At 36.2% G+C, this 72089-nt stretch overlaps 3 protein-coding genes across 6 annotated transcripts; 1 reads left to right on the forward strand and 2 right to left on the reverse strand.

The window, feature by feature from the left end:
• Positions 1-35822: 35822 nt before the first annotated feature.
• On the reverse strand, positions 35823-42507 carry LOC143304822 (omega-amidase NIT2-A-like). Of its 2 annotated transcripts, none has more exons than XM_076627309.1 (4): positions 42385-42507; positions 38678-38862; positions 38108-38276; positions 35823-37064 (listed from the first exon to the last, which is right to left on the reverse strand). In XM_076627309.1, the coding sequence occupies exons 2-4, from the start codon at positions 38759-38761 to the stop codon at positions 37051-37053; spliced, it is 267 nt and encodes an 88-aa protein (XP_076483424.1). In that variant the 5' UTR covers positions 38762-38862; positions 42385-42507; the 3' UTR covers positions 35823-37050. The 2 variants fall into 2 exon arrangements, with proteins under 2 accessions (XP_076483424.1, XP_076483425.1); XM_076627310.1 differs by lacking the exon at positions 42385-42507 and adding an exon at positions 39692-40608.
• Positions 40506-41269, forward strand: LOC143304821 (venom serine protease Bi-VSP-like). Of its 2 annotated transcripts, XM_076627308.1 has the most exons (4): positions 40506-40552; positions 40624-40821; positions 41019-41114; positions 41152-41269. In XM_076627308.1, exons 1-3 carry the CDS (start codon positions 40534-40536, stop codon positions 41096-41098), a joined length of 297 nt encoding a protein of 98 aa, XP_076483423.1. In that variant the 5' UTR covers positions 40506-40533; the 3' UTR covers positions 41099-41114; positions 41152-41269. The 2 variants fall into 2 exon arrangements, with proteins under 2 accessions (XP_076483423.1, XP_076483422.1); XM_076627307.1 differs by lacking the exon at positions 40506-40552 and having other exon boundaries at positions 40554-40821.
• A 23605-nt stretch (positions 42508-66112) lies between the features above and the next one.
• Positions 66113-68243, reverse strand: LOC143304818 (uncharacterized). Of its 2 annotated transcripts, none has more exons than XM_076627304.1 (4): positions 67816-68243; positions 66796-67602; positions 66610-66712; positions 66113-66536 (listed from the first exon to the last, which is right to left on the reverse strand). In XM_076627304.1, exons 1-2 carry the CDS (start codon positions 68227-68229, stop codon positions 66868-66870), a joined length of 1149 nt encoding a protein of 382 aa, XP_076483419.1. In that variant the 5' UTR covers positions 68230-68243; the 3' UTR covers positions 66113-66536; positions 66610-66712; positions 66796-66867. The 2 variants fall into 2 exon arrangements, with proteins under 2 accessions (XP_076483419.1, XP_076483418.1); XM_076627303.1 differs by having other exon boundaries at positions 67810-68243.
• Between the last annotated feature and the right edge of the window lie 3846 nt (positions 68244-72089).

Consider the following 72089-nt stretch of genomic DNA (forward strand, 5'->3'; position numbering starts at 1 on the left):
CGTATCCCCTAATAAATTTTCGAAAGTACCCCGTAAGTCCCAAAAAACTCTGAACCTTTTTAACAGATGTTGGCTTGGGAAAGTTTGCTACTGCCCTAGTTTTATGTGTAGACGGCCTTATGGTATTTTTTGAGACTATATACCCCAAATATTCAATTTCCTGCTGCAGAAAACGACATTTTCCCCAGTTTATAATTAGCCCATACTGCTCAGCTAACTCTATGACCATTTGCAAACGTTCCCACGCCTCCTCTAAATTCTTTGCAAGAATAATAATGTCATCCATATACACGATAACAATACCTTTACCTACTAGTTCCTTAAAGATCATCGAAATATACTTCTGAAACACAATGGGTGAAATCTTTAAACCAAACGGCAACTTCAAAAATTCATATTGCCCCGATGGCGTAACGAAAGATGTATATTTTCGGCTGTCTTTGTCTAAACACACGTGAAAAAAACCATTCTTTAAATCCAACGTTGTGAAAAACTGAGTACCTTGCAATGCATCTAAAATATCATCAATTAAAGGCAATGGGAAATGTGGACACTCAATAAGTTCATTAAGCTCGCGAAAATCAACACAGACTCTGATAGAACCATCTTTCTTTCTAACTACAACTATGGGACTTGCATATTCTGAGTTTGACGGTTTTATTGTACCTTCATTTGTCCATAATTCCATCAACTCGTCCACCTCTTTTTTCTCCGAAGGCGCCAATCTTCGCGGCCTTCGAACCACAGGTTTGTCACTCTTTAAAACGATTTTTGCCGTTATCCCAACGTCCCGCTTTTTCTCCGGCCTATACCCCCTAACGATATCGCGAATCGCTTCACGATAATGCGGTTCCCGTACGTGTGTTAGGTCTGTTTCGTCGGTCTGTTCTACCACGTTAACTCTAAACACATCCGGCACGTCTTTGTTAGTCTGTTCGTCAAGCCGCAAGAAAGTCACTTCGCCTCGTTTAACCCGTAACTCTACCTGATCCAGAAAATCAGTGCCTAACAACAGGCCGTGCTTCGTCAATATTTTGTTTGAAACAACGTGCAAAGTGATTGGCAGTTTACACCCATCAACCGTCATTACCTTGGTGAATTCACCCCAGGTCTCATTGCCAGCGGAACCAACACCGTCGAACTTAAGCGTGCATTTACCTAGGGGTGGTGACCCTAACCTCGCATACTCGTCTGATCGAATGAACGTGAGATCACTACCCGTATCCACTAGTGCCACAAACCTACAATCATCTATCGCCACTTCCTTCACATACTTCCCCTTTTCGGATCTTGACACTACGCAAGTCTCTTTCGGTCGTGCCGTACACCTCGCTGCAATATGTCCAAATCCGCTGCACTCGGAACACCTAACACCTTCTCCCCTCTCCGGACACTTAACACTTAGATGATCCTCACTACCGCAAATGAAGCATCTTCTTTTCTTCATTGCATCTACAGATTGACTGGGCTTCCCGTTCTTCTGGGTTTTAGCCGGCTTCACAATCGACTTTATTCTGCGACTCTTCTGCTCTTCGTACATCACTAACCTCTTCCTCAACTCTTTGATTGATGTAGCGCCGTACAATATAGCCTTATTGTTCTCGTCGTCTATTATTCCATCCACGATGTATTCCACCTTTGCTTCCTCCTCTATGTCCACATGGTTGGCTATTTCGAGCATGCGGTACATGTAAGCCAAACATGCTTCATCACTCTCCTTTTTTGTTTCTTCAAGTTTCTGATGTACTTGCCTACTGTTGACTTTCCTCGAAAATTCTTTCACTAGCCCCCTCTTCAACTCATGCCAAGTCCTGGCATGACACTCGAAGCTCGCAAATATTTTCGCTGATCCCTTCAGCAGCTTCCTCGCGTAGACTGCCTTCTGCCCATCCGACCACATGCACGTATCAGCGACTTCCTCGAACGACTCGAACCATCGTTCGACATTTTCACCTTTGTTGCCACTAAACGACTCTAATGCATCTTCGACGTCTCTAAAACTCAGTGTCGAACCAACACATGCCCTTCGACAATATTCATCACGGTCCTGATACACCCTTCGCGTACCTCTCTTGTATCCTCTTGCGTCTTTTTTGTCATCTTCATACTCACTTTCGTCGTCGCTTTCTTCTTCCGACGATATGTCATTACCATCCATGGCCGCTTGTAGCCGTGCGCGTAATTCTACTTTTCTTCCCGTCGTTTTTAAACCCAAACTAGCGAGGCGCTCCTTCAACTCCTTCGTATTCATTTTCTCAAAATTTTCATCTTCGTTACAATCACGCTCAGCTCTCTGTACATTTCCTAAATCTCGTTGACCGGTTAGCTCTTCACCGCCCGTCGATCCCTTAGGATACGATTGTCCAGCCCTACACGCCCGATTCAGCCTTGCAATCAGCACTGACCTCGCACCAGATATAGGGAGGTTCATTCGTGCGAGCTTACTCCTCAGCTCCTCCAGCGTCGAACCCTCTTCACCCGACAATCGTTCGTCCCCAACGTTTGCCATTTTTCACACTACACAAACTTAAACAGTCAACGATATCGTCTTTTATCGCACCGCATACCGGTAAATTCACAACTAGCTCGAATAGCTCTGTTAAACCGTTTCGTTTTCTGTCTTGTCCAATCCCGGACGAGCCCCCAAAAATGTAATATCGTGATATAATATATTTACAAGGAATGGGTGATACAGATGTTAATCGGACAGAAAAAGACGATTGTTGTTCAACCTGAACTATTCACACCAAACGTACAGAAAACAGCACAACTAAATAATCAGATAACGACTCGACTTTCACAAAATGCAATCAACACTCTCTCGGCAACGCCACTCGCAAACTCCGTTTGTTGATTCCTTTTCTCCCGTCCCTTGGCAATCGCTCGTGGCCAAGATCACGTAGGTCTCCTCTTTCCAAAACTACGCGATCAAAAACAAACGCCTCGGCTCTCGCGACATTCCACGCGGTTCACCCGCCAACTCCCAGGCCTCTCACTCACGATACTACATATATACATTAACTATTTTTATATGTGTGTACAGAACTGATGGCGAACTCATCAACCATTTTCTGAACGACGGATGGAAGAACATGAATAGCAATCCACACAGTGGAACTGTAAAGTATTTGTACGCCACTCACGAAACCAAACACTGATGCTACCCACCTGTAAACAAACAACATTTATAACTATGCATATAATTTTCACTTATGTTCATCACTATATATATATACACGCATGTTGTAAAGTAGGCGATATTTATAACATTCACTTCCATTGATAATGCAAGTGACTCATAAAAATAAGCCGTCATATTTACCATTGCACGCGCATATATGTATATATACTCGAAAACAAGGTACATTTGTGATATTTATTCCTATTGATGATATATACTTATATATTTATAACAATAAAACAAATCTCATTTATACTACTTACCAATACGTACGCATATATGTATATAATTACAATCCAAGTAGTATTCATAATATTTATTTTCACTGATAACAAGTACGTAAAACCTAAAATAAAACAAAGGTTTTAACAATAAAAAAAAACAAAAAAGAAAAAAGAAAAAGGGGAAGAAGAAAAAAGGAAAGAAGAAAAGTATAACATTGTTAGGGAAGTGATACATTTACATTGTACATGAGAGTGTGTGTGTAAGGGCCAGAGGGCGTCAAGGTCTTAGTGGAGACAAAAGACTGTTGCCAGATGTTAGAAGAATCTAGGATAGTCGGTTGGCGACCAGCGTGCGTGCAAGACGTTCTTCAGAGAGTAATATAGATGTATAACTGTTGTGTGGGAAATGTAGGCAATAATTTGTATTCCCATATCCTCGAATTTCCTTAACAAATATATATAAATATAAAATTTTCTTTTTCTATAAAAGGTTATTCCTATTTCTGATAAACTCGAGAAATGAAAACATTATACCATGATACACTGACACAAAGATACACCACACAGAAGAAACTAATAGAGAACGCTTTAAGCTTGGCAAACTTACCGCCCGACGAATTTGCATACACCATAACCAAAACCCAGGACACATGGCTTTGATCGCAGGAGAAGCGGTCCATATAGTCAAATGCATTCCGGTACAAGTAAAGGTACGACATACAACAAAATGCTACTCGGAACTACCCGTTTGGCAAAGGAATCGCACCACAGGAACTCCGCCCGGACGTGCGCCAAACGTGGCGATATTCAGCACCATCGTCGTTGGCCACGAGCGGAATGTATACCCAAAAGACCTCGATGCACTACGGGACCACGTCATGTTCCCGGCAGAAAATCTGCAGTCTTGAACGCATTGGCCAGAGGAGCAACAGGAAAAACAATCGTCCCTGGAACAGTAAACATCCTGGGAATGATGGACAAAACACATTAACGACAATAGCGAAAAATACCGTATCAAGCTTATGGACTGGTTTTATGGAATTTGGAACTGTCAGTGCAGCAATATTTGGAATACTCGCAATATTTAAACTAATCAAGACAATAATATATATAGCCGCACACGGATACCAGTTACGTGAAACTTACGAATGCGGAATCGCCCTATTAGGAGCAATATGCGGCTCAGTCACCCACCCGCTACTATACCTCAAAAGAAGACGAAATATCGATGATCAAACAGCACAACCTCAAGGGATATCGATAACACCGGTAGTCACTCAACTACCAACGACATCTACGTCCGCCTTGAGCGAACTCAGAGATACCATCAGTCAAATTTCCTTTGGAAATTTGAACTCCAAGGGCGGGGATGTCACGTCCCGCGCTCCGCACGCGCCGTAACAAGAACAAGAAAACCATTCTATACAAAACACGCGAATAAGGATTTGAATGCACAAAGGAACACACGGCACTACGAAACGAAAGGAAGGATTAACAAAACGAGGGCGATTAACGGATCCAACCAATAAACAAAATACATATACACACAATTCTAAATAAACCAGGAAATAAGAATAACTACAAAAGGGGAAAATAATTGAAACGCCAGGAATATATATATATATATATAAATATATTTCAATCAATCAATTTGGAGAGTTACATATAAGTATAAACATATATGCCGAACATGTAATAACCTAGTAAATATTAGAGACAGTGCTTCCAATACTATGCAATAAATACAATATTATCAATTTATGAAATATAAGTATACATGAAGTCAAAAACTAATAGTTTAACGAATACATAAAACATACAATATTGTATTATTAAAGAAATGAAGGTTACATTGTCAGAAATATATATATGTGTGCGAATTCTATCAAACCGATAATCTAAGATACATACCTAAACTAGCCTACATTCCGGTAAAGAATTATAAAATAAGAACTATATTACGGAACATGCATGTCTATATATAAATATATAAATTATATTCTAAACTAAACTACTATTAATGTATGCGCATTCTACATTATTGATTCAAATCGATAATCTAAGATACATACTTAAAACTAGCCTACATTCCGGTAAAGGATAAATAAATAATTGACATTTCATTTCGTATGAATACTACACTGCCAGGAGAAATATGCATATGAATACGTGTATATATATATATATATATATATATATATATATATATATATATATATATATATATGTATGTGGGCGCGTATGTTTTATATTATCGAATACTCTATAAAATAAACTACTCAAAACAATAAATAACGCAATCGAAGAATTACAAAACATTAGCCATATTAAAATGACACACAACATAAATATATATATATATATATATATATATATATATATATATATATATATATACGTATATTCACACGAACAATACTTTTGTCACTTTAAAACAATATTAATTCATAAATGTTCTAATTGCGGTAGAATAAGGAAAAACGAGCGGCAGACGGAAAATTACTTCGATATCAAGCAGAACTAAAGACCCTTCACTATAACTTTACTGATGACATTTATGAGCAGCCATGTTAGATTTACACGCGTATGGCGACAGGAATATTAGGGATTAATGGAAGTCAGTCGCGAGAAATAAATCATGAAAACACATTGTTAACACTTTTCTTTAATAAAATCTGTGCGCAACTACAAATGTAAAAAATATATATATGTCGGAGATGAAAGAACACCGGAGTCTGTAATTGAACAATTGTAGTTATTCAATCCGATTGTAATTGTTCGAGAGTTGTGATAATGAGCTTGGGCTCGAGGCGACAGCCAGTCGCCGAATGTGCGTATCTCAACAACCCTCTGGATGAGGATATATACATGGAGCAACCAGAACTCTTTAGAGTTCCAGGTAAAGACAGAACTAAATTTGTGTGTAAGCTCAAAAAGAGCCTGTATGGACTGAAGCAAGCTGGAAGAATGTGGTTTAGACACATCAATAGCATTTTAAGAGGTATGAGTCTGAACCCATGCGTGAGTGGTCCATGCGTGTATGTGGATGCGTCTAAAAAATTTATTGTAGCTGTGTATGTGGACGACATCCTTGTGTTTGGGACGAATGAGTGGATTGAGATATTCAAAACTAGGATTAAGGACAAATTAGATGTTAGAATGCTAGGTGTAGACACTCAATTTCTGTCCATCCACCTGAGTAAGCCAAACAGCACCACTGTAGTATTCGATCAATCTGTACAGATAGGTCAAATGCTGGATCTGTTTGACATTACTCGTGAGGTTGGGGTGGTGGGAGTGTCGACACCGCTAGCTAGAGAATGTGAGGCTGGTTTTGATATTGAACGTGATGAGCCTTTCGACAGTAAATTATATGAACAAGCTGTGGGGCACATAATGTATGTAGCTACTGTAAGTCGTCCTGATGTTGCGTGTGCAATAGGGAAACTAAGCCAAAGATGCGCGAATCCGACTGTATCCGATTGGAAAGCAGTGAAGCGGGTATTCAGATATTTACTAAAGACCAAAGACTTGAAGTTAGTATACCAAAGGACCGGGCAACCTCTGAAGGTGTTTTGCGACTCGGATTTTGCGGGTTGTACGGTAGACAGGAAATCCAGGAGCGGGTATGTGTTCATACTCGCTGGTGGTGCGATATCCTGGCTATCCAAAAAACAACCGATTATAGCTCAATCGACGTGCGAAGCGGAATTTGTGGCAATGCAGGAAGCAGCAAGGGAAACAGTGTGGATTTCTTTACTGTTAAAGGAATTGGGTCAACTGTCATATTGCCCTCGCCCCTGCAAGATATTCTGCGATAATATCGGAGCTATTTCATGGTCAAAGGACGAGATAGTTGCTGAGAGTTCTAAGCACGTCCAAGTGCGTTACTTTTACGTTAAGAACTGCGTATCGAGGGGGATACTAGATTATACTTATGTACCTAGTCCTGAGAATGTGGCTGACATTCTCACCAAAGGCCTAAATAGGATTAAGACTCAGCAATTTACCAAAGCTATGGGGCTTGTAGAAACTAGCGATCAAAGGGGAGTGTTGAGAAATGTTAAGTTGGTACGATCGCTGCTTACTACAAGCTAAGTTGGTACGACTTCTAACGACGCTCTTTTGTCTTAGAAGTCGACCACGTTGTTCTATTGACTTGGAGATTCCTGTGTGGTAAGACGTGTTATAAGACTGAAATATATTGGAGAAAACGAATCTAAGTGAATCGTTATTTTATAAACCCAAAACCTTATTAAATAACAATCAAAGCCATGTGTCCTGGGTTTTGGTTATGGTGTATGCAAATTCGTCGGGCGGTAAGTTTGCCAAGCTTAAAGCGTTCTCTATTAGTTTCTTCTGTGTGGTGTATCTTTGCGTCAGTGTATCATGGTATAATGTTTTCATTTCTCGAGTTTATCAGAAATAGGAATAACCTTTTATAGAAAAAGAAAATTTTATATTTATATATATTATATTTTTTTCTTTCCTTTTTTTTCTTCTTTTTTTTTCTTCTTCCCCTTTTTCTTTTTTTTTGTTTTTTTTTTATTGTTAATACCTTTGTTTTATTTTAGGTTTTACGTACTTGTTATCAGTGAAAATAAATATTATGAATACTACTTGGATTGGAATTATATACATATATGCGTACAAAATCCATTTCTACATGTTAGATATAATAATATAACAATACTACGTAGATTAATACATAATAAAATATCCTTTTACTCCGGTTATATTTATTACTAACTCTCAATTAATCTATCTTAATTATTTTCTAACCGCTTTCTATATTTATCAGCTATTTTATTTCTTCTTGTTAATCTGCGAAATCTATGCATGTACACTTCCTTGTATGGTGATTGATTGTTCACGAGGTAAGTTGCACTTTCACTGTTTTCGTTATTCGTTGAACTAACACGTTTTACATTCAAACAGTAATTGGAACACTCGTAATAAACTTCTTTTCTTTTTCCAAGTTTCCGCTATCTGTGTCATTCGACGAACAGTGCCACGCCTCCACAGCACCGTTATAACATTTAGCGATGCTGCTCTTTGCATTAAGGCAATTGAAGTTAATTCGTTCGTTTATTTTCAGCTGGTACATGGTGTTCCGCAAGCAGGGAGCCATAACCTATTTTGCATGTAGACCTTCTTGTATGATGATTACTTGTTTACAAGGTAACTTTCACTTCCCCTCTTTTAATTATTTATTGAATCGACATGTTGTATATTCAAACAATAATTGGAGTACACATAATAATTTTCCCTTTTTCTTTTTAGGTTTTCGCTATCTGTATTATTCGACGAACAGTGTTACACCTCCTTTTGATTTATCCATAATATAATTATAACATTTAGTAACCTTGTATTTTGCACCGAGACAACTGAAACTAATTTATTCACTTATTTTAGGTAGCTGTCATACATTGTGTTCCACGAACAACGATCCATAACCTATACTTGCACGTACACTTTCTTGTATGTTGATCACTTGTTCACAAGGTAACTTTCACTTTCACTAGTTAATTGTTCATTGAGTTAACACGTTTTATATTTAAGCAATAATTGACACACGTATAATAATTTTCCTTTTTCCTTTTAGGTGTTCGATATCTGTATTATTCGACGAACAGCACTATAACATATACTACCGCACTACGTTGCCCACTGAAATCGCTTTATTCATTGCTTATTTCGATTATGCGCTAGTTTTAACTTGTTTAAATGCACCGTTCGCGGAATCCCTTTTACTTCGATCTTGACGTTTTGGTTCTGCAAGATTTCTAGCACTTTGTATGGTCCAGTATATTGATCGGAGAATTTTCCTTTACTGGGTTCTTTTAGTAAATATATCGAATCTCCTACTTTAAAATCTTGGGGGTTGATTCGTCGGTCGTAATATTCTTTTGATCTTAGTTTGGATTTTATCAAATTTTCTCTTGCCATTCGTTGTACGGTGTTAATTTTATCGAACAGATCTTCGAGATATTCTGCGTAAGTTGGTTCCATGTTCTCTTCGATTATTACTTCACCAGTAGGTTCTCTGGCTAGATGTCCAAAAACTAATTCGTGCGGGGAGAATTTCGTTCCTTCGTGTACAGAGGTATTATAGGAAAACATAGCTAATTCTACCCATTCGTCCCAATTTTTGGAATTTTCAATGTATAATTTGAGATATTCTATCAGCACGTGGTGAGATCTTTCGATTGAACCGTTACTTTGTGGATGATATGCCGTCGTGGTATATTGTTTGATGCGGAATCTCTTTGCTACTTTCTTCATTAGTGAGGATGTAAAGTTCGTTCCTTGATCAGTGAGAATAGCTCTCGGTGACCCGAAACGACAAACAAATCGCTTTACAAAAACGTCCGCTATCTCCGCTGAAGAGATTCCTCCTAGTGGAATCCCAATTGAGTATTTTGTTAATAAGTCTTGGATAGTTGATATATATTCGTTTCCCTTTTGGGTTTTTGGTAATGGACCTATAATATCCATACTAACCTTATCGAACGCTTTACCTGGTGTGTCTGTAAGTACCATTGGTTGCTTTGCTTTTATTCTTGTGAGTTTCTTCAATTGGCATTCCTTACATGTTATTACGTAATCTTGAATTTCCTTTTTCATATTTTCCCAATAGTAATGTTGTCGTATTCTTTGATAAGTTTTTGTTATTCCTTTGTGTCCTGCTACGCTTGATTCATGTTTTTCTCGTATTATGTTGTTCCGCGCTTCCACAGATGGGGTAATTACTTCCCCAGTGCAAATGGTGATGGTTAAGGTTTTTTCCATAAATATTTCCTTTAATTTTCTGATTGTATATCGCCAGGGTATTTCCTCCAAGTTTCCTTTGCTAATGCTGAACGAAGTTAACTGTTTTTCATTTATTGCGTCTAATAGAGATCTTAGCGAGTTTAATAAATTTTCTGGTGTTATTGGAATATTTCTATTTTCCTTTATCGGTAGGAATACAATGTATTTTCCAGAATCGTAATTCAATCTTGCTTTTTCTAACATTAAATCTTCATAACGAGGTAATTTTCCCGTTTCCTTCATTTCTAAGGCTCCTTTATCTATCGGATTGCCATGTATATCTATAAATACTACTTTATGGTCATTTACTCTCGCAATTGAGTCTCGGGTTTCTGAAATTCTTAGTTCCGCAATTATCGTAGGTCTCGTGTCCTTTTCTCGTTGTTGAATTAGTTCTGGAATTACAGTGGAGGTCTCTTTTTCGCTTGTTGTATCCGTGCCTTCTTTTTCTCGATTGGTTATTTCTCTATCTGTACTTACATCGATTTCTGCTAATGCTTGGTCTAAATATTTTATGGGGGTTTCTTCTATTGTAAAATGTTTTCGGTTAAAACCCTTTCCTTGATTTTTAGAATCACTGGATTGAGGCAAGACGTGTGGTTTAGCTTCGAATATGGGAGAGTCTTCGGTTGACGTATCTATTTCGAATCTTTTTGAGACAGGATAGCGAATCGGTGAGACTTCCTCTCTCTTTCTGATTGGTAAACAAACTTCCGGAGGGTTCCTAGATAATGCGTCTGCGTTTGCGTTCGCCCTGCCTTCTTTGTATACAATATCAAATTCGAAGTCCGATAACTTTAATTTCCATTTCCAAATTCTTGAAGTAGGATCTTTGATAGAATGCATCCACACTAAAGGTTTATGATCGGTTACGATGGTAAACTTTCTTCCGTAAAGATACGGTCGGAAGTGCATTGCGCTGTAAACAATTGCCAGACACTCCTTTTCTATGGTAGAGTAGTTTTGTTCGGCGGGATTTAATAGCCTTGAGGCATACGCAATCGGCAAATCCTTTCCGATTGGCCCTTGACTCAGTACACCGCTTATTGCATATCCTGATGCGTCTGTAGTAAGGTTAAAGGGTTTAGAAAAGTCTGGATATTGCAGGATGGGTTTCGTCACTAACGCTGTCTTTAAATTATTGAATGCGTTTTCTTGATTTTCTGTCCATTTAAAGGGAGTGTCTTTCTTTAATAGTTGTGTCAATGGTTTCGCGACCTTGGGGAAATCGGGGTATAAATCTTCTGTAATATCCTGCTAGTCCCAGAAATTGTTTGATATTTTTCGCCCTCTTTGGTCGTGGAAATTTTGATACGGCTTCGACTTTCTTTGGGTCGGGTTTCACGCCATCCTCACTAATTATATGTCCTAAATAATTCACCTCGTGTCGTAAAAATTCGCACTTATCAGGTTGTAATCGTAATTTAGCTTTCCTCAGTCTTTCCATTAATTTATTAAATTTAATTTCGTGTTCTTGGAGAGACGTGGAATAAATCGCTATGTCATCCAGATAGACGAATAGTTCTATTCCTTGCAGACCAGATAATATTGAATTCATCAAACGTTGAAATGTTGCTGGGGCATCTTTTAATCCAAAGGGCATTCTTTTGAATTGAAAATGCCCGTATGGTGTCGAAAATGCAGTTTTGTGGGCATCTTCCTGTGACATACAGATCTGGTGAAAGCCCGATGCCAAGTCAAACGTGGAAAAATATTTTGCACTTCCTAATTGATCCAATATTTCTGTAATGTTGGGTAGTGGGAAGGCATCGCCAATCGTTTTATCGTTCAATTTTCTATAATCGATGACTAATCTCCAGCGCTTATTTCCTTGCGAATCGGGTTTTTGGGCACAATCCATAACGGGGAGTTATATGGAGATATTGATGGTTCCACTACGCCCGTATCTAGTAGTTCTTGGACCTGTCGATTTATTTCTTCTCGATGTATTGGTGGATATCGATACTGTTTAGTATTGATGGGTATATTATCCGTTGTAATTATCCTATGTTCCAGAACTTCGGTTGCTTCCAATGTATCTCCTGGAATATGAAACCTATCTTGATTATTACGAATCAATTTTCTAGCATTTTCCTTTTCTTCTTCGTTCAAATGTTCGAGTCGTAGTAACTCATTTATTTTATCGTATCTACTTTCCTCCGATCTTAGAACTGTATTGCACACTGTCCTAGGAAGCGGGGGGCGGGAGGGGGGGGATTTTCAAATTCTTTAATTACCATCGTTGGTGTTGTAAATACGTAATCTCTCGAAGTAGTATTTATTACTCTTATGTAACCTTTTCCTTTATGATTCCTCACAACTGCATTACCAACATAGATTCCCTTGTTCGGCTCGATTCTTGGAATAAATCCCTCTTTTATCTCTGGATTAGCGATATTAATCGAACACGTTATTGAACTTCGCTTCGGTATAATTATTTTTTCTTTAGTATCGAAGGGAATATAAATATTTCCCCATCTGATATGTTTTCCCTCATAATCTAAACGAGCCTTACAACCTGCAAAAAATTCGGATCCTAGGATTCCGTCTTGATCGATTAGCAATGAATCATCGACTACATGAAAAACAACCGGATGGCCCGCAACCTGTATTACCGTCTGCCCTAAGAAGACCAGGCTCGTTGCCGTAATTCCTCGCACTTCGATTGATTCCTTTTCGTCGATGATGGCTGAATCGAGTATAGCAGGTTTCTTGATAATGTTGATTTCCGATCCAGAGTCTAATAATAAACTCGTCTTAGTCTTTAGATCTGGGGAAACTATTCGTGCAGTTGGGGTCGTTGGGGAATCGTTAAATTTTATTGAAATAATTCGGAGAGGTCGCCTTCCGAATCTGAATTCAACTCCTGATGATTTTCCTTCGCCGGTTGCTTGTGCTTCACTCTTTTCCTTTTGCCTTGAGATTCTGGATTCTCTGTCTGTGACCTCGTTTGGTTGTGGGATGACTCCCCCACAATATTTAGTGGTTGTTCGTTCGATCTTATGGTCGGCATTGCGTTCGCTCTGTCTCTCGTTATGGGTGGTGGAGTCGATCTCGCGGGGGTGGCTGTCCTTGTTGTGTTTGTTGCCGTCGGCGCCGGTCGCCTGGTTGCCGCCTGTACTCTTGGGCGATTCGGCGTATCGTTCCTTCGTGGCTCGCCCCATTCTCCCGAAGGACGTGTTTGGTTTCCCGATGGTCTCGAAGCATAGGGTACGATTAATCCGGCATCTACTCGGGCTTTAAATTTGTAACAGTCTTTCACTAGATGCCCGGGTTTTTTGCAATAGTTACACGTGATATTTTGTCTTGTAGAATTCAAAAAATTCTGCGATGGAGGTAGCGATCTTCGATCTTGGCGGTTGTTCCTGATATTGTTGTTAGTGTTCGAAGGATGTGCGTTGTCGCGTCTGTAATAGTTCGAGGGTGTCGGTCGTTGGGGTCGCGTTCTATCGGTTATTTGTTTCAATTCGTGTGTTGCTTTGACGGCTTGACGACACGCATCTTCTAAAGTATGGTACTCTGCTATTTTTACTCGCACATATACCTCGTTCGGAAGTCCTTTAACGAAAGCTTCTTTCGTTTCCCAATCTATAGTATCTTGGATATCGGGGGATATGATGCCGTAGTCGCCTCTTTCTCCGTCCATTATTGCCAATCTAAGATTTCTAACGCGATCCATATAATGTAATATGTCTTCCCCGGGTCGTTGAAATATCGTTCCTAATTCCCCTTTATATTCGTTAAGAAATTTCTTTGGGCCGAATAGATCCTTTAATTTGTTTCCGAAATCGTTTAGACTCATTAATTCTGTGTCTTCGATGGCGAGGAGCGCGTGTCCACGGAGCTTATTTACTAACAATTTTACCAATTGAGGTTCTTGATATCTGGGAATCATATTTCGCGCGCGCTCACAAGCTCTTAAAAAGTGGAATACCGATGGTCGATATCCGTCAAACACTGGCACCGATTCGATCGCATCTTTTAGCTTAATTGGCTGGGTATGTCCACTCGGCTGGACCGTCTCTTGTTGCGTTGTCGGCGGCGATACGGGTGTTTTAGGTTCTTGTTTTGTTTTAAGTTCGAATAAGCCGCTTTGTAATTCGGCGAGTTTTGCACTCATATCGGGAAAGTTCGCATCCCATGCTTTAAGCTTTTCCGACAATGTCAAAACCATTTCTTCGTCCAACGATTCCACTACACTCGCCATTGTTTCTTAAATATTTGTTAAATATATATATTAATCAAGATAGACTAACTAAATATTAACGACAAGACATGACTGAACTCGGTGCAAAGGAATAAAGTTATGCTACACGAAATAACTGGTAACACAATACACAAAACATTAACTAAATTAAACGAGACTTACATAAATGCAAGTCACGTATAATCGAAACAATGATTATTGAAATTCGGTAACAATACAATCCACGCTATCGCATTAAAGTAGCACACGGTATTGACACACACAATATCATGAAACACAAAACAATATTACAAAACACTTCTAAATAAAATTATAGTGATTAACAATTAATTAGTTATTTCTACAACACGTTACTGTTGACATTAAACCAACGCCATACCAAAGAGACACGCGAGCGACCATGTTGAAAAATTCGTCGCGCGCACATACAAATAACAGCCAATGCAATACAATACAGCATCATAATAGCAATGTTAGGTACTAATAAAAAAAAAAAAAAAAAAAAACAAGAAAAAGGGGGAGAGAGTTAAGGAAACTATATATAATAAATAACAACTAACATAATTATAACATATTATACATATTATATTATATACAGGGATACAGTATTCGTACAAAGGAACAGATCCAAACGAAAATTATATATATAAAAAAATAAATAAATAGTATATATATGTAATATCGTGATATAATATATTTACAAGGAATGGATGATACAGATGTTAATCGGACAGAAAAAGACGATTGTTGTTCAACCTGAACTATTCACACCAAACGTACAGAAAACAGCACAACTAAATAATTAGATAACGACTCGACTTTCACAAAATGCAATCAACACTCTCTCGGCAACGCCACTCGCAAACTCCGTTTGTTGATTCCTTTTCTCCCGTCCCTTGAAACCGCTCGTGGCCAAGATCACGTAGGTCTCCTCTTTCCAAAACTACGCGATCAAAAACAATCGCCTCGGCTCTCGCGACATTCCACGCGGTTCACCCGCCAACTCCCAGGCCTCTCACTCACGATACTACACTCTGTCATCCTGCAATAACATCTGCCCTCAGATGTTGCCTTCTATCTCTCTGTCATCAGATGCGTCACTTTCGGCGTTTATGACCCAAGGTTTCATAAAATCAGCAGTAGTTGATGACCGTTTTGGCCCCTCATGCTCTCCTACCTTCTCCACAATGTAGCGATCATTCCGCATTGCTCGCACTATCCGGTACGGACCCAAAAATCTTCCTCCCAGTTTTAATCCTGGGCCAAACTGCGTTCTCTTTATGGCCACCAACTCTCCACTTAGGTACTGTTTCGCACCTTTTCTTCTTTTGTTGTAGTGCCTCCGATTTTCCTCTTGAGTAGCAGCAATTTTCTTTTTCGCGTCCTCACGCAGTTCACGACGTTGCTCTTCGAATTCCACCACCCATTCTTCTTCAACCAATTTTCGGATCTGTGGGTCTTCTTTAGTTTGCATCTCGACCCCGACAAGTAGCTGGAAAGGAGTTTTTCCCGTGCTCCTGTTTAATGTAAAATTCAGGTATTTCTGTACTTGGTCGACATGTTTATACCAATCATCGGGTTTAGGGGCAGTCAGTTTACTTAGTAAAGGTATGAGTGTCCTGTTTACCCTCTCTACCTGCCCGTTCCCCCTCGGCGCCCCCGTCGTGACTAATAAATGCTTTATATTTTCTTCTTCGCAATACTCTTGGAACGCGTTGGATGTGAACGCTGTTCCCCGATCAGAGATAATTCGTCGTGGGTTCCCAAAAACAGCCGCTTGCTTCTTCAGTCGATCGATAACATCCGCGGTATCAGTAGATCTAGTAGGATAAAGCCACGTAAACTTCGTGAACGCATCCACTACTACAAAGATGTGTGCGTATCTTTTCTTTGTAGCTGTCATAGGGCCCGCATGGTCAATATGGTAAGTGTCTAACGGTGTGTCACCTTTGTCTAACGGATTTAGATATCCCTCTTGCTTGCCCAATTTTCGTTCGGCTAGGATACAATCGAGACAGTTAGATACCACATGCTCGACCTTTTTACGTAGCCCCTTAAACCAAAAGTCCTTCTTGACTATAGCTTCTGTTTTGGTGACCCCAAAATGCCCACGCTCGTGCGCCTGCCTGACTACCTGAACCTGCATAGCCTTCGGTACTACTATTAACACATCATCCTTACACTCTTTATACAAAATATTGTTCCTTATTACATACCCATCGACCTGATTGCACGTTGCGGCGTCTAAAATCCTACGGACTTCAACGTCCTTGTTCTGTGCACTTCTCAACCGTGCAATCAGCCCGTCTTCACTTTCCGTTACATACATAGTGCTCGGCAGGGGGTTTCTACTCAGAGCATCCACATGCTGCATGCTTTTACCTGGCCTATGACACACCTGATACTTAAACTCGTCTAGTAACAAGGCCCATCTGGCTACACGCGCACACAAATCTTTCTTTTTCATTGTCATAGCAAACGCTTGGCAATCCGTGACGATAGTAAACGGCATACCTAACAGATATATTCTAAACTTGTTCAACGCTTTTACAATTGCTAGTACTTCCAGTTCGTAACTGGTGTACTTTGCCTCGGCGGGAGTTGTTTTTCCGCTGGCAAAGTAGACCGGATGGAATTTTCCATCGTCCAGATCTAGTTGCATTAAAATTGCTCCGTAACCCTCTGCGGACGCGTCTGTATGCAACTCAGTCTCCGCGCCCATTCTATACAACTTTAACACTGGTTCGTTGACAAGCGCTGTTTTCAAGATTTCAAAGGCCTCTACTTCTCGATCGCCGAACTGAAATTTTACCTCCTTTTTCAACAAATCCGTCAAAGGCTTAGCAATCTTCGCGTATCCCCTAATAAATTTTCGAAAGTACCCCGTAAGTCCCAAAAAACTCTGAACCTTTTTAACAGATGTTGGCTTGGGAAAGTTTGCTACTGCCCTAGTTTTATGTGTAGACGGCCTTATGGTATTTTTTGAGACTATATACCCCAAATATTCAATTTCCTGCTGCAGAAAACGACATTTTCCCCAGTTTATAATTAGCCCATACTGCTCAGCTAACTCTATGACCATTTGCAAACGTTCCCACGCCTCCTCTAAATTCTTTGCAAGAATAATAATGTCATCCATATACACGATAACAATACCTTTACCTACTAGTTCCTTAAAGATCATCGAAATATACTTCTGAAACACAATGGGTGAAATCTTTAAACCAAACGGCAACTTCAAAAATTCATATTGCCCCGATGGCGTAACGAAAGATGTATATTTTCGGCTGTCTTTGTCTAAACACACGTGAAAAAAACCATTCTTTAAATCCAACGTTGTGAAAAACTGAGTACCTTGCAATGCATCTAAAATATCATCAATTAAAGGCAATGGGAAATGTGGACACTCAATAAGTTCATTAAGCTCGCGAAAATCAACACAGACTCTGATAGAACCATCTTTCTTTCTAACTACAACTATGGGACTTGCATATTCTGAGTTTGACGGTTTTATTGTACCTTCATTTGTCCATAATTCCATCAACTCGTCCACCTCTTTTTTCTCCGAAGGCGCCAATCTTCGCGGCCTTCGAACCACAGGTTTGTCACTCTTTAAAACGATTTTTGCCGTTATCCCAACGTCCCGCTTTTTCTCCGGCCTATACCCCCTAACGATATCGCGAATCGCTTCACGATAATGCGGTTCCCGTACGTGTGTTAGGTCTGTTTCGTCGGTCTGTTCTACCACGTTAACTCTAAACACATCCGGCACGTCTTTGTTAGTCTGTTCGTCAAGCCGCAAGAAAGTCACTTCGCCTCGTTTAACCCGTAACTCTACCTGATCCAGAAAATCAGTGCCTAACAACAGGCCGTGCTTCGTCAATATTTTGTTTGAAACAACGTGCAAAGTGATTGGCAGTTTACACCCATCAACCGTCATTACCTTGGTGAATTCACCCCAGGTCTCATTGCCAGCGGAACCAACACCGTCGAACTTAAGCGTGCATTTACCTAGGGGTGGTGACCCTAACCTCGCATACTCGTCTGATCGAATGAACGTGAGATCACTACCCGTATCCACTAGTGCCACAAACCTACAATCATCTATCGCCACTTCCTTCACATACTTCCCCTTTTCGGATCTTGACACTACGCAAGTCTCTTTCGGTCGTGCCGTACACCTCGCTGCAATATGTCCAAATCCGCTGCACTCGGAACACCTAACACCTTCTCCCCTCTCCGGACACTTAACACTTAGATGATCCTCACTACCGCAAATGAAGCATCTTCTTTTCTTCATTGCATCTACAGATTGACTGGGCTTCCCGTTCTTCTGGGTTTTAGCCGGCTTCACAATCGACTTTATTCTGCGACTCTTCTGCTCTTCGTACATCACTAACCTCTTCCTCAACTCTTTGATTGATGTAGCGCCGTACAATATAGCCTTATTGTTCTCGTCGTCTATTATTCCATCCACGATGTATTCCACCTTTGCTTCCTCCTCTATGTCCACATGGTTGGCTATTTCGAGCATGCGGTACATGTAAGCCAAACATGCTTCATCACTCTCCTTTTTTGTTTCTTCAAGTTTCTGATGTACTTGCCTACTGTTGACTTTCCTCGAAAATTCTTTCACTAGCCCCCTCTTCAACTCATGCCAAGTCCTGGCATGACACTCGAAGCTCGCAAATATTTTCGCTGATCCCTTCAGCAGCTTCCTCGCGTAGACTGCCTTCTGCCCATCCGACCACATGCACGTATCAGCGACTTCCTCGAACGACTCGAACCATCGTTCGACATTTTCACCTTTGTTGCCACTAAACGACTCTAATGCATCTTCGACGTCTCTAAAACTCAGTGTCGAACCAACACATGCCCTTCGACAATATTCATCACGGTCCTGATACACCCTTCGCGTACCTCTCTTGTATCCTCTTGCGTCTTTTTTGTCATCTTCATACTCACTTTCGTCGTCGCTTTCTTCTTCCGACGATATGTCATTACCATCCATGGCCGCTTGTAGCCGTGCGCGTAATTCTACTTTTCTTCCCGTCGTTTTTAAACCCAAACTAGCGAGGCGCTCCTTCAACTCCTTCGTATTCATTTTCTCAAAATTTTCATCTTCGTTACAATCACGCTCAGCTCTCTGTACATTTCCTAAATCTCGTTGACCGGTTAGCTCTTCACCGCCCGTCGATCCCTTAGGATACGATTGTCCAGCCCTACACGCCCGATTCAGCCTTGCAATCAGCACTGACCTCGCACCAGATATAGGGAGGTTCATTCGTGCGAGCTTACTCCTCAGCTCCTCCAGCGTCGAACCCTCTTCACCCGACAATCGTTCGTCCCCAACGTTTGCCATTTTTCACACTACACAAACTTAAACAGTCAACGATATCGTCTTTTATCGCACCGCATACCGGTAAATTCACAACTAGCTCGAATAGCTCTGTTAAACCGTTTCGTTTTCTGTCTTGTCCAATCCCGGACGAGCCCCCAAAAATGTAATATCGTGATATAATATATTTACAAGGAATGGGTGATACAGATGTTAATCGGACAGAAAAAGACGATTGTTGTTCAACCTGAACTATTCACACCAAACGTACAGAAAACAGCACAACTAAATAATCAGATAACGACTCGACTTTCACAAAATGCAATCAACACTCTCTCGGCAACGCCACTCGCAAACTCCGTTTGTTGATTCCTTTTCTCCCGTCCCTTGGCAATCGCTCGTGGCCAAGATCACGTAGGTCTCCTCTTTCCAAAACTACGCGATCAAAAACAAACGCCTCGGCTCTCGCGACATTCCACGCGGTTCACCCGCCAACTCCCAGGCCTCTCACTCACGATACTACATATATACATTAACTATTTTTATATGTGTGTACAGAACTGATGGCGAACTCATCAACCATTTTCTGAACGACGGATGGAAGAACATGAATAGCAATCCACACAGTGGAACTGTAAAGTATTTGTACGCCACTCACGAAACCAAACACTGATGCTATCCACCTGTAAACAAACAACATTTATAACTATGCATATCATTTTCACTTATGTTCATCACTATATATATATACACGCATGTTGTAAAGTAGGCGATATTTATAACATTCACTTCCATTGATAATGCAAGTGACTCATAAAAATAAGCCGTCATATTTACCATTGCACGCGCATATATGTATATATACTCGAAAACAAGGTACATTTGTGATATTTATTCCTATTGATGATATATACTTATATATTTATAACAATAAAACAAATCTCATTTATACTACTTACCAATACGTACGCATATATGTATATAATTACAATCCAAGTAGTATTCATAATATTTATTTTCACTGATAACAAGTACGTAAAACCTAAAATAAAACAAAGGTTTTAACAATAAAAAAAAACAAAAAAAAAAAAAGAAAAAGGGGAAGAAGAAAAAAGGAAAGAAGAAAAATATAACATTGTTAGGGAAGTGATACATTTACATTGTACATGAGAGTGTGTGTGTAAGGGCCAGAGGGCGTCAAGGTCTTAGTGGAGACAAAAGACTGTTGCCAGATGTTAGAAGAATCTAGGATAGTCGGTTGGCGACCAGCGTGCGTGCAAGACGTTCTTCAGAGAGTAATATAGATGTATAACTGTTGTGTGGGAAATGTAGGCAATAATTTGTATTCCCATATCCTCGAATTTCCTTAACAAATATATATAAATATAAAATTTTCTTTTTCTATAAAAGGTTATTCCTATTTCTGATAAACTCGAGAAATGAAAACATTATACCATGATACACTGACACAAAGATACACCACACAGAAGAAACTAATAGAGAACGCTTTAAGCTTGGCAAACTTACCGCCCGACGAATTTGCATACACCATAACCAAAACCCAGGACACATGGCTTTGATCGCAGGAGAAGCGGTCCATATAGTCAAATGCATTCCGGTACAAGTAAAGGTACGACATACAACAAAATGCTACTCGGAACTACCCGTTTGGCAAAGGAATCGCACCACAGGAACTCCGCCCGGACGTGCGCCAAACGTGGCGATATTCAGCACCATCGTCGTTGGCCACGAGCGGAATGTATACCCAAAAGACCTCGATGCACTACGGGACCACGTCATGTTCCCGGCAGAAAATCTGCAGTCTTGAACGCATTGGCCAGAGGAGCAACAGGAAAAACAATCGTCCCTGGAACAGTAAACATCCTGGGAATGATGGACAAAACACATTAACGACAATAGCGAAAAATACCGTATCAAGCTTATGGACTGGTTTTATGGAATTTGGAACTGTCAGTGCAGCAATATTTGGAATACTCGCAATATTTAAACTAATCAAGACAATAATATATATAGCCGCACACGGATACCAGTTACGTGAAACTTACGAATGCGGAATCGCCCTATTAGGAGCAATATGCGGCTCAGTCACCCACCCGCTACTATACCTCAAAAGAAGACGAAATATCGATGATCAAACAGCACAACCTCAAGGGATATCGATAACACCGGTAGTCACTCAACTACCAACGACATCTACGTCCGCCTTGAGCGAACTCAGAGATACCATCAGTCAAATTTCCTTTGGAAATTTGAACTCCAAGGGCGGGGATGTCACGTCCCGCGCTCCGCACGCGCCGTAACAAGAACAAGAAAACCATTCTATACAAAACACGCGAATAAGGATTTGAATGCACAAAGGAACACACGGCACTACGAAACGAAAGGAAGGATTAACAAAACGAGGGCGATTAACGGATCCAACCAATAAACAAAATACATATACACACAATTCTAAATAAACCAGGAAATAAGAATAACTACAAAAGGGGAAAATAATTGAAACGCCAGGAATATATATATATATATATAAATATATTTCAATCAATCAATTTGGAGAGTTACATATAAGTATAAACATATATGCCGAACATGTAATAACCTAGTAAATATTAGAGACAGTGCTTCCAATACTATGCAATAAATACAATATTATCAATTTATGAAATATAAGTATACATGAAGTCAAAAACTAATAGTTTAACGAATACATAAAACATACAATATTGTATTATTAAAGAAATGAAGGTTACATTGTCAGAAATATATATATGTGTGCGAATTCTATCAAACCGATAATCTAAGATACATACCTAAACTAGCCTACATTCCGGTAAAGAATTATAAAATAAGAACTATATTACGGAACATGCATGTCTATATATAAATATATAAATTATATTCTAAACTAAACTACTATTAATGTATGCGCATTCTACATTATTGATTCAAATCGATAATCTAAGATACATACTTAAAACTAGCCTACATTCCGGTAAAGGATAAATAAATAATTGACATTTCATTTCGTATGAATACTACACTGCCAGGAGAAATATGCATATGAATACGTATATATATATATATATATATATATGTATGTGGGCGCGTATGTTTTATATTATCGAATACTCTATAAAATAAACTACTCAAAACAATAAATAACGCAATCGAAGAATTACAAAACATTAGCCATATTAAAATGACACACAACATAAATATATATATATATATATATATATATATACGTATATTCACACGAACAATACTTTTGTCACTTTAAAACAATATTAATAAATAAATGTTCTAATTGCAGTAGAATAAGGAAAAACGAGCGGCAGACGGAAAATTACTTCGATATCAAGCAGAACTAAAGACCCTTCACTATAACTTTACTGATGACATTTATGAGCAGCCATGTTAGATTTACACGCGTATGGCGACAGGAATATTAGGGATTAATGGAAGTCAGTCGCGAGAAATAAATCATGAAAACACATTGTTAACACTTTTCTTTAATAAAATCTGTGCGCAACTACAAATGTAAAAAATATATATATGTCGGAGATGAAAGAACACCGGAGTCTGTAATTGAACAATTGTAGTTATTCAATCCGATTGTAATTGTTCGAGAGTTGTGATAATGAGCTTGGGCTCGAGGCGACAGCCAGTCGCCGAATGTGCGTATCTCAACAACCCTCTGGATGAGGATATATACATGGAGCAACCAGAACTCTTTAGAGTTCCAGGTAAAGACAGAACTAAATTTGTGTGTAAGCTCAAAAAGAGCCTGTATGGACTGAAGCAAGCTGGAAGAATGTGGTTTAGACACATCAATAGCATTTTAAGAGGTTGGAGTCTGAACCCATGCGTGAGTGGTCCATGCGTGTATGTGGATGCGTCTAAAAAATTTATTGTAGCTGTGTATGTGGACGACATCCTTGTGTTTGGGACGAATGAGTGGATTGAGATATTCAAAACTAGGATTAAGGACAAATTAGATGTTAGAATGCTAGGTGTAGACACTCAATTTCTGTCCATCCACCTGAGTAAGCCAAACAGCACCACTGTAGTATTCGATCAATCTGTACAGATAGGTCAAATGCTGGATCTGTTTGACATTACTCGTGAGGTTGGGGTGGTGGGAGTGTCGACACCGCTAGCTAGAGAATGTGAGGCTGGTTTTGATATTGAACGTGATGAGCCTTTCGACAGTAAATTATATGAACAAGCTGTGGGGCACATAATGTATGTAGCTACTGTAAGTCGTCCTGATGTTGCGTGTGCAATAGGGAAACTAAGCCAAAGATGCGCGAATCCGACTGTATCCGATTGGAAAGCAGTGAAGCGGGTATTCAGATATTTACTAAAGACCAAAGACTTGAAGTTAGTATACCAAAGGACCGGGCAACCTCTGAAGGTGTTTTGCGACTCGGATTTTGCGGGTTGTACGGTAGACAGGAAATCCAGGAGCGGGTATGTGTTCATACTCGCTGGTGGTGCGATATCCTGGCTATCCAAAAAACAACCGATTATAGCTCAATCGACGTGCGACGCGGAATTTGTGGCAATGCAGGAAGCAGCAAGGGAAACAGTGTGGATTTCTTTACTGTTAAAGGAATTGGGTCAACTGTCGTATTGCCCTCGCCCCTGCAAGATATTCTGCGATAATATCGGAGCTATTTCATGGTCAAAGGACGAAATAGTTGCTGAGAGTTCTAAGCACGTCCAAGTGCGTTACTTTTACGTTAAGAACTGCGTATCGAGGGGGATACTAGATTATACTTATGTACCTAGTCCTGAGAATGTGGCTGACATTCTCACCAAAGGCCTAAATAGGATTAAGACTCAGCAATTTACCAAAGCTATGGGGCTTGTAGAAACTAGCGATCAAAGGGGAGTGTTGAGAAATGTTAAGTTGGTACGATCGCTGCTTACTACAAGCTAAGTTGGTACGACTTCTAACGACGCTCTTTTGTCTTAGAAGTCGACCACGTTGTTCTATTGACTTGGAGATTCCTGTGTGGTAAGACGTGTTATAAGACTGAAATATATTGGAGAAAACGAATCTAAGTGAACCGTTATTTTATAAACCCAAAACCTTATTAAATAACAATCAAAGCCATGTGTCCTGGGTTTTGGTTATGGTGTATGCAAATTCGTCGGGCGGTAAGTTTGCCAAGCTTAAAGCGTTCTCTATTAGTTTCTTCTGTGTGGTGTATCTTTGCGTCAGTGTATCATGGTATAATGTTTTCATTTCTCGAGTTTATCAGAAATAGGAATAACCTTTTATAGAAAAAGAAAATTTTATATTTATATATATTATATTTTTTTCTTTCCTTTTTTTTCTTCTTTTTTTTTCTTCTTCCCCTTTTTCTTTTTTTTTGTTTTTTTTTTTTATTGTTAATACCTTTGTTTTATTTTAGGTTTTACGTACTTGTTATCAGTGAAAATAAATATTATGAATACTACTTGGATTGGAATTATATACATATATGCGTACAAAATCCATTTCTACATGTTAGATATAATAATATAACAATACTACGTAGATTAATACATAATAAAATATCCTTTTACTCCGGTTATATTTATTACTAACTCTCAATTAATCTATCTTAATTATTTTCTAACCGCTTTCTATATTTATCAGCTATTTTATTTCTTCTTGTTAATCTGCGAAATCTATGCATGTACACTTCCTTGTATGGTGATTGATTGTTCACGAGGTAAGTTGCACTTTCACTGTTTTCGTTATTCGTTGAACTAACACGTTTTACATTCAAACAGTAATTGGAACACTCGTAATAAACTTCTTTTCTTTTTCCAAGTTTCCGCTATCTGTGTCATTCGACGAACAGTGCCACGCCTCCACAGCACCGTTATAACATTTAGCGATGCTGCTCTTTGCATTAAGGCAATTGAAGTTAATTCGTTCGTTTATTTTCAGCTGGTACATGGTGTTCCGCAAGCAGGGAGCCATAACCTATTTTGCATGTAGACCTTCTTGTATGATGATTACTTGTTTACAAGGTAACTTTCACTTCCCCTCTTTTAATTATTTATTGAATCGACATGTTGTATATTCAAACAATAATTGGAGTACACATAATAATTTTCCCTTTTTCTTTTTAGGTTTTCGCTATCTGTATTATTCGACGAACAGTGTTACACCTCCTTTTGATTTATCCATAATATAATTATAACATTTAGTAACCTTGTATTTTGCACCGAGACAACTGAAACTAATTTATTCACTTATTTTAGGTAGCTGTCATACATTGTGTTCCACGAACAACGATCCATAACCTATACTTGCACGTACACTTTCTTGTATGTTGATCACTTCACTTTCACAAGGTAACTTTCACTTTCACTAGTTAATTGTTCATTGAGTTAACACGTTTTATATTTAAGCAATAATTGACACACTTCACTAGTTAATTGTTCATTGAGTTAACACGTTTTATATTTAAGCAATAATTGACACACGTATAATAATTTTCCTTTTTCCTTTTAGGTGTTCGATATCTGTATTATTCGACGAACAGCACTATAACATATACTACCGCACTACGTTGCCCACTGAAATCGCTTTATTCATTGCTTATTTCGATTATGCGCTAGTTTTAACTTGTTTAAATGCACCGTTCGCGGAATCCCTTTTACTTCGATCTTGACGTTTTGGTTCTGCAAGATTTCTAGCACTTTGTATGGTCCAGTATATTGATCGGAGAATTTTCCTTTACTGGGTTCTTTTAGTAAATATATCGAATCTCCTACTTTAAAATCTTGGGGGTTGATTCGTCGGTCGTAATATTCTTTTGATCTTAGTTTGGATTTTATCAAATTTTCTCTTGCCATTCGTTGTACGGTGTTAATTTTATCGAACAGATCTTCGAGATATTCTGCGTAAGTTGGTTCCATGTTCTCTTCGATTATTACTTCACCAGTAGGTTCTCTGGCTAGATGTCCAAAAACTAATTCGTGCGGGGAGAATTTCGTTCCTTCGTGTACAGAGGTATTATAGGAAAACATAGCTAATTCTACCCATTCGTCCCAATTTTTGGAATTTTCAATGTATAATTTGAGATATTCTATCAGCACGTGGTGAGATCTTTCGATTGAACCGTTACTTTGTGGATGATATGCCGTCGTGGTATATTGTTTGATGCGGAATCTCTTTGCTACTTTCTTCATTAGTGAGGATGTAAAGTTCGTTCCTTGATCAGTGAGAATAGCTCTCGGTGACCCGAAACGACAAATAAATCGCTTTACAAAAACGTCCGCTATCTCCGCTGAAGAGATTCCTCCTAGTGGAATCCCAATTGAGTATTTTGTTAATAAGTCTTGGATAGTTGATATATATTCGTTTCCCTTTTGGGTTTTTGGTAATGGACCTATAATATCCATACTAACCTTATCGAACGCTTTACCTGGTGTGTCTGTAAGTACCATTGGTTGCTTTGCTTTTATTCTTGTGAGTTTCTTCAATTGGCATTCCTTACATGTTATTACGTAATCTTGAATTTCCTTTTTCATATTTTCCCAATAGTAATGTTGTCGTATTCTTTGATAAGTTTTTGTTATTCCTTTGTGTCCTGCTACGCTTGATTCATGTTTTTCTCGTATTATGTTGTTCCGCGCTTCCACAGATGGGGTAATTACTTCCCCAGTGCAAATGGTGATGGTTAAGGTTTTTTCCATAAATATTTCCTTTAATTTTCTGATTGTATATCGCCAGGGTATTTCCTCCAAGTTTCCTTTGCTAATGCTGAACGAAGTTAACTGTTTTTCATTTACTGCGTCTAATAGAGATCTTAGCGAGTTTAATAAATTTTCTGGTGTTATTGGAATATTTCTATTTTCCTTTATCGGTAGGAATACAATGTATTTTCCAGAATCGTAATTCAATCTTGCTTTTTCTAACATTAAATCTTCATAACGAGGTAATTTTCCCGTTTCCTTCATTTCTAAGGCTCCTTTATCTATCGGATTGCCATGTATATCTATAAATACTACTTTATGGTCATTTACTCTCGCAATTGAGTCTCGGGTTTCTGAAATTCTTAGTTCCGCAATTATCGTAGGTCTCGTGTCCTTTTCTCGTTGTTGAATTAGTTCTGGAATTACAGTGGAGGTCTCTTTTTCGCTTGTTGTATCCGTGCCTTCTTTTTCTCGATTGGTTATTTCTCTATCTGTACTTACATCGATTTCTGCTAATGCTTGGTCTAAATATTTTATGGGGGTTTCTTCTATTGTAAAATGTTTTCGGTTAAAACCCTTTCCTTGATTTTTAGAATCACTGGATTGAGGCAAGACGTGTGGTTTAGCTTCGAATATGGGAGAGTCTTCGGTTGACGTATCTATTTCGAATCTTTTTGAGACAGGATAGCGAATCGGTGAGACTTCCTCTCTCTTTCTGATTGGTAAACAAACTTCCGGAGGGTTCCTAGATAATGCGTCTGCGTTTGCGTTCGCCCTGCCTTCTTTGTATACAATATCAAATTCGAAGTCCGATAACTTTAATTTCCATTTCCAAATTCTTGAAGTAGGATCTTTGATAGAATGCATCCACACTAAAGGTTTATGATCGGTTACGATGGTAAACTTTCTTCCGTAAAGATACGGTCGGAAGTGCATTGCGCTGCAAACAATTGCCAGACACTCCTTTTCTATGGTAGAGTAGTTTTGTTCGGCGGGATTTAATAGCCTTGAGGCATACGCAATCGGCAAATCCTTTCCGATTGGCCCTTGACTCAGTACACCGCTTATTGCATATCCTGATGCGTCTGTAGTAAGGTTAAAGGGTTTAGAAAAGTCTGGATATTGCAGGATGGGTTTCGTCACTAACGCTGTCTTTAAATTATTGAATGCGTTTTCTTGATTTTCTGTCCATTTAAAGGGAGTGTCTTTCTTTAATAGTTGTGTCAATGGTTTCGCGACCTTGGGGAAATCGGGGTATAAATCTTCTGTAATATCCTGCTAGTCCCAGAAATTGTTTGATATTTTTCGCCCTCTTTGGTCGTGGAAATTTTGATACGGCTTCGACTTTCTTTGGGTCGGGTTTCACGCCATCCTCACTAATTATATGTCCTAAATAATTCACCTCGTGTCGTAAAAATTCGCACTTATCAGGTTGTAATCGTAATTTAGCTTTCCTCAGTCTTTCCATTAATTTATTAAATTTAATTTCGTGTTCTTGGAGAGACGTGGAATAAATCGCTATGTCATCCAGATAGACGAATAGTTCTATTCCTTGCAGACCAGATAATATTGAATTCATCAAACGTTGAAATGTTGCTGGGGCATCTTTTAATCCAAAGGGCATTCTTTTGAATTGAAAATGCCCGTATGGTGTCGAAAATGCAGTTTTGTGGGCATCTTCCTGTGACATACAGATCTGGTGAAAGCCCGATGCCAAGTCAAACGTGGAAAAATATTTTGCACTTCCTAATTGATCCAATATTTCTGTAATGTTGGGTAGTGGGAAGGCATCGCCAATCGTTTTATCGTTCAATTTTCTATAATCGATGACTAATCTCCAGCGCTTATTTCCTTGCGAATCGGGTTTTTGGGCACAATCCATAACGGGGAGTTATATGGAGATATTGATGGTTCCACTACGTCCGTATCTAGTAGTTCTTGGACCTGTCGATTTATTTCTTCTCGATGTATTGGTGGATATCGATACTGTTTAGTATTGATGGGTATATTATCCGTTGTAATTATCCTATGTTCCAGAACTTCGGTTGCTTCCAATGTATCTCCTGGAATATGAAACCTATCTTGATTATTACGAATCAATTTTCTAGCATTTTCCTTTTCTTCTTCGTTCAAATGTTCGAGTCGTAGTAACTCATTTATTTTATCGTATCTACTTTCCTCCGATCTTAGAACTGTATTGCACGCTGTCCTAGGAAGCGGGGGGCGGGGGGGGGGGATTTTCAAATTCTTTAATTACCATCGTTGGTGTTGTAAATACGTAATCTCTCGAAGTAGTATTTATTACTCTTATGTAACCTTTTCCTTTATGATTCCTCACAACTGCATTACCAACATAGATTCCCTTGTTCGGCTCGATTCTTGGAATAAATCCCTCTTTTATCTCTGGATTAGCGATATTAATCGAACACGTTATTGAACTTCGCTTCGGTATAATTATTTTTTCTTTAGTATCGAAGGGAATATAAATATTTCCCCATCTGATATGTTTTCCCTCATAATCTAAACGAGCCTTACAACCTGCAAAAAATTCGGATCCTAGGATTCCGTCTTGATCGATTAGCAATGAATCATCGACTACATGAAAAACAACCGGATGGCCCGCAACCTGTATTACCGTCTGCCCTAAGAAGACCAGGCTCGTTGCCGTAATTCCTCGCACTTCGATTGATTCCTTTTCGTCGATGATGGCTGAATCGAGTATAGCAGGTTTCTTGATAATGTTGATTTCCGATCCAGAGTCTAATAATAAACTCGTCTTAGTCTTTAGATCTGGGGAAACTATTCGTGCAGTTGGGGTCGTTGGGGAATCGTTAAATTTTATTGAAATAATTCGGAGAGGTCGCCTTCCGAATCTGAATTCAACTCCTGATGATTTTCCTTCGCCGGTTGCTTGTGCTTCACTCTTTTCCTTTTGCCTTGAGATTCTGGATTCTCTGTCTGTGACCTCGTTTGGTTGTGGGATGACTCCCCCACAATATTTAGTGGTTGTTCGTTCGATCTTATGGTCGGCATTGCGTTCGCTCTGTCTCTCGTTATGGGTGGTGGAGTCGATCTCGCGGGGGTGGCTGTCCTTGTTGTGTTTGTTGCCGTCGGCGCCGGTCGCCTGGTTGCCGCCTGTACTCTTGGGCGATTCGGCGTATCGTTCCTTCGTGGCTCGCCCCATTCTCCCGAAGGACGTGTTTGGTTTCCCGATGGTCTCGAAGCATAGGGTACGATTAATCCGGCATCTACTCGGGCTTTAAATTTGTAACAGTCTTTCACTAGATGCCCGGGTTTTTTGCAATAGTTACACGTGATATTTTGTCTTGTAGAATTCAAAAAATTCTGCGATGGAGGTAGCGATCTTCGATCTTGGCGGTTGTTCCTGATATTGTTGTTAGTGTTCGAAGGATGTGCGTTGTCGCGTCTGTAATAGTTCGAGGGTGTCGGTCGTTGGGGTCGCGTTCTATCGGTTATTTGTTTCAATTCGTGTGTTGCTTTGACGGCTTGACGATACGCATCTTCTAAAGTATGGTACCCTGCTATTTTTACTCGCACATATACCTCGTTCGGAAGTCCTTTAACGAAAGCTTCTTTCGTTTCCCAATCTATAGTATCTTGGATATCGGGGGATATGATGCCGTAGTCGCCTCTTTCTCCGTCCATTATTGCCAATCTAAGATTTCTAACGCGATCCATATAATGTAATATGTCTTCCCCGGGTCGTTGAAATATCGTTCCTAATTCCCCTTTATATTCGTTAAGAAATTTCTTTGGGCCGAATAGATCCTTTAATTTGTTTCCGAAATCGTTTAGACTCATTAATTCTGTGTCTTCGATGGCGAGGAGCGCGTGTCCACGGAGCTTATTTACTAACAATTTCACCAATTGAGGTTCTTGATATCTGGGAATCATATTTCGCGCGCGCTCACAAGCTCTTAAAAAGTGGAATACCGATGGTCGATATCCGTCAAACACTGGCACCGATTCGATCGCATCTTTTAGCTTAATTGGCTGGGTATGTCCACTCGGCTGGACCGTCTCTTGTTGCGTTGTCGGCGGCGATACGGGTGTTTTAGGTTCTTGTTTTGTTTTAAGTTCGAATAAGCCGCTTTGTAATTCGGCGAGTTTTGCACTCATATCGCGAAAGTTCGCATCCCATGCTTTAAGCTTTTCCGACAATGTCAAAACCATTTCTTCGTCCAACGATTCCACTACACTCGCCATTGTTTCTTAAATATTTGTTAAATATATATATTAATCAAGATAGACTAACTAAATATTAACGACAAGACATGACTGAACTCGGTGCAAAGGAATAAAGTTATGCTACACGAAATAACTGGTAACACAATACACAAAACATTAACTAAATTAAACGAGACTTACATAAATGCAAGTCACGTATAATCGAAACAATGACTATTGAAATTCGGTAACAATACAATCCACGCTATCGCATTAAAGTAGCACACGGTATTGACACACACAATATCATGAAACACAAAACAATATTACAAAACACTTCTAAATAAAATTATAGTGATTAACAATTAATTAGTTATTTCAACAACACGTTACTGTTGACATTAAACCAACGCCATACCAAAGAGACACGCGAGCGACCATGTTGAAAAATTCGTCGCGCGCACATACAAATAACAGCCAATGCAATACAATACAGCATCATAATAGCAATGTTAGGTACTAATAAAAAAAAAAAAAAAAAAAACAAGAAAAAGGGGGAGAGAGTTAAGGAAACTATATATAATAAATAACAACTAACATAATTATAACATATTATACATATTATATTATATACAGGGATACAGTATTCGTACAAAGGAACAGATCCAAACGAAAATTATATATATAAAAAAATAAATAAATAGTATATATATGTAATATCGTGATATAATATATTTACAAGGAATGGATGATACAGATGTTAATCGGACAGAAAAAGACGATTGTTGTTCAACCTGAACTATTCACACCAAACGTACAGAAAACAGCACAACTAAATAATTAGATAACGACTCGACTTTCACCAAATGCAATCAACACTCTCTCGGCAACGCCACTCGCAAACTCCGTTTGTTGATTCCTTTTCTCCCGTCCCTTGGCAACCGCTCGTGGCCAAGATCACGTAGGTCTCCTCTTTCCAAAACTACGCGATCAAAAACAATCGCCTCGGCTCTCGCGACATTCCACGCGGTTCACCCGCCAACTCCCAGGCCTCTCACTCACGATACTACATATATACATTAACTATTTTTATATGTGTGTACAGAACTGATGGCGAACTCATCAACCATTTTCTGAACGACGGATGGAAAAACATGAATAGCAATCCACACAGTGGAACTGCAAAGTATTTGTACGCCACTCACGAAATCAAACACTGATGCTATCCACCTGTAAACAAACAACATTTATAACTATGCATATAATTTTCACTTATGTTCATCACTATATATATATACACGCATGTTGTAAAGTAGGCGATATTTATAACATTCACTTCCATTGATAATGCAAGTGACTCATAAAAATAAGCCGTCATATTTACCATTGCACGCGCATATATGTATATATACTCGAAAACAAGGTACATTTGTGATATTTATTCCTATTGATGATATATACTTATATATTTATAACAATAAAACAAATCTCATTTATACTTCTTACCAATACGTACGCATATATGTATATAATTACAATCCAAGTAGTATTCATAATATTTATTTTCACTGATAACAAGTACGTAAAACCTAAAATAAAACAAAGGTTTTAACAATAAAAAAAACAAAAAAAAAAAGAAAAAGGGGAAGAAGAAAAAAGGAAAGAAAAAAAATTTAACATTGTTAGGGAAGTGATACATTTACACTGTACATGAGAGTGTGTGTGTAAGGGCCAGAGGGCGTCAAGGACTTAGTGGAGACAAAAGACTGTTGCCAGATGTTAGAAGAATCTAGGATAGTCGGTTGGCGACCAGCGTGCGTGCAAGACGTTCTTCAGAGAGTAATATAGATGTATAACTGTTGTGTGGGAAATGTAGGCAATAATTTGTATTCCCATATCCTCGAATTTCCTTAACAAATATATATAAATATAAAATTTTCTTTTTCTATAAAAGGTTATTCCTATTTCTGATAAACTCGAGAAATGAAAACATTATACCATGATACACTGACACAAAGATACACCACACAGAAGAAACTAATAGAGAACGCTTTAAGCTTGGCAAACTTACCGCCCGACGAATTTGCATACATCATAACCAAAACCCAGGACACATGGCTTTGATCGCAGGAGAAGCGGTCCATATAGTCAAATGCATTCCGGTACAAGTAAAGGTACGACATACAACAAAATGCTACTCGGAACTACCCGTTTGGCAAAGGAATCGCACCACAGGAACTCCGCCCGGACGTGCGCCAAACGTGGCGATATTCAGCACCATCGTCGTTGGCCACGAGCGGAATGTATACCCAAAAGACCTCGATGCACTACGGGACCACGTCATGTTCCCGGCAGAAAATCTGCAGTCTTGAACGCATTGGCCAGAGGAGCAACAGGAAAAACAATCGTCCCTGGAACAGTAAACATCCTGGGAATGATGGACAAAACACATTAACGACAATAGCGAAAAATACCGTATCAAGCTTATGGACTGGTTTTATGGAATTTGGAACTGTCAGTGCAGCAATATTTGGAATACTCGCAATATTTAAACTAATCAAGACAATAATATATATAGCCGCACACGGATACCAGTTACGTGAAACTTACGAATGCGGAATCGCCCTATTAGGAGCAATATGCGGCTCAGTCACCCACCCGCTACTATACCTCAAAAGAAGACGAAATATCGATGATCAAACTGCACAACCTCAAGGGATATCGATAACACCGGTAGTCACTCAACTACCAACGACATCTACGTCCGCCTTGAGCGAACTCAGAGATACCATCAGTCAAATTTCCTTTGGAAATTTGAACTCCAAGGGCGGGGATGTCACGTCCCGCGCTCCGCACGCGCCGTAACAAGAACAAGAAAACCATTCTATACAAAACACGCGAATAAGGATTTGAATGCACAAAGGAACACACGGCACTACGAAACGAAAGGAAGGATTAACAAAACGAGGGCGATTAACGGATCCAACCAATAAACAAAATACATATACACACAATTCTAAATAAACCAGGAAATAAGAATAACTACAAAAGGGGAAAATAATTGAAACGCCAGGAATATATATATATATAAATATATTTCAATCAATCAATTTGGAGAGTTACATATAAGTATAAACATATATGCCGAACATGTAATAACCTAGTAAATATTAGAGACAGTGCTTCCAATACTATGCAACAAATACAATATTATCAATTTATGAAATATAAGTATACATGAAGTCAAAAACTAATAGTTTAACGAATACATAAAACATACAATATTGTATTATTAAAGAAATGAAGGTTACATTGTCAGAAATATATATATGTGTGCGAATTCTATCAAACCGATAATCTAAGATACATACTTAAAACTAGCCTACATTCCGGTAAAGGATAAATAAATAATTGACATTTCATTTCGTATGAATACTACACTGCCAAGAGAAATATGCATATGAATACGTATATATATATATATATATATTTATATTATCGAATACTCTATAAAATAAACTACTCAAAACAATAAATAACGCAATCGAAGAATTACAAAACATTAGCCATATTAAAATGACACACAACATATATATATATATATATATATATATATATATATATATATATATATATATATATATCGTATATTCACACGAACAATACTTTTGTCACTTTAAAGCAATATTAATAAATAAATGTTCTAATTGCGGTAGAATAAGGAAAAGCGAGCGGCAGACGGAAAATTACTTCGATATTAAACAAAACTAAAGACCCGTCACTATAACTTTACTGATGACATTTATGAGCAGCCATGTTAGATTTACACGCGTATAGCGACAGGAATATTAGGGATTAATGGAAGTCAGTCGCGAGAAATAAATCATGAAAACACATTGTTAACACTTTTCTTTAATAAAATCTGTGCGCAACTACAAATGTAAAAAATATATATATGTCGGAGATGAAAGAACACCGGAGTCTGTAATTGAACAATTGTAGTTATTCAATCCGATTGTAATTGTTCGAGAGTTGTGATAATGAGCTTGGGCTCGAGGCCACAGTCAGTCGCCGAACGTAGCCGCGGTTACGGGATGAACGCTTTGTTTAACAAAGGTATGGAGTAATTCTATAGCTCTCCTTAAAAGAAATATTCGTGGCGACACGCGACAGTAAACATTCCAACGGTTTCTGTCCCGTGGCTCGCCACACGCAGACCCTATTCTTCGAGTAAGATGATTGCCAGATGTCGATGCGTCTCCGCAGTACATGTTCGACTAGCCCGAGGGCCCGTTATAAATCTTAAGGTTTAGTTAACTAAAGTCCTTCAAACAGACAAACAGTCTTTGTCCCAACTACGGGAAGATAGGGGAGACATATTTTTCAACGAGCGGCGTCTCCCACTAGCAACTTTCCCCCGAGGGCGGCTAGCATCTTTTTCTAACCACCGATATGGAGATTGACCAATTAGCAACAACGCCAATTTCCCTTACTTTCTGAACAAAGGCTTTTCTCGATGAACCCGATGATCTCGTATCCTTAGACACACCCCATTATAGTTTTCCTCTGTGGCATCATCGGGACGGGAAAGGCATTCTCGCTCGCGATCTCATTGATGAAAGGAGTAACTCTTTAGGATCAGTGAATATTACGCGTCCGACTTTGATTTTGTGAGTACGTTCATCTATCATCCCGTCGACCGCGGATTCGTTATTGAACCTAGGATCATTTTCATTAGTTTCTCGAGTACCTAACTACCACGGTTACTTGTCCGGTTCTGTAATAATCGTATTTGCACTAGTCAATGTCTTCTCTATTGCATAACGACAACGTGTAACCCAAACGAAGATTCGTTTCACGCCCCTAACCCTAATTCTAATGTAAACCCGACATACATAATAATTCTATATTGAAAAAAATATGAAATTAACATGATATATACATTATTACATAAGTTATATATAAAATATGTATATTATACCCCTGCCTACTGACTGATATGAATTTCTTTTGGTCTAGAATGCGTTAAAAGAGTGCGCAAAGAAGTCGAAATTACTTATTGTAATTAGTAAAACGACCTGAGAGGCAGACAGATACAAGAAAGAAGGAATATTATATTAGCGGCATTTTTGTAGCCATTATATATGGTTTCGATCGCATAATTAATCAGTATCAACTTACCAGTCTTTAACGGAAGGACAAAAAGAAGAGCAGACGGCACACAGACCGCAATCATGATCATTTGCAAGTAGAATCTCAAACTGCCGTACATCTTCGAAAACTTCGTTAGTCGTAAGGGATCAAAGGATGATGTCCGCGCTGCGGAAAATAGATGAGAAGCGGCTGTTTCAACAACCACCGTGTAGGTACTGCACTAGCCAGAAGTATCTGCGACAGAAATCAGAATACACTCGTTTTCGCATGGTTGGATCAATTTCGCGTGGGACTAACCTGATTGAACCTAACGCGGGATAATTGCTCAACTCGCGACTTTAACCAGCCCGCTTGATTCTCTGTAAATGCTTGAAATTGACGCTTGGATTCTTTCCAGATTAACTAGCTTTGCCCCTCCCTCCCTTTATCTATTTTCTTAGATCGACTTAGACTGCCACAACATATTATCTTTCTTCTTTTCTTTTCTTTTCTTTTCTTTTGATCTTTTAAAGTCCTAAATCGCTGGCTATTTTGTATACTATATATTTTGTACACTCAATTACTCTGTAAGTCATAAGTACATATGTTTTACAACGTTATTTGTCATATTTCAGTTAAACCCCAGAAAAGCCAGAAATATATTTTCAGCATATTTTAACGTGCCCCTGGCAAAGATCTCAAAAACGAGTTGCGGCACAATTTAAAGCGACAAATAGCATCGCGTGTCTCGTTGTGGTAACACACGGTTCGCCAGTTTTTTTTTTTTTTTTGATATCGGTGACTGCCATATTCTCTTGAGTTTCTAAATCGTAAAGATTCTTTCCCCAGGGATTGGTCAACTGTGTATGTCCCCATGCGACGTAACTTGCTTAAGGAACACGAGCCGGTGATATGCAGGCAACGTATAATTGAATATCATTCGCTCTGAAACGCTGAAGTAATGACCAGTGCAGTGGTCCAGTGGTCATATTGAATGCCGCTGGATATATCAGCATTTGGCAACCTAACCCAAAGAAGCAGGAAATATGAAGCCACCGAATACCAATTAACTTCGTAGTTGCACGGTTCACATTCCATCATTTCTGAATATGCGAGGACAGCCCTCTTATTGTGCTTTTAATTCTTTTATTTGTTTCATTTTCAGCAAATATACTGGTTTTTTAAATTAAGCTTCTTTTTATACAGAGTTACAGATTATATTAATTTTATATAGAATATATTTAAGAAAGATATTTAATTTTTTGCTAGTTAAGTATTGATCGATTAAGTTACTGTACCTTTGTTCCGATAAATGCGTGCCATTTCCTCGAATCTAATATCATAGCAAATGCCAATACCTATTTTGCAGCCCTTCACATCGAACGTCGTTAGGGAGTTACCAGGACTGAGTGAATCACTCTCTCGAAAAGTAATCTTATTAGGAATGTCGATGTCGAATAGATGTACCTAATAACATAAAAATGTAGTCGCTAATTCTATTGCTGCAACTTTTGTAATTTAATATCAAAGTTACCAACTCCTAAACTTTAATTATTTTTTATTTAATAACTGACAGCGTTTTTATCACTTTCTTTTATTAAAAAATCTTATCATTTAATAATGTTTAAAAAGGAGAAAAAATAAGTATAATAATATTTTAAGTATGTGAAAAATTTATACAACAACAAACACATTACAACAAAAATGGGCGTTTCCCGTATCATAACGTATTTTATAAACCGTAAATTATAGAATTGGTTATAGTATACGTATGTACATATGTATATTCCTAAATTATTCCTAGATAGAGTCACTTTCTTCACCCCAATATTTTCAAATTCAAAGCCATAAAGGAATATATTACTTACCTTTCGGTGTTTTGCTATCAAAGTTCCATCGGGACCCCAAATAGTACAGGTATTGTACAATTTATCGCCCTCTATTTCAGGCATCGTACCACCAACTACATAGATGTTGTTTTCTTTAGCTGCGTTCGATGAAGCAACGCTCGTTTCACCATCAGGAATACTCTCGGCGTATTTTGGAAAGTACTCTGCATTGCAATATTTCAATTAATGAAAAATAACTGTCTTTTGTTCCACCCATAAATTAAATTGAAATGTTTGTCAGTTTTTTATTTTCTAAATTATCAAAATAACTAAGTTTTATATTTCGACTTAATTAAATATGCAATTACTTAGCTAATAGTATATATAATAAATTGTTTCTACAGGTTCAAAATGAAAAATGAATATTTAGAAATATTTAATTACGACAATGCTATTTGTGTTAGCATCAGTGGCTTGTTACTCAACGACTTTGCTAGTACTTTTTGAAACATAAAGTTAGTTTTCAATTAACACTTATACTAGAGGCGGAATTATAAATGCAAAATAATTGATAATACTAATTTATAAGTACCTAATTATTAGTATGTTAAAAAATATATTTATACAAAAATCACGATAATCATGAAAATGGGGAAATCCTATATTCTCGAATCAATTCACAATTTATTTTGTATATTAATTAGATTCCGCGCTCATCAGTACGTACTCACTGGCGACATCGAGAAAATGTATCGGCAATTCCTCGTACGACCAGAGGATCGGAAATATCAAAGGATATTATGGCGCAGCGCGAGTGGAGAAACAGAAACATATGAGCTTAACACAGTAATACTCTTATCATAGAAATAGAAGCAGTCCTCAATTCCCGCCCGCTAACTCCTATCTCCACCGATACAAATGATCTCCTAGCCCTCACTCATTTTAAATTAAATTATTATTATTAAATTATAATTAAATTATTAATATAACAATTAAAATTTTATATTTTCACGTGAGTTTCTTTAGATAATTATTATCAACATGATGACTAACTCTTACGGATTAATACGTGTCTGTAGGGCAATCCGGTGGACTTGATCGGCTTTTTACTTCGAAGGTTGAGTAATCGGTATCGCTTTCTTACGCATCTTTGAACTGTATAAATGTTTTAAAATTGTTTCATCCAGAATGTACCACACCGGACAATCAAGAAGGCAGGTGCCTTGACTACAGAAAATGTAAACCTCTGCAAGAAATATGGCGGATACAGTACCGTACAGCCACCGATTTTTATAGACGATCAGTGTGCAGATACCAGGGCAATGTTACGATCGTTTGCTGTCCGAACGATCCAAACAAAGAGAAGAGAGAAATTTTAATAAAAACTGTGTATAAGTATAAGGCTTTGCGACCACCATACTGTGGTTTTAGCAACGTCTCTCATACCAGGGTGGTCGATGGTAAACCAGCTGAACTTGGTACGTTTTATGACTTTCCTTCCGATTAATAATAAGCCATTTACTGCAAAGAATGAACTTTAAAGGCATTAAACAGCACATCAATGTATATTTCAATTAGACTAAATAATAATGCTATGATTTTATCGGTAGTAACTTTACTTATTAACTTGAATTATTTCTTTCTTTTACTTCATGTTAGGAAGAGTATCTTTTTGCTTGAAATAAAAAATTGATATAGGAGTAATAATATGGATAGAGATCAAAAACTGTTAGGGTAGAAATTACACGTTTGAGCTTTATAGTTCAGTATAGTTCAAATAGAAATTATATAGAATTATTTAATAATTTTTATTCCACTGGAATAAAAATTTAATTTCTGTCTTTATCAAATCTCTATTTCAGAGTATTTGTACGTATATACTTATCGTCTGCTGTATGATCGAATATCGAATAGGTAATAATCGTTGTTACTCGTTATGTGAGAAAAAATTATGTATATTCACAACTATGACTATTGCATTTTAGGCGCTTGGCCATGGATCGCTGCATTAGGTTTTCGTAATCCCCGAAACCCAGACAAACCACTATGGAAGTGCGGAGGTTCCCTGATATCGGCTAGGCATGTTTTGACCGCAGCACATTGTGCACATATGGGTGGAATAGAAAACATACACAATCATAATATTGCCATTCTTAGATTGGTGGAGGAGGTGCCATTTTCGAGTAAGTCCTCTATATATATATATATATATATATATATATATATATATATATATATATATGCTATTGAGTATTACTGAAGTATCATATCCTGAAATTTCTTACTCTACACATATATTGTGTCATAAAGCGTGTACAATTCTTTCTCATACTTTTGGTCATTCGTTTCCTGCATTTTCATTTATTTTTTTATTTTTCAGGGTACGTATATCCCATTTGTACGAAAGAGCCCCTACGAAAGAGCAACTTCGTCGGCTATAACCCCCTTGTTGCTGGATGAGGAGCATTAAGATATAGTAAGTGATATCAATTTTATAATAAAATTAAATTAAGGACGACCACGACGTAATGCATTAATGGAAGTACAAATGCCAGTGATTAAGAACGCCGAATGCAAAATAGCTTATTCCAAATTTCCTAATGCACCTGATATCACTGATGGTATAATATGCACCGAACATGCTCAGGGTAGAGAGGATTCTTGTACGGTAATTAAGTTACAGAGTTACTACAAACTATACGGTATCTGAAGACACGTCAATTCGAATTAACATCAAATCGACGTCTTAAACATTAGAAATAATAGATAAACACAATTCAATAGTTTTGCCCACTTCTCACACCTCATTATGGTATTTAATCTAATTTCCTTCTAATCTTAGTTTTGCTCAAAATACATATAACATGTACATTATAAATTGGAGTATTTCAATACACAAATCAATAGAAGATTATTACTGTATATAAGTATAATTTCAATACAATTCGATCGATATATTTCAGTATCTTTGATTAAAAATTTAACGATCCTTTCAGGCTGACCGCGGCGGACCACTGCTGATACAACATGAATTAACCTTGTATTTAATAGGTATTGTGTCTTATGCTTATAAGTGCGGCACAGCTGGGTATCCCAGCGTTTACACTAGGGTCACATCGTACCTTGACTTCATTCTCCAAGCGATGCAGTAATATGATATTACTGTTCCATAAATATCATTGTGTAAAAAACGTAAAGTTGGATTTTCTTATTGTGGAGATAAGAAACAGCTCAAATTTACATTGTTTTGTACGTTACAAATTATAGGCTTAAAATGTACGAAATGTAACTTTGAAACGACACTAATTTTCTACGCACGATAAACCTTCACGACTTAGGTATGTAAAGATGATAAACGTATATTAATTCTATTAATTTGGTAATAATAAACCAACTTTCTGAGAAGTTCTGTAAATTTCGTTTCTGTTGTATCAAGAGAATAATGGAATATTCCACTTAGATCGTATACTTCTTGTATGTACATACAAAATTTTCCGGCTAATCTAAAACACTTCATAAGATAGAGTGCTTCTGGAGATTCAGACACAGAGAGTGCATAAAATACAAGATAAGTCTCGTGTCTTTCAAAATTATTTTTTATTCGCTAAAAACGTCCTGTGTACTCATGCAATCACATGCAACCTCGAAACTTCACTTATTTTTTATCACTTTCCAATTCAATACACTGTTTCTGCATTTTTGGCTATATGTAAGAGAAATTTCCATTCAGCCAAGGGTGTACTTACAGATTATAGATTCCTATACGACTCTCGGTAAAAATTTATCCGCACTCCAGATAGTTAAAACTTCTGTCCACCGTATTGATCCATCTGCACTCTTCGTATGACGTCAATATCTGTTCATTGCTGCTGCGTAGGTTTCATTGTGTTACGTCAATTCGTTTGTGACCGTTGCGCGAGTAATGGCGCTTTGCAATGGTGATTTGCAGGAAAACAGTGCAGGATGCTGTGATTCGTTTCTTGTGGTCGAAGGTTATGTTTGATGCCTATATTTATCAAAGATTTAATGCACATTATGGAGAAAGTGTTTTGTCACGAAGTGTGTTTGAATGGGCACAAAAGTTCAAAGAAGATCGCAGAAGTGTTATGAAAAAACAGCTGGACGCCCGTCCACATCCACGATGACAACATTGAACGTGCTCATGAACTTATGCTCTATGGAATAGACGAGTGACGCTGGATAATGTGGCAAATCATTTGCAAATCAGCCACGGCTCTGCTTATGCAATAGTGCACGACAGATTTGGGTTTTAAAAAGTTTGTGCGAGATGGATGCCGAAAAAGCTGATGAAAAGGTGAAGACGACGATGCATTCGTGGTTCGCAGCTCAGCCCAAAACATTTTTTAATGAGAAAATACGAAGATCCTTCAGCAAATGGACAAAGTGTATACAGAAATTGAGTGATTACGTCAAAAAATGATGTATGTCTTTTTTGACAATTGCTTAAAATAAATTATATACCGACAGAGCGGGTAACTTTTTACTCACCCTCATAAGACACTTAAATTTCCAATCTATTATGATATGATGAATAAAAGAGCTTATACTATTAAATCTAATTGTATTTTGTTGCATGAGAGTACACGTGTATGTGATGTACATTACCTTTATATCCCCTTGAACGCTTCAATATTGCGCATATATACTATATTTTGTACAGCTTCTATAAAATTTTGTATGTTTGTTTAGGCTGTTAATCTAGAGGCTGGAGTACAAAGAAGTGGCACAATGATGTGGGCTGATGACATTTATAATTATCAAGGAATGACCCCTACATTCGCTCAGGTATATATCGTTGACTATAATGTATTTAACATATATGATTGTTAGAATATTAATGATTAATTTTTAATTCTATCAGAATTTTAATGAAACTGTCCCTTGGGAAGGAAGAACTGATACCTTGATATCACGGTTTGTACATCCTATATGTACGACAAATTTTAGAACATTATATAACGAAGAACCAGATGGTCGTGGCCATGTGATGTGAATAAAAGGACTTGAATTTGATGATATTTTTATAATGTTAGATAACATAACTAAGTATCTTCACAGTAAGATAGGATGACATGGTTTACATGATCTTAATGTTGTTCACTTGAGTGATGATATTATAAGGAAAAGTGTAATATCACAGGTAGGATGATTCATAATTTAGAACTACTAACTCATGTATGTATTAAAAATTAAAGAAATATATTAAATTTTATAGGATATTTATGTTTAGTAACCAGTAATTCAGAGATTGGTATTCATGGTTACTATAACGAGGCTGTAGAAACGCACCCTTTCTTCTTTGCAAATGGTCCTGTATTTATGTCTAAGCCGAAACTGGAACCTCTGAATAATTTATATTTATTCTTGTCATTTTCTAAAATACTTATCTACAGTATACCATAAGGAATGATACCGTATCACACCTAATCAAGTGCCTTAAGAAACATCAACAGGATATCACAGTAATCCCTTATCGACTGATATGTAAGTAAAAGTTATGTGTCATTGTTATACACAGTTATGTGTTAGTGTTATACACAGTTATTTATCATTTTCTATTAATTCAGTTGTAGCCACTACAATATCTATGACACTGGTAGTAATTATAAGAACAATAATGATGTTCTATAAGGGGAAATGATGATTAGGAGCAAAAAGTTACAGGTAAGTCAAAGTATATGTTATTTGCCATTTGAAAAGAAAGTTACTAACTTAGAATTTTTTGATAAATAATAATTGTGCAAAATATATTGGATTTCAAATTTGTCAAAAATTGAAATTTAAGAAGCATTGTAATAATATAACATTAATATTTTGATTTTTCAGGAGATATCATGCGGTGGATGGATAATATGTAAAAAATATTAAGCAGTATATGAATTTTCATATTGCGTAGAGATAACAAAATGAATTTTAAAAAATGTCGACATGGTAATAAGAAATAGCATCATGACAAAGAATATATAACCACAGTTTCATTTTTTATAAATAAAAATTTGTTGTTCCAGATTTTGAAATATAGTGACTCGTTTAATTAGTATCTTAATATCTTCAAATAATTATTATTTTAGAATCAATTGTAATTGTATCATACGTACTTTTGAATTCGTGCAAGAACATATGTAATTTTGAAGTAGTTATTATTAGGAAATTGTTAGACGCGAACAGTATGCGAAAAGTTAGTATGCAGTGTAATAATTATCAATCAAAACACAAGAATTAAATTCTTGAGGAAAAAATTTCCGGAATTTCTTATTTACATGATTATAAAGAAATCCATAATAAAAAGGAGCTGCTTTCTAATACTTCTCTTCCTTATAATGCCTACGTTAATAATAACGAGGTTCGACTTTTTGTTTTTAGAGGGATACTGGAAAATTTGAAAGTACAGTACCATTGGGAAGAAAATCACGATATTGAAAACGATATTTGCAAGTAAATTTCCAAAAAATCTGTTTTCAAATTTTCGCTTTCTATTTCACATTAAAAGAAAGGGCTGCCTTCTTTTTCTGCAAGACAAAACAAACATTCTGAATCTCGTATCAATGAATGATGTCAATAAGTTATTTTTCTTTTCAGATTGAACAATATTTCAGATTTATTCATAATTTCATACTACGCGAAGAATAGACTTTCATAGGTATATAAAGGAAATATTAAGTATAGGAAAACTCTTTTTCGTTGTAGGTGACATATGCTTCACGGTTGAATACATGTATTTTTGAACACATATAAATGAAAAAGTACTCTTATGGAGAAAAAGAATTGATACCTTCGATTGACATTAGATAATCTATATAAACTTATGAACAATCACTATCAGTTTGTATTTTAGGTGCACACGCAGATTTGTTGGAGTTCTTATAAAATGTACTTCCTGTACGAACGTTTTATTCTTTCAAATTTTACGATACTATGTCTCATATAATAACTATATGGATTAAACGTAATATAAATGATCCGAAAATAGACTCGAACGACATTAATTGTCTTTCTATTTATACCAATATCGAAAATACAAGTAAAGCTGGAGCAATAGTATGCAAGAATGGACTATTTATTATTTTAAACCAAATCATAGCATATTCAGAATGCACAGTATTATCATGAAATGTAAATGAATCAGTTGTAAACGAACGATTTTACTGTAAAATCATTGCCTCCTTTTTTTCATCTGAAATATAGCAGCAATGAGTACATTCTTTTAATATATAATAAAACGAGATATCTTTATAAAGTTACATATGTCATCACTGGTAACTGTTATCTCGTATGACACCAAATATACCGTTAGTATGGAATGATATTTTTATGAAGATATACTTTAATGATAGATTTTATGAATGAAACGTTATATAAGAAAAATTATCTCTTGTTATTCTATGAAGTGTAGTAGATAATGAAGATTAATTTTACGAAGTATTAGAGCAAAAGAGAATTAAAAAATTAAAAAGATCTAAATAAGATTGTTCGTGTGGCTTAATTATCTCAATTCTGGTACACCACTTGTTACATTCTAACTAATTAGCGCTAAACAATAACTTGCAAATATTAAAGATATTAACACCTTAATATTAACACCTAAAGGTTTTCAGGAAATTTTATAATATTTGATTATTGTATATCTAGTCATTGATTGATAAAATTTCTTGTATAAGCATAGATCGAGGTTGACGTCATACGCAGATTGCATATCATTGACAGGTATCGTTTTAATTTATTTTATGGCTAGAATCATTTGAATATCATACGAATAATTATTTCCATTCGAACGATTAATAAATCACGTACCTATAAAAGATATATTATGAAAAAGACGTGACGAAACAAAAAAATATTGGAAATTCCGTTGTCATTAGATCAATTATTTTTGCAATGATTTTTATTTCCATGTAATTACATATGAAATGAGTAATTCATTAACATCTCCTCGAATCGAATATAATTCGTTACACTTCACAACGATTCAAATAATGGACGGGAAATATATAATAAGTTTCCTGTCCTTGCGTTAAAATAGTACTGTACAAATCAGATGATACAGGAAATACCCAAAAAACCCAATTACATCCACATTGCATGACAGCACACTTGCAATGGATTTTTGTGATTTCAATGTCACAGACAATGACACAACTAATCAGAACACGTTCGAGGCTATAGACATTGAAATTACCGCGTGTTTAATACGTTTAAAGCATAAATCTAAATTTCACGCGATTATTTCTTTGTACATTGTGAAACTCTTAAATTATCTTAATCGAATAAATAATCCTAATGTAATAAAACATCTTGAAATAGACCTAGATATCTGAAACAGAAACTCGAAGGATAAGAAATCCTAAAAGGTACTAATCCTAAAATAACAAACTCCTAAATAATAAACAAGTGATAAAACCTGTTATAAATAATAAAGCTTACCTGGAATAATCAAATCCTAACTAATCGAAAATAAAATAAGGCAAGCAATTCTTAATCTTTCAAGTAATTTTTCCGAAAACACAGAAAGATAGAGAAATTAAAAAGACGCAGCACAAATTGCAGCACAATGAAAGTTTCAGAGCGATGAATACGATCGTATTAAACTAAATAATTTTCAAAAGTGAAATTACACTGAAACGTATATCGATGATATTTGTCATTTCTACGATCTGTTTCGCTTGATCGTGCTTCTTTTCTAATGTAAATTCAATTTATAATACGAACTAAGTTTCCTTTATTATTATTAGTCCTGCGTCTTTTTAATTCGTCACTTCTTTTATTTCAGAACAATGACGGGCTCCAAGATGCTGTTCGAATGTTTGGCGTTAATTGCTTTTCTGCATCCATTAGTTCACGTTTGTACTTCGAGTAGTACAGCTCAAGGTTTGTACTTCGAGTTGTCTTTTTCCATGCACTTCAAATTCCAATACGATCTGGTCACGTGGCCTTCGTACAATTTCGAAATTTTACCTGTTTGGTAATCGTCAATGAAAAAAGAAGTTATCCGTGACCTCAACACATTGAAACAATTTTTATGATTTTTTATTTGCCGGTTGGTCAGCAAGTTAATGGAAAAATTTCACTTAACTATTCGCGTTAATTTCTTCGGTTTAACTTTTGGGAAATGCTTCGTTAGCTTCGGGAATATTCCAACGATTCGTTTTACGTACAAAATAAGCATGATAAATATTACATCACGGTAATGAAAACTATTGGCGTGATACCTAAGAGAAAGATGCAGAGACATTCTTAGAATTTCTAATGACACCTTTATAGATTTCTCGTTTAATATCGCTACTACATTTGAATCACTTTTACCTAACGGTGTCACATAGTCTCGTTGGAAATTTGTCAAATTCCTTAAAATGATCACTGAAAATTTTCCTAAATTTCCAAGAATTTATTTATCACGAGGTAAAGAAAATGTGTATTAGAAAGATGAGATCGAAGGTTTACCATTTTTTCAATTATGGCGAACGCAATATGTAATCAATGAAAATTTTATATTTTTATATATAATAATTTTATATTTTTTATATTTTCACGTTGAAAGTTTCTTCAGATAATTATTATCCAGATGATGACTAACTCTTACGAATTAATGCGTGTCTGTAGGATAATCCGGTAGACTTGATCCGCTTTTTATATCGAAAGTTGAGCAATCGGTGACGCGTTCTTATACACCGAACCGCGAAAAGCAAAATTTCATATGATCTCACCAATTTCGGATGTCAGTCAAATCAGTCAAATAATAAGTTCGCGTTAATATACACGTTCGATTTTTGAAAAGCTTGTTCAATTTAATAAGAGTCTTGGTAACAGGCTTATGTTTTTAGACCTAATTGGTTGTTTTCATTTACAAGTACCTCGTGTTAAAGTACTCATAAAATGACATTAAAATTAGAAAACTAATAACTGAAAGATTATCATTTCTCCTCTGTGGTAGTTTACATATAACATAATGCAACTAACATGTCACGATTAATGCAAAATAAATAAATTACTAATATAGACATTTTTTTAGTAATTTGTATAATCGTGACACGAATTGAACTTTCTAAAGGCAAATATTAAAGGAAACATGGAATTGATGCCAAATTTATCACAAATATTATTTATACTACTTATTTGCGCAGTTTGAAGCGAATCAAATTGATGAAGGTTTCTTTGTTACATGTTAATTTACATTTTAAAAGACATAACAGGCACGCTAATTAGTTTGCTTAAGATACTTTCGAGATACCAAGTTAGACGCGTTTCCATGAAATCATATCAATTTTACGATGATATTTTTCTATCAAGCATGCAATTATAACCGTATCGTTGATTAGTGCATACAATTATCCATGTACATTCGTCTTTCCGAGTACCGCGCTTCAATATTGCTAATTTCAAATTCGTACATTAATGTTCGTAAATGCTTGAAAATGCTATATAACTGTATCAGCTTCTGCTAAAAACATTTTATAGTAAAATCTCTATAAATTTGTAATATTTTTTAGACAATTTGAATTCATTATATTATACATCATACATTCTAGTCATTTCTAATTAAGTTACTTTTGCGATGTTTAATTACATTTTATGTATATTCTTATAACTCTCTCTGTTACGGCGCGTACGATGGTCCGTGCGCCGTCTGAAACTTTATACTATATACTGATCTACTACATACTATATCCTATAAACTGAATCCTTTGACGTAATCTTAATAGCTTGAAGGAATCTCTAACCCTGTAAGTGTTTTCGGTTTATGGATGGTCCTTAGAACAATGCTTAGGTTTATTGCGCACTCTTACAAATAACGGAGAAAGCGGGTAGTTATTTTTCCAATAAACAATGTCACCCACGAGCCACGTTGGTAGGAGGCTTCCTCCTCCTATCTTCATTCATTAACGTTGGCTATAATCAATGGGCACCCTCACTTTCCTAACGAAAAGTGTGAACAACGAATCCGCGTTCTTCGTTCAGAAAGCACACCCACACTGAGATTTCCTCTCGTGGCGGCACACGAGAACGCAAATCTCACCACTCGAAACCAACTAGTGTCGGACGACGGCAACGCAGTGGTTAGCGCCATAGAGTACAAACGTTCGGATCCCGGATTCAAATCCCGGCGCCTCGTACTTTTCCAAAGTCCGATTTTTCTTCCACGACATCTAAATAAGAAGGAAATACAGCAGTACTACACCCCGGCAAGCGACATCTACAGCCAGCAGGCTACAATTATCACGGATATATGAAGGAAGACGGAGAAAAAGAAGAAAAAAAGTGTGTTTCGTCCAGAGCCTGCTAGTGGACTCATCAGTAAGGCTTACCTAGCAGGCTCATGCCTTAGATACAATGGAAGGAGGGGGAAACAAAGCTATGTACATGGCAGAGACATTGAAGACGGATTCCTCCCTCCCACGGCCGGACACTGTATCCAAGGCCGGTCGGATCTCCTACCCTCTCTTGCGACGTATCCCAGTGGAGCGGCCCCACTCTTAATCTAGTTTGGTGGGAAAGGTTCGCGTACACACCGTGTGTAAGAACTATTAAAAACCACACAGTGTATCGCGACTACCTTTCTACTACTTAACCCAAGTCCTATATTATCAGTCTTTGGTCCGAGGCGGCTCCTGTCACGTAAAGTTGGTACTTGGGTGGTAGTAAGAAGGCTGAGTCGTAACCCAACTACTTATTTTCCTTTATAAAACTTTATTATAAACACCTACAAAATAACATCGAACCGGAGAATAGGGGTTGTATGAGTACAGCAACTAGAAGAGGAACAAGAACTGCCCGAGCTGGGTGAAGTTTCGGTTTATATACGTTTTGGTTTTAGGATGTTGAGGGGATAGGTGTAGGTTATGATGTAGAAAAGTGTCTGAAGGTCGGGGGTCCATATCCTATCTCTGATGTGGACTTTGGTGCATCACAGCCTTGGTGTATGCTATGATGATAAGGTGGTGATGTATCCAAAAGTGTCCAAAGGTCGGGGGTCCATATCCTATCTCTGATGTGGACTAAGGTGCGTCACAGTCTTGGTGTATGCTATGATGATAAGGTGGTGATGTGTCCAAAAGTGTTCGAAAGTCGACCGTCGATGTATTATCACTGATGTAGGTTGAGATGTGATTGATGTCACATACCCCCCTCTTTAGATTGATTTTGGTCCTCCAAAATCTTAGTGTTTCCTCAGTATGGAGCGATGGAATTGGACTCTGACTGGCTCGACTTGTACTTGTTCTTCTTCGTCGTGGTATATGCTTTTGCTATTTCAACCTGTGAAGGTTGTTGGCTGGTTAAATTTCGACTACGATTAATAGGGATAATTTGCTAAGTTTGACGAAATGCCGCAGTATCACGCGTTGAATCTTTTGTAGACTTTCTAACAGCCTGTGATATAGAATGAGTTAGTGGTCTTTGAGTAATGGTTTTATACTATCTTGTTGTTTCTTTATAGTTTGATTGTTATCCAGTTGTTCCTTTGATACTTGCATTTCTTTGTTTTGTTTAGCAACTTCTAAAGCCTTTTCAGCATCTACAACTGGTTCTTTTTCCATGCATGTAATTTCTTCTTCGACCAGTACAACTGTGCTTTCCTCTATAGTTCGTGTTTTTGTGTCATTTAGTAAACTTTTCAATTCAATTTCCACAGTATCTGGAGCTTTGGATACCGACTGACTGTCATCTTCTGCATTTTCAATGCCCCAATCATCAAAGATATCCTGAATGACACTTCTTTTGTTAGTTATGCGCACTTTATCTGCTTCACTTATAGATTTATTCCTTCCTTCTGTATTAGCAACATGTATAAGTACGACAATTTTATTATGAATAATTTTCTTTTCTACATTAATTTTATGTGAACTATCAAAAGATCAATCTTGCCATTTCCATTTGTTGTTTCTTGTTATTCTTTTCTTTAATATCAATGTCATCTGCAGTTTCTAGATCACTAATTACTCCTGAGGTAATAGGAGTTATAGAATCGTTTCTTGTCTTTGTATGATTTAATATGTCATAATTGTATTTCTGGCTACAATTTTCAGAAACTTCTTGAGCCACAATTTCTGTTGAAATTACTTCTATAATTGTTCCATCACTTTCTCGTGCTTAACCTATCGAATTAAATTCTTCATTTACAATTTCAGCGTTCTTCATTCGTCTTTGTTCTGCAGAAACATTTTTTTTCTTCATTGGAATTTACAACAGCATCCTTTTCATGTACAGTTAAAACAATATTTTCTTCTGTACTTTCATTCATATCATTAATATATAATAGTTTCTACAGTCAGTACCATTACTTCTGAACTACTATCAACTAGTTTAGACAAATCTGTGTCTGTATCCGTGAGATGCAATGTTTGGGCTTTATCATCAAAAGTTTCACCAAGTGTTTTAATTAATGCTTGACACTGAGCATTAGTAACACTAACTGTATCTATATTTAACACTGTACAAACGTTGTGTTTCTCAATGTTTTGTTCACCCTCATTTGTATTAAATATTTCAACATCGTTCGTACTTTCTTTATCTAAAGATGTGTCACCTGCATATCTTGAATGATCTCCAATCTCAGTTGTATTCTCTGCTTGCTCTTCTTGAAATTTCTCATCTTTTTTTTTTATATTGATCATCAATTTGTGGGTCCTTATTTATTATTTCTTCTCCTACTTCATTAATCGCAGCGTTCTTTATGCTCTCTGTCTCACTACTTTCCTTACTTTAAAAATTTTTTTTTGTTTTTATTTAAATCTGTTACATCACATTTATTTACTACTAAACCATCTTGAATTGTATTATCTGTACATTCCTGTGACTTATTTTTTTTTTTTTGATTTTCTGGAATATCATGCACATTCTTTATAATATCAGTCGTTGATTCTGATATTAATGAAGAAGATACATCTACTTTTATCGATGATTCTACTTTATTAATGTCACTGTGCACTTCATCTAGTTGTTCCATAGTAAAACATCAAGATTGTTACAATTACTTAAGAAGTCATGGATTGTTATTTAAATATTTACTGCACTTTTCCATCAATGTAACCCTTTATGGCAGTTTGACATTCTACAGAACACCAATGCTGTATCAGTTTATATTTTTCTTCATCATGAAGTTTTATTATATCACCTAATTCTTCCTGATGTTTTTTTTTCTTTTTTTTTAATTTTCAAATAAGAGTGTGTTTTCTATGTGAATCTTTTAATTCTTGGTTCGCCTCGAGTAAGCGATTATTAACATCTTTGGAAAGTTTTTGGACGTTTTCCAGTTCTTTTCTAAGAAAATTATTTTGTTCGTTCATATCTTTTACTTTACTAAAATCCAGTTTCAATTTATTAGTTTCTTCTTCATATTTATATCCAAAATCACCCATTTTTTCATATTCACCCTTTAGTTCGTCTAGTTCACATTGAAGGGCAGATTATTTGTCCTTGTGGTTCAAGAACTACATTTTATCTCTTTTGCATCTTTAGCTCCAGCTTCACGTTCCTCCATTGAATTACTAACACATGAATTAAGTTTGGCCTTTTTTTTTGTTCCAGCAAGTCAACTTCATATTTGTGACTTATGTTATTTCTTCTAATTTTATTGTTAGTTCTTCAATTTGTATTCCAAAAGATTGAACTCTTTTTACGTGCGTGTGTGTTTTTCTTTTTTTTGTAACTCGTCGAGTTGCAATTCTAATTTTTGCACTTCCTCCTTCATGTCTTCTATGTGCTTCTCGAACTCTTGTGTCGTCCTGTCTTTGTCGGAACATTCTACTTGAAGATCAGCGAGTTGATGCTCGGGATCGTAATTCAATTTTTGGTCGTTAGCAGTAATAAGCTCACGTAACTTCACTTTTGAACTTGATCTTGTTTGGTCTTGATTGTGTTTTCGTGGTGCTTGTGGTGTTCTAAAAGTAATCGTCACGTCGCTTGCATTTTTAGTGCACATTGATACACTGCACTCTGCAGTTCTCCTATTTTCAAACTTGCTTCATTTAAGGCAACTTTATGAATTTCCAATTGATGCTTTAACATTTGATGTAAGTCTTCTATTGCTGTTTCACGTTCTTTCAACTGTTCATTAAATTCGTTGTTTAGCATATCCACTCGAGAAATTCCGAGTTCTTGAGCATCGTTTCTTCTTTTAGAAATTTGGCTTATTTTCTCTCATCTGCTGCTACATGTTGCTGTCATTTTATCAACTTCTTTCTTCTTTTTTTTTTTTGAACTTAAAATCTTGATTTAAGGTTTGTGTTTCACTATATGATTTATTATTATTAACTAGTTCAACATTATTTTCAGTAGATTTTTTTTTCGCGTGATTTTTATACTTATTTAAATAGTTTAACATAAGCAAATGCATCGTACGTCAGATATACCATTTTTAATAAATTGTCGCCTTTACAACTCGAGTTACCTCTGAACGAGTCGCATGATTGATCAATAAGCCATGAGTAATTATGCAAATTCAGTTTTTTTTCATCTATCTATCTGAATATTATAACAAAGACTTTACATTGAATATTTTATTAAAATTGTAAGTTTTTCATAAACGCTTCAAAATCCACAGTCTATTGATCAACTCCTCTATCCTTTCTCTTTCTCCCCACTAAAATAGATAAATTCCTAATGTAGTTTGTGGATAATATTTTTTTTTTTTTTTTCTAAAGCAAATCACATTTATCATCTGATATATTTTTTGAAATAATTTCTGTCTGTACATTTTCTTCTTTTCCCTTTCTCCTCTTTCTCTTTCTAATGAATTCTTTTTATTCCGTAAAATAGTTTTTGTATATTCAATTTTGTTAAGTGCAATCCTTATTTCTGATAACTTACTTTTATTAGATAATTCTTGTGAATCTTCTACTACATCTTCCATATCATTTTGAGTGCGGCTTCTACCTTCAGTAAATTTAATATCTTGAACCGTATCATTAATTTCAATAGCTCTTTCGGTATCAAGTAAATCGCACTTATTATTTAATATACCTTTTGAATTGACTTCTGTCTCTGCAGTTTCTTCTTTTGTATCTTCTTCGAGTTTTCTTTGTTCTTCTAATCCACCCTTCTCATTTTGTAGGATCTTCCTTGTATCTTCATCTTTTTTAACTTCGACTTTATCCGATCTCCCAGGTCTGCCTCTATGTTTCGCTTCATCAGTTGCTATTACACCCGTTACTGCATTATCATTTTCTACAGATTTATACCTATCGCTATCACTAGCTGTGTTCGTTAAAAGAACTTCCCTTCGTTGACGAGTATCAGTTGTTTCGTTTTCACTATCTGAAATTGATTTTTGTTTAACACCTCTTTTTTCTTCTTTGGCAAATTTATTTTCTACATTTTCCGATGCCTTTTGTTTATTAATTATTTCAGACTTGTCTTCGATTAATTTCGTCTTTAAAGCGCTCCGCAAAATTTTATTTGTGTTTGATTGTCTGGTTTGATTATAAACAATTTCTTCACATTTTGGCGAAGTAGCAGGCTTTGCAGCAACATTATAACGACTGCTCCGTTTACTACTATCTAACATAGATGGAGATGGATTCTTGTCATCTTTATTCTCTGAAGACTTCTCTTGTGTATTAGCATCTAAATTTCTCGACATAAGATCTGCTGAAGTTTTTGATTCTGTAGTGTCACACGCATTTTTCGCTGTCATCATTTGGTCTTCTTCTATAAGCAAATGTTCATTATTGTAAGCATTATCTCTTGCTTTTTGTATGGATTCTAATGATATATTTTGTTCAACGTTGTCTATTGATTTTGTATCATTTTCAGCAGTTGATTTACTAACTGCTTCTAATTCCTTCGTTTCAATTTGGTTTTCTTTATTTGTATCGCCGTCCAAAATATTTCTCATTGAAATATTGTCCTTCTTGTTATGATCTTTTTCTGCTTCTCCTAAACTTTTACTTTTTTCGTCAAACCATTCTTGTAAATTTTGAGTATCTTGTGACAAAGATGGTGACAAATCATTATACAATACTGCAATATCTTCTTTCCTTCGTTTCACAGACTCTTTCTGGTATTCTGTTGAGCTATTGACATCAAACATTAAGTCTGTTTTAATGAAAATATAATCCTGTGAAGCGGTGTCAATTGATACTTTCTTTTCATAAGAATTTTCTACATTAGACTGCAATTCTTTTGAAAATTCTTTCAAAACCATTTCTTCATTTCCTACAGTAACGTCTGTTTTCTCCAAGCTTTTGTTCAAAGTATTAGAAACTAAACTACCCTGATAACTCCGACTAGTCGCTGCTTTAATAGTCTCCTTTAACAGTTTTCTTAACTTGATTTCGTTCTGCTTCTGCATAGCGTCTAGTATGGCCCGAATACTTGGATCCACACCAGTAGCTATAGGGCTAACAGAAGATGTGTCTTCTGATTTTTTGCTCATAGTGGTTATTGTACTGTTGTTGGAGTCTGTACTAGCGAAGCTATTGCGACGAGTACGATAATATTTAAAAGAATCCAGTTCTTTACCTGAATATTCTTCTTTTCGTGACCAGTTTCAGTTTTGGTGATGACCGTAGTCCGCTTTCCGTAGAAGTCGTTTTCACGCAAAGTGAGCTGATCTGCAGTCGATCGCATCCGAAATGCGTAATTTCGTTTTCTTGAAGTTGATGGATCCTGGCACGGATCGCCAAAATGTCACGTAAAATGGATACTTGGGTTGCGAGAGAAAAGAAAGCTGAGTCGTAGCCCAACTATTAATTCTCTTTTATCGAACTTTATTATGACTTTGGCACTTACAGTAGAATAACGTTGAACAGAGAAAGGGGTGTTGTACAAGAACAGCAACTAGAACGAGAACTCCCCGGGCTGGGTGAAGTCTCGGCTTATATACACCCTGGCTTGGGGATGTTGGGGGGTTTGGTGTGGATTCCAAGGAGTCCGAAAGTCGGGGTTGGGGCCTTATCTCTGATGGGGACTAAGATGCGTCGCGGCGTTGGCGTCCGACAGTCGGGAGTCGATGTCTTTTCTCTGAGAGGTAATTGGTGTCACACGGTCAACGGGACGAACTCTCCATCTAACAAAGGCATTAAGTAATCCTATAGCTCTCCTTAAAAGAAAGATTTGTAGCGGCACATGGCAGTAAACATTCCAACGGTTTCTGTCCCGTAGCTCGCCACACGCAGATCCTATTCTCCGGGCAGGATGTTTACCAGATATCGACGCGTCTCCACAGTACGTGATCGGCTAGCCCGAGGACCGTCATAAACACTAATATCTAGTTACCTAAAATCCTTCAACAGATACACAGTCTTTGTCCCAGTTACGGGAAGACAGGAGAGACCTATTTTTCCACGAACGACGCCTCCCACTAGCAACACTCCCTCAAGGGCGGCTAGCATCCTTTTCTAACTACCGATATGGAGATTGGCCAATTAGCAGCAGCGTCAATTTCCCTTACTTTCCGAACGTAGGATGTCCCCGACGAATCCGATGATCTCGTGTCCTTAGACACACCCCGTCATATTTTTCCTCTGGGGTATCACCGGTTCGGAAAGTCTCTCTCTCTTGCAGTCTCATCGACAAAAAAGGATTAACTCCTTACGGTCAGCGAATATTAACACAGAATCCGACTTAGATTTTTTGCGAGTGCGTAGGACTACCGTCCCGTTGCCCGCGGATTCGTTATTGAACCTAGGATCATTGTCATTAGTCTCTCGAGTATCTAATTACCACGGTTATTTGTCCGCTTCTATGGTAATCGTATTTGCACTAGTCAGTCTTCTCTATTGCATAACGACAACGTGTAACCCAAACGAAGATTCGTTTCACGCCCCTAACCCTAATTCTAATGTAAACCCGACGTATATATATATATATAAATAAATAAATAATTATAAATTAATATTACCTATTATTAATAATAATTTAATTATATATCTCAAGATAATAAAATATTTATAATTTATATTAATTTTTATATATAAATATTTAATTATATATAATGCATTTTTTTCAATTTAAAGTAAAAATATTTATATTTATATCTTAATTTTTTTATAAAATTAAATATATGTATAAAGATTTTAAAATTAATATATTTAAAATTAATAATTATATATTAATATATACTTATATACAAGATAATTCAATTTTTATCAATTTTATTAAAAAATTTCAATTTTTTATTAAAAAATTTTATTTTATTACGTTAAATATTTATAAATTATTTTAATTTAATTATCTAATTAAATTATTATTAATTAATTATAATAGCAATATTTATAATAGTATTGTTAATTTTTTATTTTTATATTTTAAAATATATATATAATATACGTATCCATTATGTATTTCCAATGTACGTACAGCAGATACTCACAGGAAAAACCAACGAGACTAATAATAAAATCAATGAATTAGAAAAAAAGAGCTATAGACAAATATCTTATAATATACCGTGGCATAATCTGCAATTTATTATAAAATAATTGATCCGAGCAGTATCAATTATAAAAGAAGATGGCTGAATATGATAGACACTGTCGAACACTAATCAAATATAATCATTTAGTTAATCTTTAAGATTTAAGTTAAGATACATCTTTGAGGAATCAATAAGTCTTTCGCTAATAGCCTAATAGATCTCTTGATAGATCAAACGAAGAAATACCTAACCGCGATTACAGCCAATTGGTACATATTATTCGATACATAATTAATATTTGTATCACGTACAGCGATGCAAGTGGTATTGAAGAAAATAGCCATTTTATGTTACAACTATAACGAGTAAATTTACTCGTTTAACTTGAGAGGAATTAAAAAGGTACCTGACTTTTAAATAAGCATTAAATAAGAAATTTAAATATCGCAGACGGTGATGTAGGTGTTATTCAAGAAAAGAGAACATTTTATTTTGTAATTAGCACGAGTAAATGAACGAATATCGATAATATAATATAATGATTAATATGAATTTTATCTGGCTGATTATTTAAATACCATAACATATTTCACAGTAACGTCATCGACTGCCGTTAGGCTCTTTTCCCTTTTTGTTCAAACTAATTGATAGTCGAAAACTAGTATCAAGGAGGTGTGAATTTAGTCTTAGTTTGTAGAAACTATTAAAATGATAAAAATGGATAGCGTATTAAATCGTCGAAGGCGCCAATTTACGATAAAAATTAAGAAATTGTTCAATTTTATTTTGTTATAATGGAAAACCCGTCCTTTGCTATGTCAAGAGATCGTTAACGTTTGATTGACATCTCGACACCTTGTCAAGATATATAAGGAACGCGGAAGTCGCGCGTGAGCTCTTTCGTGCCTGAAATTCCGGACAGTGAACATCCAAGAAGAATTTAAATATAAGGTAAATAAAAAAAAATATCAAATAACAACATTGTAACTAGTAATTTATAACGTCTAAGCCATTAATTTACAATACTTGAGAAATTAATTTATAATATTTAAGCTATTAATTTATAACATTTAAGCCATTAATATATAACATATAAGCAATTAATTTATAACGTCTAAACTATTAATTTATAACATTTGTTGAGATATGTATAATTTTCTGTGTTGGACTGGGTTAAATGTGTAGTAGAGATACTTGTATGTGAATATCAGCGTGTGGATGTATGTGTGTGCGCGGCGTCTCGAAAACAGATGAATGTAAACTGTTCAGTCCGTTAACAGTCGGGTATAGAAGAAAGTGGTGAGACGCGTGCAAGTGTGTATCGATGAATATATAAGAAATCGTCCATGAAATAAATATATTACTATTTTAAAATTAATCCTCAGTATAAATTTAGTGTTCTTATAACATTATTTCGACTTCAAAGATCCACAATTCTCAACAACATTTGTGCTATTAATTTATAACATTTAAGTTATTAATTTACAACATCTAAGCCATTAATTTACAACATTTGAACTGTTATTTTATACATTTAAGTTATTAATTTATAACATTTAGGCTATTAATTTACAACATCTTAGCCATTAATTTACAATATTTGAACTATTATTTTATACATTTAAGCCATTAATTTATAACATTTAAACTATTAATTTATAACATTTAAGCCATTAATTTATAACATTTAAGCTATTAATTTTCAACATCTAAGCCAATAATGTACAACATTTAAACTGTTATTTTATACATTTAAACTATTAATTTATAACATTTAAGCTATTCATTTATACCTTCTAAGCCATTAATTTATAACATTTAAGCCATTAATCTAAAACAATTACATCATTAATTCTTAACAGTTATACCAATAATTTATAACAACATTTTCCCATTAATTCAATATAATTATGCTCTTAATTTATAACAGTTGTACCCTTAATCGGAAGTAACTCTACATTCATTGATTTTAATCAATACCATAAATTCGTAGTGAGTGAATTAAAGATTTATTTTGCTTTATTTTATTAACGAAATCTATCTAGTCTTTGAAGTGCTATTTCATTTCCATATAGCATTATATTTTAACTCTGAATACAGTATTCAATTTCCAATTTCACTATTTCGTATATAATCTGTGGTAACACAGAGTGTCGATGTATGTGTCACGTAAAATAACAAAATAAAAAAGGAATTTGAGGTAAAAAAATAAAAAAAGAAAACTTTATTTTTTTTCCTACATCAATACACTTTACAATCTACTTCCGAAATCTAGGCGTGACTTTCTAAGACTGACTCTTATGATTTTACTTTCGATCGGATCCGATTACTTTCTTTTGTCATCCCTCAACATCCCCACCGTCCGTGCATTTGCTAGGCGTCCGCGATCGTTGCCACGTGCTCTTTCTTCTAGAACCTTCGGTGGAAGGACCGTTGGGATGTTGATGGTTCATTAGGCACTTCAGCGATATACATTGTCGCAGAGTGCCGCCACATCTTTATCTCTATCGTCAGTCCGTCGGATTTGAAGTATGCCGGTCGTGACACACGCGAAAAGTGACTGACCAAAAAAGAACTGAATGTTTTGACGACATTAAGAAACTGCAGCCTTGTATTTCAGCAATATCATACCAGCAATAACAAATTTTGAGAAATATCTTTATGTTCTATTCCTGTGGCGTACTTTGGATAACGCTAATCCCGGCGACACACTAAATTTTGAAATCCATACGACTGATTCTACAGAAGCGGGGATTCTACAGCAGCGATTTCGTTTGCACAGTTGTTCATTTAATTTGTGAATTGTAAGAAACCTCAAGTATGTCAGAGGACATAGTGATATTGCTACAAAAGCGACTAGACAAATAGAGAGCTACATGTGATTTTATCGTATTTTTTTAACCCTTTCGCTTCGGCAATCCAGTCCGCCGAAGTACTGTCACTGAACGGAAACGCGCGCCAGAAATACGCACAGTGTGCGTGGCTACTGTATATACGTTTTCCTAAGTCTTAAATAATAATAATTCTTGTAAGAACCGTATACGAAATATCGTTTCACTGTCAATGGATTTAGTAGATTTTTTAGCACGAAACAATATACGATTTTGATGTTGTTTCAAGAACGAGTAACTTAAAGAAGTGATTAATCCAGTATGTCAATAAAATCAAGGGAAAATGTTCTGTCGATAACGAAAAAATATACTAATGACCACAGATAGCATTTGTATATGCATCATTTTTGTCAAATTTTGTCTTCCAAACACAACTTTTTAATATTCCTATTTTATCTACTTTTGCTAAAATACATTAAACACATTTCAATACTAAACTAAAGATCTTTAAACTTAAAAATGACTTTTGCTTATTCCCATGTCACAAACAATTGGCTTTAATAATTATCGATCAATACTCTCTTATTCGTAAGCACATCAGCATATTCGATCCATGCAAATTCACGTAAAATGTTACTACTTCCTGCCTTTCGTTACATGTATCTTAATAAATTGTATCTTATTAAATCTTAATAAATATGAGTCTTAATAAAAAGAAGTTACTTTTTACGTAGACCAAACCTAGTTCTATTATCAAGCGCGTAAGCAGATAAGATGAAGATCAAATAGAGGCAAAGCTAAAAAATAACGACTATATATTTTCATGTTTCAGCGTTGAAAACTTATGTGGGTGAAACGCTAGAATTGACTGGAGTTCTTCGACAAGAAATGGGCACTTGTCTTTGCATAGACAGCAACAATGTGCCTCCGACAGTCAGCAAACGTTACTCTCTACAAGTTCACTGTATGTATTATTAAGCGCTTATCATAGAGTTATTATACAAATATATTTGCAATTATCATTCTTATATATTATACAAGGTGAATCAGAACACGTGGAAAATATGGCAGAGGTTGATTCTGAATACTGAAATAAGAAGAAAATTTTATATAACATAATATGCCTAATATGACCATACGTTCCGCTTATAGCTTATTTTGCGATGCTAAACATTACACAGATGAACGATTTCTTGGAAAATAGATAAATCGTGCTGGCCTTATTTCCGGACCAATACGCTCTTCGGATCCGAATCCGTTCGATTATTAAATACGGGGACGTTTAAAATCTCTTACTTATAAAACGTTAGTTGACGTGACGATCAAAATTTTCGACAAATTCGTGTAAGCTGTTCGAACAAGATGGACGATCTATGACGCGACGCATTCGCGTTTCCGTAGAAACTGGAACTGGTCGATTCGGGTAATTTCTCTAAAGATAGGTAAGAAAGTACTGTGACACAAAGCAAGCGTCTACTCGAAAACGTTTATACGAAATTTTCTTCTTATTTTAATGCGCTGAATCAGCCCCTGCTTGCCTGGAAGCCGTACTTTCCACATGTCTCGAACTCTATCATACCGATCCACTAGGTAAACAAAATAAAAGCCTGCCAAGCACTGTGGCGGCACGGGCCACGGAACTTTTCAACGGCTCCGGATGCAAAGCGCGACGCCGCCAAAGCGCAACACCGACGTGCCCAATGTACCATCGATATCTTCACACTCTTTCCGCCGAATTCTCGGAAGAGCATACACGTGCCAGCACTGGGCTACGATATCGATGGGCTACGAAGGGAAGAATCTGCGCGATCCGAAACAAAAGCACAGGCGGTCTGTCTTACGCCATTAAATGTGTAACTCCTCGGTATTATTTGCATAGCAACGCGTCGAATGATCTCTCGGTGTCTATCGTTATTTGTTAGTTGTTACCAGTTGTCTGTTAAGTGTAATTGTTAATTGTTAATTGTTAACTCTGATTGTTGATTAGTTCTAAATAAACTATTGTTCGTTAAAAACACCAAGAGTAGTTCCTTACGCACCTATCACCATACCACCTCAGCACGAACGCCGTATAGATTGTTTTCACCTGTTCGATTCGTGCTAGATTTGACTAAAATACTCATGCGAAGTTATTGAAAATATAAAATCCGAATTAACATCCAGTTTTCAACAACCTGTCTAAAGATACCGCTCACAAACAAGCTATCATTTCTTGAAACAAATATATAAGATTTATTTACGTTATCAATTTTGTCGTGTGTCGAAATACAGCCCACTCAAAACATTCTATGGACCAAACGAAAAAATTGTTGACATTGATTGTCAACAAGTCCTACAAACTAGGATCTTTCATATTTCTTTCGCTTTTGATAATTAGACACAACCTCCCGCTAGCCGATGAGTCATTCTGCTATATTTGGCTTATCCTTTGTTATTATACAAATTACTGCCATTGTTCACGGCTGATCTACTAATTCGTTTGGTGACTGGACACTACGTTAGATATTTTAATCAAATAAACTCATAATTGTATCGATGAAATACTTCCTATCAGTACAATATACGATCCAAAATTTAAACATCCTGCTTCAGGGCGACATATCCAGTGAATTAACGGCGCCTGAACAATCCCTTAAAACGGATAAATCTATAACTTTATTATCTAATTTCAACCTAATATCCACAAACTGATCAACATAATTTCACTATGCCCAAAAAGAATCGCCTTGCAAATGATATCGATATTTACGACATTTCTTTGCTATATTAATATAGTATTATTTGTTATAGATCCAGACCACCGACCTCGACCAGGGCTATCAAAATTCGCCTTCGTCATGGCCAATAACCAATATAATATTAACTACGATAGAAACTGTCATTGTTAATTTAACACTAGCTATCGCTGCTATAATACGAATAGCCTGTATACATATTAAATAAACTGTAATAAATAACTTATTATTTTTAAATACACCCTGTCTTATTTATCTACACCTTCCTTTGTCTTACGTCCACCTTGACCTACGCATTGTCATGTAAAATTCGTGATAAAAAAGGATTTTTGCAATCCACTAGCGATAAAAAGTTCGCGTACAAGGTAAATAGCGGGCAAAAGAACGGTATAAAGCATAAAGTGTAGAGTATAGTAGCATCGCAGAAAAAGAAAAATCAACAGCTTGCTCGGTCATTGCGCAGCAACAGATCGAGCAACGATACAAATGATCATGGAAGTGCGTTTCTGCTTCCCGGTCTGTTCGAACTATGACGATTTGTCTTTCTGATCTTTCCGACTCGACCGTTGCACCGTTCACTCGACCATCGACCATAAATTGTTTCGAATTTTCTAGAGAACGGACACTTGAAACTACGTGCTTGCGGTACATTCGATAGCCAGAACAGAGGGATCCTTCGTGAGCCTGTTTTCGTCCTGCGAGACGAGCAAATTATTAGAAATTTCCTGATGCAATTGTACGCGGTTTTATGCAACTTTGATTATACACGTGAACGATATTTGGCACAGAGGAGTAACATTTTCGGGGTAACATTTGCGCACTAATAGGTTCCCACGTAGCTAAAATAAAGCAAAAGTTGCGCGAAATTAACGGATGACAATTGAGAAATTTCTTGGGTGATCTACGTTTATTACGAAATGGTTGGATGCGAGAATCGATATCTGGTAGCATCTAAGTTGTCCGAGAGAGTTTCACGATAAAGGAACAGATCTCTGCCGATACTCTCTATCCGACTATCGTAGCAGATTTGCGTACTTTTGCAAGGTTCTCCAAATTAATACAAATTTCTAACTACCGTAACATCGAGATATTATACATCGTAAGGCAAAGTTAAGGAGAGTGGCGATGACCTCGGAAACGCGAAAAATATCTCAGAAGATAGAATTTTGGTGGCGCGAAGGACAAATGTTCGCGATGGTTTTTGCCAATAGCGATTCTGATTCTCCCTTGACGTGTCTGCTCGACGCCACTTCCGGCATCGTGACAACCACCGTAAGCCCTAGGACGCCCTTACAGCCTCCTTTACATCGCATATGCCCTTCTCGCTGTTGATGAAAATCCAATTTGTGAAATTAGACGTTTGCTCGCTTTGAGACAAAGTAAACCGCGTTTCTCACAGGTGTTCGGCAGATGGCGATGATGAGATATAGTGCAACAAAGTGAAATTTTACGCGCGTAAATCTAACAGGATTATAATGTAACAGAAGCACAACAAAGAGGAAACTTGTGATGAAAAAGGAAGAATATATTACCAGCGAAACTCTTTTGCTCCATTTTCTTTCGTAGAATTATATTTCACTTGCGAGTATTATAGCAGGTCTGCCTTTGATACAAAAATCATAAAAGGTTTACGTATCTGCACGTATATTTACGCTGTATGAACGACACTCGAGTATTACACGCATGCATTATCGACAAATCGATCCACGTTCGAGATAAGAGTTCCTCTTTGATACTTATGGTATAAATAACGAGAAATTATCAGGAAGTATGTTACAGTGAAACTGCTCGTACTTCGTTACTTTTACTCGCATGTATGACACCTACAACGATATTCTTTGTTGAATCAATAAATAAAAGCGCTCCCCAGCGTACGTACAAGACTAGATCTTGAAATATAAGAATCGACGTAACAATAAGACTAAAAAAGTTCGAAATGAAAATAATTCGCCGAAACGGCAAAAAGAAAATACCTGACACAAAAATAACGATACGGTAAATCAGCGTCCCGTTTTAATTTTCATCGATCAGTCGTCCAGCAAGCGATATGTGTCAAGCAGCAACGGAGACAAGGTAACAGAGACGAAATATTATCGAGTTAACGCACGCGAAGTGGTCGCAGGAATGGCTGACGGGTGCGAGAGTGTAATGCACTTACGTCACGCGAATTTCAGACGAAACAACTGGTGGTGTAACGAAAATTTAGCGTCGCAACCGAATGTGCTAAATATAAAATGGATGGCTGTTGACCGAAAGAAAAATGCTCGACGATACGGTGCCGCCGTTTGTTCTCTTACAAGATTGAACGTCCACGGTCGACCCATTTACCAGACCCTCCTCGTTACACGAAGAGACGAAATCACCAGTGCTATTTAATCGTGCGAATTATATCACGCGTATCTCGCGAATTATTACACGACAGTGATAATAAGGCAAATCTAATAAAATTTACTTCTCATTAAAAAGTCGTACCAAAACAATTATTTATTAATTGATTTATTTATTAATTCTTAAGAAGATACATATAAATAAGAAAAAATGGTAAAATTTGATTAGTATAATAAAAGTAATATATGCCTATGATCATTCTAAAATATAAAAAGTGAAATAGTCTTACGTTCATTGGTATATTTTAAGAACACATACATCTTTTAACGATAGTTGCAATGTAACATCATTTTTATATTACACGCAAGGTATGGCAAGTATTCCTGCTCTAAGGCACAATTTGAAATCAACAACATTCAGTTTAACAAATTATAACTTCTATTCGTTTTCCATCATGGAATAACGCGGTGGTGTCTTCCATATTGCACTGGACGTGCATTGTAATCTACTCCTATCTATATTTTCAAACATTTCAGTTAAATCTGGTGTGCACATTCTTCTATCAAAGAATTTATAGACTGCTTTCTTCGGAATTTATCGTTGCATTGCAAGTTCATTTTCGCGTATGTATGCTAAAATTGATAAAAATTCGAGTACTCCATGCATTATAATGTTTATTAACTCATTAAGTAAAACAACACTTACATTGCGCCTAATGTGGAATTGTACGCCTTGGTCTGGCTTCATCGTCCGATGTGTCGTCGTCAGGTTTACTGTGCAAAACAGAAGTGGACCTTACTGTTTGGAGCTATATTTTGGATAAAATATCGAATGAATAATAGCTTGTGTTTTTATAACAGAAGAATACTTTGATACTGTTTGTAATGTTACCTGCGATGTCATCATCTGAGTCTCCTTCTTTTGTTTCGCTAATAAGATTTTTTTTGCTTTTTCGACAGATCTTCATGCCAGTTTTTGAACAATGGCTTTTTCTGAAATTTTTTCTTTTTCAAAGGCCTCGATTCTCCTTCTTACGGGCACATTTTTCTTCATTTCATTTTGAATGTCCTGTTTCGTCATGTTTCTATTAGACATTTCCCTTTCACGGGATGGCTCATCTTCTGCGAATAATTCTTCGAACTCGGTGAGTCCAATAGCTTGATTCAGCTGCTGAACCTCCTCCTGCAGAGTTATTGGCGACCGTGATGTAAATTTAGGTTCATTATTTTTTCCTATACTACTAGCCAAGTTTTTATTAATTACTACCATTTCGTTTGATTTTATTGGTGATAAAGGTTCTACAATTGCGGTAGCGTCCATCATCTTCTGCGTATAAGTAGAATTGATGTCCATCGTGGAATTCATAAGAGGAGTAAATTTCTCAAGTGCATTCTCGCACATTGAAGGATCTTCAATATCATTTCTTGCTGATGGAATTACTGTATCATCAATAATATTAGAATATTTACCCTTCGTGTTTTCACTCCGTGAAAAAGTTCTCTTTATATTACTATCTCTTGTTGTCATTGAAGACTTTAATGGTTCAATCCTTTCTGGCTGTTTTGCATCTTCTTTTGAAATTGTTTCGCTTAAAACATTCTTTTTTGTTTTACTATGTTTTGTAGGACCTTTTGTGTTTTTTTCATCTGAACTACTTCTAGCACTTTCCTTTTTTTTAGGTCGGCCTCCACGTTTCCTCTAAAAATTTAGAATATATTTAACAACGTTATAGTAGTATTTATATACACAATGTACATACAATTGTATAAGCAATTAGATTTTGACGCATTAATTAACCGATATCAAACATTATTGGATACTACATATAAGGGTTAGTATTGATTAGTAACATAAGATATGGGGTAAGATTGAAAGTATTAAATTTCATCATAATATGACACAAACATTTACATTACTGTCATCATCAAGAGTTAGCCTTCGTAATTTTGTAACAAGTGACATTGACTGCTGCTTTTTAATATTAATTGCAGCTTTTATTGCAGCCTTTCTTTTTGTTCGGTCAATTGTTGTTTCCAGCACATCCCCAGTTTTTACATCTTTATTTTCTGTTTTATCATGTACTGCTGAATCTGTTACTGTATTGTCAGTATTGATAATATCATTTTCTGGGATAGTCTCTTTACGGCGATAACCTTTTTTCTTCAAAACCTTCGGCCTCTTTGTAGTTGAAGGGCCAGGGACTGATTGTGGTATTTCAGCAATTAAACCATGTAAATAATCCAGAGTGTCTTCAAGCTGGTTGTTAATATATTTTTTAACATCCAAGGAATAATTATGTATATTCGATATATCTTTGGTAATCATTTCTTTAATCTCCTTCTTTGATCGAGTATCCATATTTAAAATCTACGAATAAATGATATATATTTAATATATACATTAAACTATACTTTTTAATAATACATACCATAATTTAATATTATGGTTGAAATTATGACGTATATAGCAATTAATACATACACATGTGTTTAGTTCTATTAACTTAGAAGCACATGTAAATTAAGAAAAAATATATATATATGAAACAATAATAAAATAATGAAGTAACATTGAGAATAGAATCTAGTTTAATTACACATATATACCCTTTTAATAATTCCGTTCTTATAAATTTTATTAAATTTACAGTGAAGCTTACAATTACACTAATGCCAATGAATATTAACGTATGCGTTTATTATTACACTAAATAAAAATGAAAGTAATGCAATGAAAAATACAATATACCTTAATGAAAATAAAATAAATAAATAGCGAAGTATTTATTAATATTATTATATAGCATTATATTATATTATTATAATATTTATTAATATTTACTTACCTTTTACGTTTGCACAAAAACTATAAAATTTTAAATATAAAGAGAGATTTATAACAGAGATAAAGCAAGTCACAGAAATTAGTGTCTTTCAATGGCAAAAATGCGTTAAAGGAAGTGAAACGATAATCTCCGTCTCGCGTCACAAGCGGAACTGTGTCAGTTTTGCTCCTTGAAAGTACACGTAGCGGTACATGAGCTAGAGAACATTTCAAATCATGTTGTTGTTTTTTTGCTTCGGAGTATCAAGATCGTGAGGACATACATAATATATTAATAAATAAACTCCGGGCAAAACAATGTCGCCGTTACGTTACCATCGAACCGTCGAACCGTCGAACAAAGACGAATTTGAATTCTCCGACTCTCCCCCGATCTGTTTATACTATACCAGTTTAAACGGACGCAATCGTAAAGAGTTCACGAGAGTTATGGATCAGTATCTACGAGTATCTACCGTCTTTGCGAACATTATCTATAATTATTTATTTAATCATTTGAAAATATACTTGAAGGTTTCAACAACGAGCAATCTTGTCTAATAAATCTCACGATCAACCATCCTCTACACACAAGTCCTCTGCAAACATAACGACTTTTCAGTTCAATTTGAATCGTTGCGTTCAACGCCATCAGGGTGTCCTGCATAACGCGGGCATCCGACTAGGTGCTGATACCACATACAAGAACAAGTCGAATATGTGAAATAAAGCTTTTTAGCTTAAGGTCCCGTTTTGAAAAAAATACAGTTTGAACATGTTCGGTTGGCAATTGGCTTAATACACGCGTATGATAAATAATAAGATTTATTACATGATTTTACAAAATTTGTTAAAATTGATTAAGAAGTTACTTTCAAGAAGTAATATTTACATAATTGTAAATTGAACCCTATGTTTAGCAAAATTAGGCATTCTTAAGTATTTGTTATTGTAAATTACTATTATGCTTCGCCAAGTGTGATTGGCTATTTCTGGAACACAGCGTCCATCGATGTCTTCAATGAAAGAACATAAGTTTAATAACCTAACTTATCGACGAAATAAATCCCTGGCCCCCGGGTACCGTGTTAGGAAGCTTCCGTGGTAATTCTTTTAAAAGCAATTAACGAGTGATCTGTTCGCGAATTTTTGTATTGTATTATATATTATGTGGCATCATGATATCATAAGAAATACAAGTCATTATGATTTCTTCGTACTATTTCACAGATGGAGTGTGCAAATTTGACTTTACAATGAACAAAGTCAAACGTGACAATGACAAAATTGTATGTGGCAAAACTGGATACCTCAATGTTATACAGTGTGTCAAGAAAGTGTTTGTTGTCATCTTACGTCTTTGGGAGGTAATTCTACACCTTCGGATTTGCGAAGATCTGTTGAAAAAGAGGATCAAAAAGCAAAATTGACCTCGAGCATTCTATTGCACGTATTGCGTGTTTGTGCGCGTATTTATCCAGCGATGTATTGCAAAGAACAGTTTGTCCAATAGGGGTTTCACACGCAGCAGTGGGAAAAATAATACTCTCACCCTGAGAGAATTGACCGGCGAGGGCGCGGCAGAGGCCATGCAACTGCTGGCAACTCAGCGCCCCGGGGCAGCAAATCAGCCCGGCAGGGGAACCGGACTGTCTGGCACGGCGGCTCCGGCGACGAGGCGCGGTGTAACGTGGCCGCATATCGCTCCATTAGGGGGTGTATTGAGAGCGGAGGGGGTGTATCCCTCACACCAGTTCCCGGGCCCCTCTAGATCGCTGCCGGGACGGTCATCATGGAGGTTTTAGTCCGTTGGCGTCCGCCACTACCACGCCGCTTTTTCCCAGAAGCGACCTGGAGCCCTCCACGTTAATAAAAAAAAAAAAAAAAAGTGGGAAAAATAATACGCCAAAAAGGTGTACGTTATAAGGTTCGCCGTGTGCGAAATTATGTCGTTTGACGAATATTCGATGGTTAGCCGCTAAGAAAATTATAACGCAATCCTTGGAAATATCTTGTTTACGGATGAGAGCGATTCTTCCGATAGCAATGTTCTCGATCGTCAGACTGCAAAGATTTAGGCTTGTGAAAGTTCTCACATTATGATACAATGATACAGAGATTCAAGCAGGCTCGAGCAAGTTTGATTTATTCCACAGCTCGCTTTAACGTGTAGATAAAATCAATTTGAAAATGGAATAGATATCATATGTTCGCGAGCAGCCAGAAAACAACACTGACGTTATTTCGTATCGCATCTGACTTTAAAAACGAACATAAAATGAAAATAAACGGTTTTTCATACAAAAATGCATACTTGTTACGATGCATCGTGAGTAGCAGAGTAACGCATATGTTCGTGTATTACAGCATGAACGTATTAATGAATAAATAATATATATATATTACATTAAAATTTTTAATATTTTTATAATTTAATAATAATAATAATTACTATATTTATATAAGTATTATAAATAAAATATTTATAATAATATTATTAATATCTTTTTATTAGAACTAAAAATATAATTTAAAAATTTTTAATATTTTTATAATTTAATAATTATATTTATTCAAATATTATAAATAAAATATTTATAGTAATATTATTAATATTTTTTTATTAATATTAAAAATACAATCTTAAAATTTTTAATATTTTTAATTTTATAATATCATTAATATTTTTTATTTATATTAATATATAATTGAAATTTTTGATATTTTATAATTTAATATATATATATCATAAATAAAAAATTATTAAATTATATATTATACAATTTATATTATAGTAATTTCCATTTTTTCAAAATAAAAAAATTGTATATTAAACAATTTAAAAATAAAGGGTAGAATATTTAAGTATTAATATTTTATAATTTAATTTCATAGATAATTAAATATTCATAGTAATATTATTATTTTTTATTAATATTTTAAAATATTATATATATATATATATATATGTCGGGTTTACATTAGAATTAGGGTTAGGGGCGTGAAAGGAATCTTCGTTTGGGTTACACGTTGTCGTTATGCAATAGAGAAGACATTGACTAGTGCAAATACGATTATTACAGAACCGGACAAGTAACCGTGGTAGTTAGGTACTCGAAAAACTAATGACAATGATCCTAGGTTCAATAACGAATCCGCGGTCGACGGGATGATAGATGAACGTACTCACAAAATCAAAGTCGGACGCGCAATATTCACTGATCGTAAAGAGTTACTCCTTTCATCAATGAGATCGCGAGCGAGAATGCCTTTCCCGTCCCGATGATGCCACAGAGGAAAACTATAATGGGGTGTGTCTAAGGATACGAGATCATCGGGTTCGTCGAGAAAAGCCTTTGTTC

Source organism: Bombus vancouverensis, unplaced genomic scaffold, assembly GCF_051014615.1.
Source record: "Bombus vancouverensis nearcticus unplaced genomic scaffold, iyBomVanc1_principal scaffold0056, whole genome shotgun sequence".
Classification (NCBI taxonomy): domain Eukaryota; kingdom Metazoa; phylum Arthropoda; class Insecta; order Hymenoptera; family Apidae; genus Bombus; species Bombus vancouverensis.

Coding starts and splice junctions, on each gene's coding strand:
- LOC143304822 (XM_076627309.1), bottom strand. CDS start 38,761: ATGCCTGAAATAGAGGGCGATAAATTGTACAATACCTGTACTATTTGG. Junction 38,277..38,677: donor TGATAGCAAAACACCGAAAG/GTAAGTAATATA, acceptor TTATGTTATTAG/GTACATCTATTCGACATCGA.
- LOC143304821 (XM_076627307.1), top strand. CDS start 40,590: ATGTATATTCACAACTATGACTATTGCATTTTAGGCGCTTGGCCATGG. Junction 40,822..41,018: donor GGAGGAGGTGCCATTTTCGA/GTAAGTCCTCTA, acceptor TTTATTTTTCAG/GGTACGTATATCCCATTTGT.
- LOC143304818 (XM_076627303.1), bottom strand. CDS start 68,229: ATGATTACCAAAGATATATCGAATATACATAATTATTCCTTGGATGTT. Junction 67,603..67,809: donor ATGATGACAGTAATGTAAAT/GTTTGTGTCATA, acceptor CTAAATTTTTAG/AGGAAACGTGGAGGCCGACC.